General features: G+C 36.4%; 5 protein-coding genes and 3 long non-coding RNA genes across 9 annotated transcripts in view; 7 read left to right on the forward strand and 1 right to left on the reverse strand.

The window, feature by feature from the left end:
• The window catches only part of LOC109837643 (basic leucine zipper and W2 domain-containing protein 1-A-like), a 9,962-nt gene extending 6,229 nt beyond the window's left edge, over positions 1 to 3,733 (forward strand). For both annotated transcript variants that reach the window (XM_020405971.1, XM_020405972.1), the window contains 4 exons: positions 1 to 401; positions 1,128 to 1,389; positions 2,455 to 2,663; positions 3,340 to 3,733. The exon at positions 1 to 401 is cut by the window's left edge and continues 93 nt beyond it. In XM_020405971.1, the coding sequence (XP_020261560.1) occupies positions 1 to 401; positions 1,128 to 1,389; positions 2,455 to 2,663; positions 3,340 to 3,406 (939 nt within the window). In that variant the 3' untranslated portion in view covers positions 3,407 to 3,733. The remainder of the gene's footprint in view (positions 402 to 1,127; positions 1,390 to 2,454; positions 2,664 to 3,339) is intronic.
• LOC109837645 lies at positions 5,650 to 6,664 on the forward strand. Its single transcript, XR_002246370.1, has 2 exons — positions 5,650 to 5,959; positions 6,303 to 6,664. It is a non-coding gene; the product is annotated as an uncharacterized LOC109837645 (long non-coding RNA).
• Positions 6,773 to 8,154, forward strand: LOC109838850 (protein FAR1-RELATED SEQUENCE 5-like). Its single transcript, XM_020407280.1, has 2 exons — positions 6,773 to 8,021; positions 8,120 to 8,154. The coding sequence occupies exons 1-2, from the start codon at positions 6,773 to 6,775 to the stop codon at positions 8,152 to 8,154; spliced, it is 1,284 nt and encodes a 427-aa protein (XP_020262869.1).
• On the forward strand, positions 8,329 to 9,481 carry LOC109837644. The gene is made up of 3 exons (XR_002246369.1): positions 8,329 to 9,115; positions 9,196 to 9,258; positions 9,324 to 9,481. It is a non-coding gene; the product is annotated as an uncharacterized LOC109837644 (long non-coding RNA).
• LOC109836053 lies at positions 32,922 to 33,333 on the reverse strand. The gene is made up of 3 exons (XR_002245804.1): positions 33,302 to 33,333; positions 33,109 to 33,225; positions 32,922 to 32,990 (listed from the first exon to the last, which is right to left on the reverse strand). It is a non-coding gene; the product is annotated as an uncharacterized LOC109836053 (long non-coding RNA).
• LOC109838851 (zinc finger MYM-type protein 1-like) lies at positions 39,962 to 40,954 on the forward strand. The gene has a single exon (XM_020407281.1). It carries the CDS (start codon positions 39,962 to 39,964, stop codon positions 40,952 to 40,954), a length of 993 nt encoding a protein of 330 aa, XP_020262870.1.
• On the forward strand, positions 52,704 to 54,239 carry LOC109838852. The gene has a single exon (XM_020407282.1). The coding sequence runs from the start codon at positions 52,704 to 52,706 to the stop codon at positions 54,237 to 54,239; it is 1,536 nt and encodes a 511-aa protein (XP_020262871.1).
• The window catches only part of LOC109838853 (meiosis arrest female protein 1 homolog), a gene marked incomplete at its 3' end in the record, with an annotated part of 6,563 nt that continues 2,849 nt past the window's right edge, over positions 68,376 to 72,089 (forward strand). Inside the window, exon 1 of the mRNA XM_020407283.1 lies at positions 68,376 to 68,781. Within this exon, the coding sequence (XP_020262872.1) occupies positions 68,376 to 68,781 (406 nt within the window). The remainder of the gene's footprint in view (positions 68,782 to 72,089) is intronic.

Genomic DNA, 72,089 nt, shown 5'->3' on the forward strand with positions numbered 1-72,089 from the left:
CGTGAAGCTATTTTGCCATCTGTTCTGTATATACAGAAAATCCTTCGCAGAAGGCCCTTCTTGATTAAGAACCTCGAAAATGTTACGCGTAAATTCTTGCAGTGCTTGGAGATCTTTGAGGAGGATGAGAGAAAGAAGCTTGCCATTTTTACAGCGCTTTCATTCTCCCAGAAACTATCTGGGCTTCCACCAGAAACAGTCATGCAGCCGTTGCTCAAGGATAATCTTGTTGCCAAGGGGCTAGTCCTTTCATTCATCACTGATTTCTTCAGGGAATATTTGATTGATAACAGTGTGGATGATCTTATATCGCTTCTTAAGCGAGGGAAAATGGAGGATAATCTCCTCGACTTCTTCCCAAGTGCAAAGCGCTCTGCTCAAGGTTTCTCTGAGCATTTCACGTGAGCTCCTTCATATCATTATAAAGTGATCCCATGGTTGGTGCAATAATGAACTTGTTGCAGCAACAGGAGATCATGTTGTAATCCTTGACACCTAAAAGTGGAATTCATTCATTTCAGATATTTTGGAGGGAAAAAACCTTTTCTTTTATCATCATATTGATATTTTTGAGAGGATATAACTTTAATTAAATTGTCATCCACTTATTTGGTAATGGTCACAATGTCAATGTTTACTTCTGTTGTGGCAATTATTATTCCTTCAAATTCACCCATGGGTGACATAATATCAATGCTATAATAAGAATTTAATTTCTTATATATGGAGGCTTTGTATTATGACTGATAACACTACAAAATTCAATATTTGTCATTTTATTGTTCTATCTCAATTTCAAGGAAAATGAAGAAATTAATGAGCATTGACAAACCCTAAATTTCGGGGGTGAACACATTTGAATACATTTCATGAGTATATATTTACTTATGCACATTTGCTATAAAGAAACACTTACAAACGCATTGAATACTTTTGTTTTGGGTCTTTTGATAAATTGTGTGCTTGAATCTGAACAATTCTAATTTGCAAGCAACATTGGTCTTAGAATGTTTGCGCTTGGTTCCCAATACCTAAGTTTCAGGGTTGTGTTAAATGAGATTGAAAAGAATTCTTTTAGTTAATATATGCTTTTGTGTTAACATTGATCTTCAAATTTGTCCATGCAGCAAAGAAGGATTGGTAGCTCTTGTTGAGTACAATGAGAAGAAAATTTTTGAGGCCAAGCTGAAGGAGATGACATCAGCATTGACAACCCAAATTGCAGAAGGGACTGATATAGCTGAAGTCATAGAGACTGTCAAGCAACGGGTGAAAGACACCAAAATTCCTGATATTGAGGTAGTACGCATTGTATGGGATGTGCTAATGGATGCAGTTCAGTGGTCTGGGAAGAATCAACAGCAAAATGCAAATTCTGCGTTACGCCAGGTATAACCATTTTGCCTTCTTCCTCTTTAAAAGTAAATAGTTGAAAAAATTGTTTGAACTTGGTAAATATATACAGCATTCAGCAGTTTCTTGATGGTTGTGTATGAAAACTTGTTAAGTATCATAGAGAGCTACACCTATTCCACCTGTAACATCCCCATCAATGTACAGTCCGTAGGAGTGGCATCTCAGACAAGAAAACTGCTACGAAGAATTGACTTAGCTTTTAATTTTTTTTGGAAACTGGACGTCGACCTGACAGTTCCTCTTTAATAAGTTGGTGGTCAATATAACTTGAGCAGTAGAGGGATCTCTACTAAACATTGATGGTTGCAATTAGGTATTCCTACTTTCCTTGGCCATTACTTTTAACTCATGCAACCAATCTAGTTTGAAAAGAGACTATCAGTTCTGTACAGGTTATAGACTTTCTGTATGGGTTATAAACTTTTATTAAGCATAAAATTAATTCAACCAGTCAAGTGAATGAAAATCATAAATCCACTTGCTTTTGTCATCTGAGGCGGATCTTCTTATTCAGTGCTAGAGACAGAGCTACATTTCTTTATTGTGAATTTTGTGATAAAACTATTGTTGCGAAGTGCCAACTGAAAATTGTTTATCAACTGAAATTTTCTTTTGCTAAATACTGGCTACTAGACATTGATGTATATCTTGTGTTTCGGGATAATTCATTATACCTTATTCTCTCTATTTCAGAATCATTTTTGTTAATAATTCTTTTATTTGGTATCCTTTCTCACTAAAATTTGGCCAAGTTAGGATTATTGCTTATAGAGGCTTTTCTGTACTGTCAATACTTGTCCTCGGTCATATTTCATTGTTGAGCTCTTGTTTAATTCATTATCAACCTCTAATAATCTCCAACAATTCTTTTTCATCTGTGTCTAAGGACAATATTGTTTTGTCATCAATAGGGAGCTTATGATGTTATGCCCAATAGAAAATTGAGAAATCACTAAATAAGTATTCAGTTTCACATTAATTATCATGTTTATAAATACATTGTTTGTACTTTGTGCATCTTCCCTCCGTCACTCACAGGTAAAAACATGGGCCAAACTTTTGAATGCATTCTGTACAAGCGGAAAGCTCGAACTTGAACTCATGTACAAAGTCCAGATCCAGTGCTATGAGGATGCAAAACTAATGAAGTTATTCCCAGAGATCATCAGGTCTTTATATGATCAAGATGTGCTTGCTGAGGATACCATTCTTCTTTGGTTCCGGAAAGGTGCAAATCCAAAGGGCAGGTATGCAATAATATACTTTGGTCCCTTCTACATATTGTAAATGCTTTTTTCCCCACTTTTGAAGCAAGAAAATACGAAAGACAACAATTGAGGTGACATTTGGTAAACAATTTAGTTGACCCTTGGTAGCTTACAACTGGAGGGCTTGCATCTGCAGTTTGCATGTAATTGAATCATTTTTGTCTAGTGGCAACTGTTTATTTCGATACAACTCTACAGTTGCAGTTACATTATAGTTGCAAATACTATTTAAGTCGCAACCTAAACGACATAGATGGAGAAGTAAACATCGTTAAGTGGGGTTAACTTTGTTAACTATAGGTGCATATTTAACACAATTTTAAGTGCAAGTTCTTGCATGTCACGTCTGTCACAATTTTAAGTACAAGTTGCTCTTGCATGTTACATACAGACGGAAATGTAAACATCATTACGGTGGAGGTTAACTGGGGGGGGGGGGTTGGGTTGGGTGGTTGCAGTAAATGACTTGAGGGAGGTGATAAATCAATGTCAAAGTATAGATGAGGGTTATGTGCAATTTACCCTATTATAAACGTTGAATATCATAATTATTGTACAGGACAAGTACCATTACTAATTTTATTTTAATTTTTGGTTATTGCATTTACTATTTTTTTTGCTTAACTTCATCTCGGATATTAATGTTGATGTGGCAGCAAACTTTTGTGAAAGCACTGGAGCCATTTGTTAACTGGCTTGAGGAAGCCGAAGAAGAAGAATGAATGCATAGGCTGTTGCATCTAGTGTTGATTTAAGGGGATATATTTCTTTTAAATTTGTAACACTAATAAATTTCATGGCCATTGTTTCTTTTGTAGCGTTAGCATTATGTAACGAAACACATGGTGACACATGGGTCTTACACTAAAGCATCATTTGCTTTAGATCCCAGGTCGATATGCACTACCAAAACCAGTTTGGCTTACTGAAAGTGTTGATTTGGGTTGGCCTATGAATTGTGTGTTGGGTGCTTTTAGTCGTATGCTTACCGCAAACTGGCTTACTATTCCGCATCAAATTCTGAGATGGGAGAATGTGTTTTATGGTTAGCAACTTTGCATACGGTTTGTACTTTTTGTGCCTTGGCTCTGGGAAAGGTTACAATATGGTGGCTCCGCAGCATGTATAGCCATCATCTAAGGGGAATACCAATAGCTTATCTCCAAATCTTCATATTTTGTACTTTGCTGATTTTAAAAATTTGGGATGAACACTTTGTCATTGCTACAAATTAGGCTAAAATGCCAATTTGGTCCTCGCACGGGCTCTTCATGTTCAAATTGATCCTTTATACTTTTTTTTTTCAACTTAGTTCTCCTACCCTTGTTAAATTTAAATTTAGTTATTTTTTAGTATCCTTTAAATTTTGGGTGTTAACTTTTTGTTTATAATCATAGTACCATTGATGGCATGAAATAATAGCCCCTGTACTTTTGAATTTCTTATTCTATTATTATTTTTTTTAAAAGAGAAACGGATGGGATCATACAATCCGAGCCAACTACTTCCATCGGCCTAATGCCCGGGTTTATCAAAGCTCTTCTTATGCCCGGCCATAGAATGAAAAGATAAGACGATATCAGTATCTCATTGTATCATATATGACATATTAGTCACCATTCCAACTGAACCTTTTGTACGTCCACAGAAAAAACAGCTACTGCAGAAAAGGGAACAACAAAAGACCAATATATAAACTCTTAGTTGGGGTTATTCATTGGGGTAATTTTTGGGATAATGAGATAATTTTTGGAACAACAATGTTTGGTGTTATTCATTGGGGTATTTGGAACTGATGTAATCTTTGTGGTGTTATTGGTTTGTTGGGGATAATTAGGGACAAATACTCCACTTTTTCCTAAATTACACCAACCATATTACATTCCTCAGCCCCCAAGCCCCAAATTACCCCATTTTGCCTGCTGGAACAAAAGAGGGGAACCAATTTACCCTCATTCCGTTCTCCGATCCAGAAAAATTCGCGAGGGCGGAGGAGGACATGGCGGTGATCAGATCTGGCGAGGGTGGAGTTCGAGCTGGTCGGAGGGCTGGAGTTCGAGCTGGTCGGCGGGCTGTTCGGTCTGGGCCTTGGGGGAGCCAGAGGGCGTGGTGAAGAGGAGGAGGATCATGGACAGCAGCGGCGGATCTGGAATGCGACGAGGGCGCAGTTGGGGAGGCGCGGTGTTGGGGTTTACTAATGTCGGATTTAGAATCATCGCCGCCGGTCGAAGAACCGATCGCCTCAGATTTCTTTGTGACGAGATTAATGGGTTCGGATCCGATAAGGCGCGAGCGGTGCCCGCTGAGGTCCAAGGCAGTGACCCTTTGAAGGTGATGTATTCTGCCGCACGAGACTCCAGCCCAGTTGCAGAAATGGTTGGTGTTGTTCCATGAGATTAGAGCCCCTGAAGGATCGTTGGATATTTGATTCTTGAGAGTTTGGAGTGACAGCATATCGGTTTCGTTTCCCAACGATAAAACGAAGGAAGAAGAGATGAGGAAAAAGAGAAGCATCTCCTCCATTGGTTTTTATTCCATTAAATTATTAAAGGATAATTTCTGGTTTCAGAGAGATTGGGAATACCGATTATACCACATGGAGCAGCAACCAATTACCCCATTTTGTCCCATTACCCCCATTTTACCTCACTTTATCCCACTCAAATTATTCCATTGGGTAAAATTACCCTATTGGAACAATTTATCCCAATTTACACCAATTTACACCAATGAATAACCCCCTACATTGTCCTTCCCTCCACATAAACAGCAGCTTCACTATTAGGGGCTGTTTGGTTGTTTTTTTTTTTGGGTGAAAACCTGCCAAAATCTGACATTTTGACAGGTTTTCACCCCCTTTCCATCTCAAAATAAAGCAAACAAACAGCCCCTTAGTGTTTTTCAATTTCTTATTCTAGTAACTACAGTTTATAAAAGAACCCGTCTCACCCAAAAAAAAAAGAACCCACCCCTCCGACCCCAGAGCCAGGTCCCTCTCTTCCCGTCATCGAGCTCCGCCGACGCCTTATCGCCGTTGAGCCCAGAACCCAAACCCTCTCCCTTCCGACGAACCCTGGTCCCTCTCTTCTCGCCGTCGAGCTCCGCAGAACCCAAACCCTCTCCCTCCCTAGATCCTGGTCCCTCTCTTCTCGCCGTCGCCTTCTCGCCATCGATAGCCAGGTCCCGCTTTGTCGCCGTCGAGCTCCTCCTCCGCCTTCAACCTCCTCCTCCGCGATCTGCCCTTCAACCTAGGTTGGACCTCTTTCAATTTTCAGGTGCGTTTTTAATGTTTTGGTGCCTTCAATTCGAATCAGTTAATTAACTTCGTCCTTTAATTATTTTTCAGTTAATTAAATTCTAATCAGGCAATATATACATTAAGGAGCTGTTTCCTTAGAAAGTTTTTTTTAATTTTAAATTTTGGACCACTCAGTCCAAAATCAAATCCGAGACCATTGTAGCTATCAGAATTCTACAAAATCAATAACTTTGGAGGTTTTTGCTTTTAATTATTTGGTTGGATGGAAATTAAATTAGATAAAAAAGTTGAAACTAAAGACTCATTTTTCTCTCTGCTACTAAAACGTGCTAGTGAAGACGGGAATTTTTACATTTCAGGAAACGAGCTTCAGGAAGATTTTTGGCTCCTTTCTCTCCCGATTGAGAGGGTATGCAAGTTACTTATATCAAACCAATGCAAAACAAAAAAGTTATGGTTGTTGTTTTACTTTATGTCCGACAAGTACTATGTCCGTGCTTGCATGGATTGTTTTGATCTCTTTGGTTTATATTTGTTGATTTATACACATTCAAATGCGTTAAGCTACACTAGTATACACATTCAAATGCGCATCATAGTGTTTACTGTTTAGCATTATTACCGTTAGCTGCAAATATATATATAAGCATGTTTGTTCTTGTGATTTTTTTGACTGTCCTCTTAAGATGATTTATATATAATCTATGGATTCATTTGTTTATTTTTGTGCATGGTTGTCTTTGATGGTTTGTGCTTGATGTTTGTTCTTGATGTTTGTTCTTGTAGGTAAAAATTATTCTTTGATGGTTTGTGCTTGATGTTTGATCCAATGGAAACTGAAGATAGTTGCTCCCATGTTGTTGATGAACAATTCTCTCAGTTAGATAACTTAGTTGTGCCAATTGTTGATGAGCACTTAAAATCAAAAATAGGAATGACTTTCGGCAATTTAGAAGACGCTGAAAAATTCTACAGAAATTACGGAAAGGCCGGAGGTTTTGATATCCGTAATAGCACAACAAATTATGGGAAGGATAGAGAGTTAATTTGCAAAAGTTATGTTTGTTCGAAAGAAGGAGTGTTAAAGAGCAAATCGTTGGATTTTCGACGATGTGGTACAATTAGAACAAATTGTAAGGCCTTGATTCGCTTGAAATTAGACAAAAACAATGGCATATGGAGTGTCTACAAGTTCGTGGAAGAACATAATCATACAATTACTTCGCCGAGTAGAACACATTTTCTAAGGGGAAACCGTGAGGTAACAAGTGCGAAGAAGACATTGATAAAGCAGTTTGGAGAGGTGAACATTCCAACAAACAAGCAAATGGCCTTCTTTGAAAACTCTAGCGGAGGTTTTCATAGAATTGGATGCATTGAGACCGATGTGAGAAATTATGAAAGAGATTTGAGAGAGGAGAGGCGCGGTCATGATGCACAAATGATGTTGGATCATTTCAAGTCGGAACAAGAGAAGAATCCTTCATTTTATTATGTTTATGAAGTTGATGAAGAGAAGCGCTTAACTCATTGTTTTTGGGTGGATGGCATTGCTAGAATGAATTATCAACACTTTGGCGATGTTGTCTCCTTCGATGCCACGCATAACACAAATCAATATGGCTTGGTATTTGTGCCGTTTGTAGGCATAAATCACCATTGGCAAAGTGTTTTTTTAGGATGTGGCTTGATCCCAAACGAAGAGGCGAAGTCTTTTGTATGGTTGTTTAACAAATGGATTGAAGCAATGGGTCATCCTCCTTCGGGCATGATTACAGATCAATGTCTTGGCATATGCAAGGCAATTGAAACAGTTTTTCCAGAAATTCGGCACAGGTTTTGCATTTGGCATATCTTGGACAAAGTCCCGGAGAAGTTGGGTAAATGGGCTTATAGTACAGAATTTATGAAATCTTTCAAAGAAATTATTTGGGACTCCGAGACTGCTAGCTCTTTTGAAGAGAATTGGGTTTCAATTCTTAAGAAAAATGGATTGGAAACGCATGATTGGCTAAAGGATATCTATGAAATTCGTGAAAAATGGGCTCCGGTTTATCATAAAAAACACTTTTGGGCCGGTATGTCTAGCAGTCAAAGAAGTGAAGGGATGAATGCATTGCTAAAAATGCATGTATCAAGGAAGAATTCACTTCATGATTTCGTGACCATCTTTCAGAGGGTCTTGGCGAGACAAAGAGAGGGGGAGCTTAAAGAAGATCATTGCACAGTGGAGAAAAAGCCAAAATTGAAGACTTTGTGGTCAATGGAAAAACAAATGGCCCAAATCTACACAAAAAAAATCTTTTATATTTTTCAAGACGAGCTTCAACCTAGCTTAATGTATAACATTGAGCTTGTAAAAGAAAGAAAAAGAGAAAGTACTTTCCAATTGAATTTTTGTGGTGATGATGAAAGATTGAGACATATTATATATTGCAAAACAACTAAAATGGTCCGTTGTTCGTGTCTCATGTTTGAATTCAAGGGCATTCCGTGCCGACATATCTTGGCATATCTTAAAATTACCAATCATAGTGAGTTACCGGAGTAAAATATTCTAAGAAGATGGTGCCAAAATGTTAGAAAAAGAGTTGTTTTTAGAGATGGTAATATTATTGGAGATAATGCCACAATTAATTTTGCTTCTCGTTTTAGTGAACTAAATTGCTTAGCTAATGAAATGGTCGAAGAGGGGCTATCTTCTAATGATGCATATGAATTAATGCGTGAAATGATGATGGATGCTATTAATAAGGTGCAACGTTTGAAACTCGTCAATGATGAAGAAATTGGACAAGATGTGGAAGGACATTATATGAATGCGGAGTGTTCTGAAGATATAGTTTATGAACCAAGTCAAGCAAGAACAAAAGGAAGGCCTAAAGGGAAGAGGTTAAAGCCATCGAGGGAGATCCGTAAATGCCGGCCTAGGAAATGCAATTTGTGTGGAATGCGAGGACAAAATCATGATACAAGAAATTGCCCTCTAAAGTTGTCAAGATAGTGTATCATTTGTTTTAGTAATACTAATGCTATTATTTTTTTAAACATTTTCTTAAGTTGGTGCAATGATCTTTAATATGTCTTGCTATCATAAATTTTTTTAGTGATTCAATGGAACAAGATAATATTGATGAAGCCAATGATGATTTAGAAGATTCCTTTGAGGAAGGTAATGATTAATACATACCGAATAACTTGTACATTGCCCTTTTTTTAATATAACGTGATATTTTAATTTTTTTAATACAGATGAAGTTCTAACTATTGTTTGAAGTTTGATCAAGGTTGGCGGAGCAAATCATATCACTATTGGTGAGAAATATAAGCTTCATTTCCTTTATATTCCCCCCCACCCTAATCGCCAAGTTTCTGTGCAGAAATGGGAAGCTACCTGGAAATTTAGACTTGAAATGTACTTTTGTTTTGAGTTGTTTGGTGTGCCTCCTAAGAAACATATATGGTTTTGAGTTTATTCTGTAATAGAAGCTACTTGGAAATTTAGACTTGAAATGTACTATTGTTCTTGGAATTTCATTTGCAGGTGACAAAATTATTGTTGCTGGAAATCTTTGTTGAAATGTTGGAAATTTTGGAATGTTGGAATGTTGGAATTTTGGAAATCTCTGTTGAAATGTTGGAATTTCATTTGCAGGTGCCAAAATTATTGTTGCTGGAATTTCATATTGCTGGAAATCTTTGCTGGAAATTATTGTTGCTGAAAATTATTCTTGGTCTTGTTGTTGAAATGTACTATTGTTGCTGGAAATCTTTGTGCTCAAAATGTTGTTTCTGTTGAAATCTTTGTGGTCTATTTCTGGATGTCGAGCTTTATTAATTTATGAATCATGGCTGTAGTTGTTGGATGGTAGTTGATAAACTAATGCGCTCAAAATGTTGTTTCTGTTGAAATCTTTGTGGTCTATTTCTGGATGTCGAGCTTTATTAATTTATGAATCATGGCTGTAGTTGTTGGATGGTAGTTGATAAACTAATGCGCTCAAAATGTTGTTTCTGTTGAAATCTTTGTGGTCTATTTCTGGATGTCGAGCTTTATTAATTTATGAATTATGGCTGTAGTTGTTGGATGGTAGTTGATAAACTAATGCGCTCAAAATGTTGTTTCTGTTGAAATCTTTGTGGTCTATTTCTGGATGTCGAGCTTTATTAATTTATGAATCATGGCTGTAGTTGTTGGATGGTAGTTGATAAACTAATGCGCTCAAAATGTTGTTTCTGTTGAAATCTTTGTGGTCATGAGGTGACCTGTTTCCTTGAAGAAAAGAGCACCTAAGTTTCCTAGATACTCAAGTTTTATAAACGAAATTCGGTACAGATTTATGTGCACTGACAGAGTAATATAGTACTCATCCGCATGCAGAGAACATAACACTTCAACATAAACCTGGGTTGCATTTAGTACACATGCAGAGAACAGAGAACATACACTTCAACATAAACCTGGGTTGCATTTAGTACACATGCAGAGAACAGAGAACATACACTTCAACATAAACCTGGGTTGCATTTAGTACACATGCAGAGAACAGAGAACATACACTTCAACATAAACCTGGGTTGTATTTAAAACACATGCAGAGAACATACACTTCAACAAATCCAATAATACATTCTTACACCCTACTTAGCACAAATCCAATAAAAATACCAAATACAAATCCAAAAAAATACCAAATAAAAGAGCAAATACAACAAGCTTCAACAAATCCATAATATCAAGAAAAAGCTTTCTCTTTTCCCGCACTTCTTCAGTTGACCCGGCTCTTGAAACTTGTGGCGTCACGCTCGACTGCTTCGTCTGAACAAGCAGAATGATGAACAATTATGAATTATGATATGTGCCAAGATAAAAAGAAAAGAAAAGAAAAGAAAGAGAGATAACTTGAAAAGTGAATGTGGAAGTGGATGAGGAGCAATGAGATTAAAGAGGAAATTAGAATATGTGCATCCATATGAAGTTATAGCCAGGTCTGCATTCATCCAGATCAGAGAGACATTTCGGTTTGACTAACAACAAGGAAACTGATACATGCACAAACTGGAGAAAGCTAACAATCTCAACTATAACTGAGAAGCTGATACATGCACAAAACAATGATTATTCACAATAATATCAACAGGGCGCTAATAACATAACATCAGGAACATGCTAAAATGACCCTTAATTAAGGACTTTTTTGTGGTTTTATTTTCATTTTCCTCGCCTTATTCACCATGTACCAATAACCAATGTCACTCTATATACAAATGAATCAGAAATTTGAGCAGAAATTTAACCACTGTGCTATTTAATCCTCCTCATCGGTCAGCAACGCAAACTGTGCTATGTAAGAAGGCACTGAGTGTCTCCATAACAAGAAGAAATATGTTGTTATAGTTGACAGTCAAAATTAAAAATGAGTAAAATCGAAGCAGACTCGATTTCTACCTGATTCAAACAAGATGAAATCTGTTTCTAACAAAGATGGAACCCGGTTTTGTAGCTCTGTCCAAACAACAGTCTTCAAACCTGCAATTACGAAGAGAGCTCCACGTAAAGAAGAGTTCAAAAAACAACAAACAAATTAAAATTAAAAAGGCATCTTTGAAGCTTAAATCTAAATACAGTGTCAAGCCAAGCTATATATCAAAATTAAAAATGAGTAAAATAAATTAAAATTAAAAAGTTGGGGTTGAAGTTTCCCCAAATCTACTCACTTTCACAAACAACAACCTAGAAAGTAATCGCATCTAACATCAACAACCCACATCAAAAAGCCCTAAATCAAGCAAGAAATCAAAAAACGCACCTGAAAATTGAAAGAGGTCCAACCTAGGTTGAAGGGCAGATCGCGGAGGAGGAGGTTGAAGGCGGAGGAGGAGCTCGATGGCGACAAAGCGGGACCTGGCTATCGACGGCTAGAAGGCGACGGCGAGAAGAGAGGGACCAGGATCTAGGGAGGGAGAGGGTTTGGGTTCTGTGGAGCTCGACGGCGAGAAGATAGGGACCAGGGTTCGTCGGAAAGGAGAGGGTTTGGGTTCTGGGCTCAACGGCGATAAGGCGTCGGCGGAGCTCGATGACGGGAAGAGAGGGACCTGGCTCTGGGGTCGGAGGGGTGGGTTCTTTTTTTTTTGGGTGAGACAGGTTCTTTTATGTCTCTTGGGAATTAGGGAAGCAGATCCAACGGCTATTGGTGCTGACGGAAATCCAAAGGCCAGAACTCATTTTCGCACAGGAACAGTGCGAAAAAATTTCGCAGCCGAAAACTTCTCTCTCTCTCTCTCTCTCTCTCTCTCTCTCTCTCTCTATAAATCTCCTTTACTTATTCAAATGGTTGCATATCCCCATGTACTCCTCAACCCATGTGAATGTGATCCCTCATTTGAATGAGTAGAGGAGATTGTGTCACATCACTACCAAGCACAAAATTTGTGCTTGATACCAAGCATACCCATATTTCTTATACACACACACACACACACATAGAAAAACTTATGTCAACTTAAGTGAACCATCCACCAAACTTTCTATTCATTGATGATACATTACTAGTGGAAAAATAGGTTTCGCTGACGGCAACATCACTAACGAGGCAATGCCGTCAGCGATGTTTACATCACTGACGGTATTAACCGTCAGAGATGTTGCTGTCATAAATTTTTTCGATACCGTCAGCGATGCAACATTGCTGACGGGATATGAACATCGCTGATGGGTAGCCCATCAGCGATGTTGGTTATATATTCGTTTTTACCAGCCCTTTTTTTTAACACAGTAGAAACCAAAGTCGGCTGCGTGCGTCTTTAGCCGTGCCTCCACGTTGTATCAGTCGCGATTTGCGTCAGGCATGGTTTCGTCGTCTTCCGCCTTCGCCGCCGCTGTCTCCAGCAGGAGGGTTTGTCGCTTCACGTCCTTTGGCCATCACCGCCACCGCCGCCGTGACTTCACCGCTGCAACAGTCACTCAATGTATTATCTTTAAGTATTTTTCTAGTATTTTAGTATTTATTGCAATTTTATGGGTTATGAAATACACCTTTTTGAGAAATTGTAAAATGAAAAACCTAATTTAAACTTAATTACATTGATCTACCCAAATTGATCTTCAACATAACCCCAATATCATTATCTTAAGCATATAATCGTAATTAAGCCTACTTGAAGTTTGGTAACCCTAACCTTAACTGTAATTTTCATCAAATCTAGCCAAATAAGCTTATCTATCCAAAATTTAGCATTTTCTATCTCAAATTAATTAATTTAACTTTAATAACTTTAATCCTAACTTTAATAACTCAATAATCTACTTTAATCTTAACATTAATAACTCAATAATCTACTTTAATCCTAACATTAATAACGTAATTAAATTAATCTACCAAATACGATTCTAATAGTAACCCTAACTGTAATTATCCTTTTTTAACCTAATCCCATATATAATAGTAGTAATCAAACTTTAGTTAGACTATTCCTAATTTAATAACATAACTAAACAAAATTAATCAATTAGTACTAATGACCGGTCTTTTTCAACTAACTTTTACTCAAATTTGATCTTAATCCTAAATCTAAGTAATTTATTTAAATATATATAACTCTAATCCTAACTTAATGAGATAACTATCTAAAATAATTCTAATACTAAACCTAACTACATTACCCTAAGTCTAGAACAATAATTAAACTAAATTACATTATCCTAAGTCTAGAACCGTAATTAAACTAACTTTAAACTTAATATGATTAACAAAATAACTTAACTTTAAGTACCATCATTTTTTTAAATGTCAAAACTTTTGATAACTTAACTTTAGCCATTAATGGTCCTAACTAACCATAATAAATATTACTATAAAGAGATTCAATAAGAATAAGCCTAATGCTAATAATATTAACCATAATAAATATTACTATAAAGAGATTCAATAAGAATAAGCCTAATGCTAATAATATTATATGACTTTAGTCTATCATCCTAACTAAATTAACTTTAGTTTATTATCATTTTAATACAATTCAAAGTAAACTGGCCGACTTTATCCTTAAATAATACTAATGCAATCATGATTATATTACCATAAATCTAATACTCTAATTAAACATTGATTGTTATGATAAATGATTCTACTGTAATTGATGCATTCAATTTAGGTAGATATATCGAGATTGTATTGTGTTATATATCATGATTTTATGAATCGGAAGTCGTTACCCCTAGTTTCCCGTCTAATAATGTTGGATGTGAATCTATTCTGATATAAACTCACACAATTCTAGTTGGATGTGAAAATACTTTTTACATCTAAAGAGAATAACGTGATTTATGTTAGGAGCATGATCTACATGCAATAATTATTAGATCTGTCCGGGGAGGAGTCCCCTTCTCGTACAGGTTAGGAATATAGTAGTGTATCATCTATCTTTTATAATTTATACATTTTGATTCCTTAAAAATTTCGATAACACATACTGCATTGTTCTCCATGTACAATAAGTGTATGTTGTTTTGCGTATCGATCTATAATCGATCTATTATCGATGATTGATATGTATTATAGCATCCGTATAGTATACTCGAAGAACAGCGGGTAGGTGCTACCAAAATTTTTAAGAAATAAAATGCATAAAGTATATAAAGGTAGTTGTAGACACTACTATATTCCTAATGGGATATGCCCATTTCCTATGACAGCCGTTAAAGTGTCTTATTAAAAATATGAGCGTTAGATTTTACTCCCACATAATTTATGTTCTGACAAATTTCCCTCTGAGATTATTTTAATTTGAATTTTCTTGATGTCGTGAAAAAAGTTAATATCACGCAACCGTTAATTTGATGTGTTACTAATAAAAATTCACATTACCTAATTATGCTTAATTTTATTAATGAATTATATATATATATATATATATATATATATATATATATATATCATACATATGAGGATAGTTCCCGACAAATCATGGATCGATATTCCTCGAATTGATAGATGGAGGGATAGTGGATATAAGGATGGAATAAATCAATTCATACAGTATGCCTTGGCAGACCCACAGAAGTTAAATAGTGATGTCGTTGTCTCTTGCTGTTGGTGTAAAAATAGGGTGTTGGTGGATAAAAATGATTTACAGAAATACTTCATATCAGGATTTTATGAGGAGTACAAATATTGGACGTTTCATGGGGAAGGATGTCTTGAAAAAATAGAATTGATGGCGGACACCGGTACGTTCGATGGGAGAATAGATGATACGAGGATAGATAATACACATACGATGCTTGCTAATATGTTAACAGTTCCTAATATAGATGAAATTGAAGATGTTGAGGATGTTGAAGTTACAGGAAATGCAGGAGGCATGACTGATCATGAGGAGCTGATGCAAATAATGAAATTAATAGACTACAATGAAAATGATCTGTATGAGGGTTGCACCGAGTTCACCAGGTTATCATTTATGCTGTGTATTTTGCGTATAAAGTCTCTTAGCGGAATGACATATAAATATTTAATATGTTGCCTGTGTTGCTGAGAAAAGTCATTCCAAATGGAAAAGAGAGCATACCAGAAAATTATGATAACGCAAAGAAGATTATTTCCGTTATAGGATTTGATTACAAAAAAATCGACGCATGCCCTAATGATTGTATCCTCTACTATAAGGATAACAAAGATCTTCAGGAGTGTCCAATTTGTGGAGTATCACTGTGGGTACAACGCAAAAATTATTCAACACATGGGACGACAGGGTCTATGCTTAAGCAAAAGAAGATTCCAGCAAAGGTCCTTCGTCATTTTCCCTTAATACCTAGGCTAAAACGGTTGTATATGAATAAAGACACTGCTAAGCAAATGAGGTGGCACATGGAAGAACGTATAGAAGATGGTAAAATCAGACATCCGGCCGATGCAGAGGCATGGAAGCATGTGGATCGAACTTTTCCTTGGTTTGCGAATGAGTGCAGGAATGTTAGACTAGGTTTATCTAGCGACGGATTCAATCCATTTAGGATTATGAGTTCCGGTTGGTCTACATGGTCTGTTGTATTAACGCCTTACAACTTACCGCCTTCGTTTTGTTGGCCTTCTTGTTTTGATGATGATTTAACAAATAATTTACATCTAATATTGTTTGTCTAGTGTTTGTGTTTTGTTATTTATTATAGACAAACAATATGTTGGAGGATGGATGGAATTACGATTTAACGATCATATCCAATAGAGGTTGGCGGAATAATGGTTGAAGCCTATGCAATTCAAATTGAAGATCCAAGTTCTAGCTTCATCCGTAATGTGTACCAAGTCAAGCTTATTGAAGATCAAGATCAAGCTTGGGTAACATTAGTTTAGGTTTATATTATGTGTGTTAGTACTTTAAGCTCAATCATATATACACACACATTATATTGGTTTCCTTGTGTGTGTGTGTGTGTGTATATATATATATATATAGTTTTGAGTTTTCATGTTTATAAATATGAGATTATATATTTCATATTTATTATTCTGTTTTGGTTTAGCTATATAGATATGAAACAAATTTACATTCATATATATAATCATATGTTTCATACTCTATTTTGTTTGAGAATATATTGCATAGAATATGCAATTTTGAGAATATATTGCATAGAATATGCAATTTTGAGAAAATATTGTTTTTATGGTTTATGGACTTAACAATCATTCATTAAGTCCACAAAATCATTTTGTAAAGTTTTAAAACATGGTTTAGCCAAAATGTTAAAATTCATGTGTTCACATTTTTATATTTTGGACTATTTTGCAAAATAATGATATTTCTCATTTGGGAGGTCCTTTTTGAAAACCAATTTTTGTAACATGTTTATTATCATGTCTATAATCATCTTCCAAAGTTTCATAATTTTTAGAATTTATTTGATATTTTTAAAGATGGTTTAAAGTTGAGTTTTTCTGTGTATTTCAGATATGTGCAATTAGTCGACTCATGAGTCGACTCATAAGTCGACTCACGAAATGCAACGGAGTTGTGATTTTTTGTCTGCTGAGTCGACTCATATAAGTCGACTCATAAGTCGACTTATCAGAGAGTCGTTGCACAGTAACAGCTAGTTTTCTGTTTTGGTTGTTTATGGGTTTTTGGTCTTTTTGCTTGGGTTTTGGCTGAAGTTTTAGGTTCCTATAAATACCCCCTTGCTCTCATTTTTTAGTTTAACCAAGAAAATATTTTAATCAAGTTTAACAAGGGTTTAAATTTTGTTTAAGTGTGTTTAAAAGCTTTTAAGCATTGTTGAGTTTGAGTTTGTGAAGATAATTTCACAAGAGCAAGTGAAGATCATCCTTTGGTGTTTGAGCATTCACTCTTCTCCCTCTCTCTTGTTATCTATAGAGAAGTTTTCTAAACTCAATTTCTACCTTTGTATTTACATTGTTTATTGATTATTATCTCCATAAGCTAGATTTACATTGAGTTTAGTTTGTTTTGATTCTCTCTTTGTTCACACACAACCATTGAGCTTATTGTATTTACATTCATAGTATAATTTGAGTTGTGGGTTTGTGACCTAGAGAGTGAGCTTACATTGAGTTCTCACCTTGTATTAGAGAACAAACACTTTGTTATTGTGCCTAATTGTGAAGTTCACTTTGTAATACACTTGTACACCGAGAGGAGTGTGTGGTGAGGACGGAGTCGATACCGAGAGGAGTGGCGTCGGTGGCCTAGTGAGAGTTGATAATTCCGAGCACTTGAGGGAGTCGATACGTGAGGACCAACACTTGAGGTTGTAGCTTGTGTATGTACGTTGTGAGGATTTGTGAGAGTTATCGGTTGACTTGATAACCGAGTGTGTAGAGTTTTCGGTTAGCTAGAAAACCGAGTGTGTAGAGAAGTTCCGGCTTCCAAACCGGGTTGTGTAGTGGATTCTCCCCGGGAGTGGGGAGCGGAGACGTAGGACGGAAGGTCCGAACTCTGTGATCATTTCCTTGTGTTTGAGTTTGGCATTGGCGCATTTATTCTTGCATATTGTTATATCACCATTGTTGCATGATCATTTTGTTTACCCTTGTTTATATTGTATATCCTTGCACATATATATATTGTAGCATATCATACTTGCTAGGATATATTTGTTAATAAGTTTTAATTGGCATAAAATCGGATTAGATTAGCATAAGACCCTAACACCCCCCCCTCTCGGGTCTAACAGGCTTTGCATGAAACAACCGTATATGATACTTTCATTATTGATACCGGGCAAGCATGCACCAGGAAATGACATAGATGTGTTTTTAGAACCGCTAATTGATGAGTTAAAAACAACTCTGGACTGAAGAGGTTATGACATATGAAACTCATGCAAAGCAGACTTTCAGACTACGTGGTATTTTACTATGGACAATTAATGATTTTTCAGCCTATGTGAATCTTTCAGGTTGGTCTACAAAGGGAACATATGCTTAAATTCTAAGAGCTTAAGATTGATTAAATAAAAGTGTTGATATATTTATTAGTTTTTCTTTGTTGTAGGAGAAAAACTTTTCAAGAAAAAAGGACATCAGGGAAGTGACTTTAAAAAAAAGTTACCAACGGATGGTTTTCGTGAAATTATAAGATGGGGACATAATGGGATTCCAACCGGGTAATGGGCTAATAACTTTTGCTCATATCTTGGATGCTTGATACGAATGAGTGATAATGTGAATCCTTATTACGAGGCTGAGGAGCAGCCCTTTCATGTCCTGGAGAGTATATATCTGTTTACGGTAAAAGTTGCTATTTCCATTATTATCGAATCTATTACAACTTTAGTCGTTACAATAAACTCGAATGAAATAAAAAGTTGATCTTTTTATAAGATCTCCTTACACAATGAAAATAAAAAATGTTTACAACTTTATCAAACAAACGCAGAGATCGTTCATCGGTCTTCTGCTTGCGTGGGATCTTTGCCTGTGTCGGGGTTTATCCGTGGACCACCGTCGATCAGATCTGATTGCTGACAAATTGGGCAGAGCTTCGTCGATCCGCGAGGAGATCTAGAAACAGAAGCGCTTATCTCGACAAAAGCGAGATAATTGCTCTTCTTAGAATTACCACAACAGGATAATACTAAGGAGCTCTTCTTAGAATTACCACAACAGGATAATACTAAGGATTGGATGCGGGTGATGTAGATCTGACGACTCTCGATCTATTGCATTGAAGAACTCGATCCGATCTCTCCTCCTCCTCTCTGAAATCCATGCACCTTCAGTCTTCAATCCGGCAGGGCTTCGCCTAATCTCCAAAATTCCAGATCTGAAAAAATGAGGGCCTAGGGCTTGTATTTATAGAGGCTTGAGGGGTTGCGGAGCGGTTAAAACCACCTAAAGGGCCCAAATCCGCGTTGGAGACACCCTAGGGTGTCTCCCAAAATCCGAGACACCCTAGGGTGTCTCCCAAAATCCGAGACACCCTAGGGTGTCTCGGCTTTGGTCGAGACACTCCGTTGTGGTGCATTCGTCCGCTTCCGCTGTAAATTCTTCGTTCGAACTCGGATTTGAGTGATTCGAAGTGCGTTGGAAAGCCGATAAGGAGTTCTATCAGCCCCAATGGTTGGATCATCTGTATAATGAATGAGACACGAAGGATATTGTTCTTTTTTGTAAACATCGCGGGGCTCGCGATTAGCCCCTACATTCGTTATTCCAAAATTCTGTCAGTTCACGTAGTTCGTCGATTCACTTTAGGCGTTCACCGACATCAATTGAACTCCTGGGAACCGGACAGTTACGTTCATCATCGTTCCTTAACACTGAGCTGTTTGTGGAGACCTATAGGCAATTTTCGATGCCTACAGATACCCCCTCCAAAGCGTTCCAGACTCGTTTCTTTTATAGAGGAGGCTGGAATACTTTGGATGTGATTGCTCCAGCCTTCAGTCGGCATAAAGGATCTGTGGTTAGCTTCAACTCTTGGCTCCTTCGATTTTCGGTCTATCCAATGCTTTGATGAATAGTCGAAGTCCTTCCGACGCTGCGTTTATTACTTGGCCGTCGTCGGGGTCTCGAGTCTATAGCTGATGAATTGAGTTTAGCTCGTGTCATTGAGTTGACTTTGAACTGACTACCTCCATTATGATATATTGATTTGCGTTGACTTTTTGATCGTAACGCGTTGACCGGCGTTGACCTAGGGTTACGCGTTGACCGGCGTTGACCCTAGGGTTTCGAACGTCATACATTGACATAGTTTATACTCGTACGTTTACTGGAGTATACACAGTTTAATCTCTTAAGGTATTGGAGCATGGCGGTTCCAAGTGTCGGGGTTACAGGACCAACTGTTAAAGCTGATTCATCTGCATTTGTGGATCTTATTTTAATGTTGTTGGATAATCGAGTCACGAGACCAACTAACAGAGCTGATGCATCAATGACTCGCACTTATAGAATTTTTGGCAAATTCTCAGCCATCAACGGGTTTGATGAGCCTTTACCGACTACCGTTTGAGTCGGGCTAGCATGCAGATTGTTTAGATCCGTTCTGCACATAACGTTGTGCTAAAAGAGTTAACTCTTTTAGTGCTACGATATTGAATACATAGACTTCGTCTTTCTCGCGGGAATAGACTACCCGACATCGCGTGTTAGGCGCTGACTTATCCTTACTTAGGATTCAGGATAAAAATCTCCAGACTCGGATTCTGGTGTCTTCTTCAATCGGTAAAAGACTAAACCGGCAACGCGTGTTAGGCGTTGACTTATCCCTGCTTAGGCTTCGGGATAAAATTCCCTGTGCGTGTGAGACACAGATTATGGTGTTATTAATAACAACCTGCCACAATGTTGAATATGTGGTCTTTTGTCCTTTTTATAGTCAAAGACTAACCGGCAATGCGTGTTAGACATAGACTTTGAGATTTTTGGCAAACCCCCAGCCATCAACGGGTTTAACGTGCCTTTACCGATTACCGTTTGAATCGGGCTAGCATGTGAATTATTAAAACCCGTTTCACATGTAACGTTGTGCTAAGAGAATTGCTTCTCTTAGACTTAATGCTATGATTTTGAATACATAGACTTCGTCTTTCTCACGGGAATAGACTACCCGGCAACGCGTGTTAGGCGTTGACTTATCCCTACTCAGGCTTCGGGATAAAATTCCCCGTGCATCGAGTGCCCGGATTTGACAATCGTGTCTTTTCTAAAAGCAAAGACAGATTGAGAAACGGGAGAGGAAGAATTTTATATTCTATCTCCCGGTGCTGAAGAGGAAGAATTTTATATTCTATCTTCGGCCGGAAAGGAGACTTGGGGTGGGATCTCCACCCCCAGAATCCAGAATGGTGAAACTAGGAGTGGGATCTCCACTCCGAGAATCGAAAAGATTCGGATAACCCTAACTGTCGGAAGGTTTTTGGTTACTGAACCAAAGATGAATTGTGATTTTGGTCCTAACTGTAGGAAGGTTTGACCAAGCAGGAGTTTGAGATGATCCTAACTGTCGGAAGGTTTGATCACTCGATTTTGAAAGTGGACCTCTCGTTCGTTGGGAGAATCGAGAGGGGATTTTGACTGTGGTCCTAACTGTATGAAGGTTTGACCAAGCAGGAGTTTGAGACGATCCTAACTGTCAGAAGGTTTGATCGCTCGATTTGAAGGTGGACCTCTCATTCGTTGGAGGAATCGAGAGGGGACTTTGGCTTGGTTTGATCGCTCGATTTGTGGATCTCTCGTTAATTAGAGGAATCGAGAGGAGATTTTAGTTGTGGTCCTAACTGTAAGAAAGTTTGACCAAATAGGAGTGGGAGTACAAATCACAGTGGGGGTTTAGTGTTTATCACTTTATTCGTAATTATTGGGTTATCCCTAAGAAAATTACATATAGCATTCTTCTGGGAACCTCCCATTACATGAATCATCCACCCCCAGCTTCTTTCTTGGAACTGGGTCTGACTTTGCACTCCGTTACATGACCGGGTTATCCTTAAGAATATTAGCGTAATATTCTCCAGGAACTTCCCATTAACAGTAGGAAACAGTTTAGACTCATATACCTATTAGAGTATCAGGGAGCAGTTTAACCTCATATACCGATTGGAGGATTGAGAAGCAGTTTATACTCGTATACTCTTCGGAGTGTTGCCGTTCTTATTTGGCTTATCCTAGCGTTATGACGTCGGCTTCAACCAAGGTTTGGATACTGTTCTTTAAAGTAAAGCAAGCCTTGGTGGGATAAAGGATCCTCCTGTGGTACGCGCAGTACTTCGGATCTGCAGTATTGTCAGCTTCCTCCTGATTTGTGATGGGGGGTAGCTTGATCTTGTTGTTTTCAAGAAGGGTCTCGAAGATGGCTGGAACGTCTTCGTCCTTGAATGAGTACTCTTTTTGGAGCCTCGAATCCGAAGTCTTCTGCTGTCGTCGGGGCTGCTGTTGCGACGTCTGATTATTGTCAACAACTGTTGTAGGTGCTTTCCCTTCCTCATGGGAAATAAGACTCGGGTTCAGAGGGTTAGCCATCGGTTGGCTTCTTTCGACCTTCCTCCTTCTGAGAAAGCATTCGGCCTGCTCTCCGCGCACCTTCAACTCTTTCCAGGTATTGAGTGGTTCTACTCCTATAACGTCTAAGATGTTAATGGACAAGTTGTTATGACAGGTTTGCAAGACGAACTCCTCCGTGACGGGATCCTTGCAGTTCATTGCCTGATTGCGAAAGCGTTTGATGAAGGTATCCACCGACTCTCCGTCTTTTTGTTTCTCATCGAAGAGTGTCCTGATCGACACTTCGGCGTCATCATCGAAGAAATGAGTGAGGAACATGCTTTCCAGGTCCTCCCAGCTGTTGATGCTTTCGGGCTTGAGGTGGCGGTACCAATCGAAGGCGGGCCCGCGAAGGGTGCCAACAAATAACTGGACCATCAGAGGCTCGTTGCCATAGATCACTCCTAAATGGGACTTGAAATAGATCAGGTGCTGAGTGGGGGAACCCTTCCCGTCGAACGGCGTGAAGTTGACCAGGTTGAACTTCGCTGGATACGGAATCGATTCCCATTCTTTCAGGTAAGGACACGGAATGCCAGTCTTCTTTACCTCTTGAGCAGACATTAAAGCGTTAATTTTGCTCTCAAGGTCTTTCATCTTTTCGTCCTCATCTATATCCTGTTTTGGACAATTCTTGAGAGGAATAACGGGGTCACCCCCAGCATTGTCATCTTTGGTGGGACCACCCCCAGTATTATTGTCCTTAGTGGGACCACTCCCAGCGTTGTGTTCATCCACATCTGAATCGCTACCTGCTTGGTTAGCAGTGCTGCGACGGCTGGACTCACCTAGCTGATTCGACAAAGCTCGAATTTGTTGGTCGTGCATTTGTCTCATCTCCTGAATGGCCATTTTCATTTCGATTTTGAATGCTTCTTTCTGCTTGGCTAGAGCATCCTCAATGATTTTGGCTATTTGCTCGGTGTTGACCATGAACACTTCCCGAGCTTGTCCTATGCTAGACGTTGTATCGTCAGAGGCGATTACGGAATAAGAATCTGAGAGTTCGTCATCGGAATGTATTCCTTCATGAACACCCTGGTAATCATTATGTCCAATGATTTCTAGCTGAAGCTGAGATATTTGTTGGGTTATTCCCGAACCGACTCTTCTTCCTGGAGAGAAATTAGGGTTGGAACCACTTGAAACAATCGGAGATTTTCCCTTATTGACCATGTTGATGGTAACTTCTGGGAATTCCTCATCTCGAGCAACCGATCCTCCTTGGTGGAAACGCCTTGACTTGAGCATCGTCGTTCCATCGAAGATCCTCTCAAATACCGAGACCCTCTGTAGAGCGGTCTTGGGGTAGCTACACGTTGATAATACTGCCCTGATCATTTTGATACACGGACAATGAGAGTCCGCTTCCCGGGTACTTCTCCTTCGAGATTTATTCGTACCCCCAGCCCGATAATACAACTCATCGACGTTGCGGTCGGAGTAATCTATCGGCTGCGTACATGGATTCTCAGGTATAACGCGTTCGTCTGTCTGACGTGTTTTCCTCTGAGTAAACATTGCCTTGTTGGCATCTACAGGAGTCACACTTTTGGAATCACACCCTTATGAGGGTGAAACCTTAATGGGCTCCTGGTTTTCTACATGTACCTCCAAGCGGGCCGTTGTAAAATTAATTTGTTAGGAGGTCGCGTACGACCCCCAGTCCGGATGTTTGCTCGGGGTTCCTTCAATGGTCCCAAGTGTTCCTTTATAGGAGCTTTGCCTCGCTCCTCGGGTAGAAGGCCAATGCGATCCTTCAATGGGATTCTAGATTTGTAGAGACCCACGCTATCATAGGACTTCACCGGAAGTGCGGGAGCAGGATCTGGAGTTGACGAAGGCCGGAGAGCAACGTCGTCTGCTTTTGCCTTAGGCGCTGATTTGGCTTTTGGCACCCAAACTTGTTTGGATCTCGGCGATCTCTTAACTGCCTCTTCCTTTTGCATTTCCTGTGCTTTTCGTACAAGGGTCCGGGCATGCGCAAAGATCTGCTTGGTAATAGAGACCATCCATCTGATCCAAAGCCTTGGCAAATTGGCGCGCGAGGCGTTGTCGTTTCCTTTGACGTGCTCTCTTTGATAGAGTTGGCGCGCCTTTAGCAGTCGACTCGTTAATCGTGAAGGAGTTCAGATCTGCAAATTTGGCTTCATTGAACGCCGGTGGATCATTGCAAGGTGCAACAGCAACAACGGCGGAGAGATCGTCTTCTTGGATCTTCAGATCTGAAGACCAGCAGATCTTTCTGGAGGAGGAGGCACTCCTGCACTTGCCAGGAGAGGCGGATCTGGAGGAGGAGGAGGAGGAGACGTACTCCTCGAACTTTTGCTGGTCGAATTCATATTCGACCTCTTCGAGCACCGGGATCTTGATCGTCGACTGCGGCACGACAGCGAAGCTGTTGGCTCCCACTGTGGTCGCCAGCTTGTTTGCGGTAAAAGTTGCTATTTTCATTATTATCGAATCTATTACAACTTTAGTCGTTACAATAAACTCGAATGAAATAAAAATTTGATCTTTTTATAAGATCTCCTTACACAATGAAAATAAAAAAAGTTTACAACTTTATCAAACAAACGCAGAGATCGTTCTTCGGTCTTCTGCTTGCGTGGGTGTCTTTGCCTGTGCCGGGGTTTATCCCGATCCGCGAGGAGATCTAGAAACAGAAGCGCTTATCTCGACAAAAGCGAGATAATTGCTCTTCTTAGAATTACCACAACGGGATAATACTAAGGATTGGATGCGGGTGATGTAGATCTGATGACTTTCGATCTCTTGCGTTGAAGAACTCGATCCGATCTCTCCTCCTCCTCTCTGAAATCCGTGCACCTTCAGTCTTCAATCCGGAAGGGCTTCGCCTAATCTTCAAAATTCCAGATCTGAAAAAATAAGGGCATGGGGCTTGTATTTATAGGCTTGAGGGGTTGCGGAGCGGTTAAAACCACCTAAAGGGCCCAAATCCGCGTTGGAGACACCCTAGGGTGTCTCCCAAAATCCGAGACACCCTAGGGTGTCTCGGCTTTGGCCGAGACACTCCGTTGTGGTGCATTCGTCCGCTTCCGCTGTAAATTCTTCGTCCGAACTCGGATTTAAGTGATTCGAAGTGCGTTGGAAAGCCGACAAGGAGTTCTATCAGCCCCAATGGTTGGATCATCTGTATAATAAATGAGACACGAAGGGTATTATTCTTTTTTGTAAATATCGCGGGGCTCGCGATTAGCCCCTACCTTCGTTATTCCGAAATTCTGTCAGTTCACGTAGTTCGTCGATTCACTTCAGGCATTCACCGATATCAATTGAACTCCTGGGAACCAGACAGTTACGTTCATCATCGTTCCTTAACACTGAGCTGTTTGTGGAGACCTATAGGCAATTTTCGATGCCTACAATATCGAGATTGTTAGGCAAATTCTTCTATTTAGATTAATTATTTTATAATTCTGTCAATTGTCCATGCTTAACTATATGTTAATATTTAGAGATATTTTAACATCGAAGACAATCCCGTAGGGTGGTAATTTTTATTTGGATACATGGGAAAATTCAAGCATTCTCTTCGGGAGTGGAGACATGAGATAAATAAGAAATGCTTTGAAAGTTTTAGTCACAACTGGGAGAGGATATACAAGTGAGATAAGAGGGTTGAGCCTGAGCATTTAACTTCACTTATAGTATTGTGGGGCCAAGAGGAGCACCAGGTAAATATGTATAGTAGTTAATTAGATTCAAGTTAGTATTGTGGGGCCAAGAGGAGCACCAGGTAAATATGTATAGTAGTTAATTAGATTCAAGTTATTTATCTAAAACTAGTGGGAGCACCAGGTAAATATGTATAGTAGTTAATTAGATTCAAGTTATTTATCTAAAACTAGTGATATATTTTATTGTATATTATAACCTGTACTAAAATTCTCTTTGTTCATGTTGAAAAAAATGCTAGAGAAATAAACTAAATCGATGGAAGAAAGATTGTGATCATCATACGGGGACTACTTCATTTACCCAGATTGAGAATCAATTTTGTAGGACAACGGTATAAAGTCTTTTAATCTTCTATATATATTCTCTCAGATTCTTAGAATATTTGATAAATAAAACTAATAAATAAAATTTTAAATCTTAGAATGCTCCCTTTATCCCACTGCCAGAACTGCACAGGAGGACGATGGTTCACTTTAGGAAGGGGTACGATGACGATGAGGATAAGAAACAAAAGCTAGAATTAGCCAAGAAAATACAGGTAAATATATCTATATATACGTAGTTGATGTATGTTAAGAACATGAGATCAGTTAAGGAAACTTCATCTTCCCTTTGAAGTTTGATGTATGTCAGAAGCAATCTCATTTTACATCAGTTAAAATTGCACCCCTCATGCATTTTAAGTATATCGTTTACATGATTTGTTGTAAATCTAAATGTGTCTGTGTGTATATAGTTTGCATTTATGCTTTACCATGTTTAATAGTCAGTAATTTTTGGGTTTCTTCATGTCTTAGTATTTGGACAAAAGCTACTGATACCCTCTGTTATTTGTCAATATTATCCCACTGTGAACCTTTTATTTTTGAAATGCTAATTTTTAAATTCATTTTTTGTCTTTTAGGAAGCTCTAGAAAACACATATGCTGAGGTTGTTCCACAGAGCCAGGAGCCCCTGACTAGAGAGCAAAATTATAATGTGAGCCATTTAGTTTGTGGACTTCCCAAAAAGGGGAGGACCAGGTGGATGGGAGTTGGAGCTCAGAGAGTGTCTGCACCATTCCAGCCTCCCCCCGATTTCAACACCATCGACTATGCCCTCGGGGTCCTCTTACATGCCGCAGGAGGATTGCACTCAGTAAGCGATACAGCTTGTTTCCTCTATGATAAATACTTTAGATGGTCAGATTCCCGATGAGATGTGGGAGGATATTCAAGAGGAGCGTATGCGAGTAATCCACCCTACTGCTACTTTTGTGATGGTTTCCAGGCAAATAATGAAATCTTGTAGAAGGCATGTTCCTACTCTGGTGCAAAGCCAGATTATGAATTTTTTGGCCTCTCAAAAGACATTTACTGGTAGTGGATAGAGTAACAGACAAGTATACTTATTATATATGTAAAACATGATTGCACATAATATTATGTGATTCTAAATTTAAATTATTTTGTTGTTAGAGTGGATATGATGTTATTGGGAGCACGAGTCATAGGGATGGAGCCGCCAGTGACAACGCGGACGATGACATGGTTAGGACGGATGACCTATTTTAGTGAGTTATATCCTAAACTCGTGTTTGTATATTAGACATCTTTATATTGGAGATTATAATATAATTGTATGGTTTGTTATGGAAATTTTTGTGGATTTAGAACTTATCGTGAAAATTGAATGTATGCGAGATGTTTGTGAAATTTGGATTGTACATATTTCGAATATTTGTGAAAATTGAATGGATGCGAGATGTTTGTGAAATTTGGATTGTACATTTTTCGAATATTTGTGAAAATTGAATGGATACGAGATGTTTGTGAAATTTGGATTGTACATATTTCGAGATGTTTTGGAATGTGCAAGAAATGTTGTTTGCAGATTTGTATGTACAGAAAACTGATTGTAATCAGAATTAATTTTTTTTATCTGATAATAAACATCGCTGATAGGTTAACCGTCAGTGATGTTCATCGCTGACAGTAGTGCCGTCGGTGATGTATAAGCATCGCTGACGAGAACATCGCTGACGGCTTGTCGTCGGCGATGTTGGATTCATCGCTGACGGTTTGTCGTCAGTGATGAACATCGCTGACGTTTTGTCGTCAGTGATGAACATCACTGACGTTTTGTCGTCAGCGATGTTTATCACATCGCTGACAGGATTGCCGTTAGTGAGGTGTCACTATCGCTGACTGCTTTTGCCGTCAACGAAATATCGTCAGTAATACACATTATTGATGGCTCTCCGTCAGGGATAATTCTTCCCTGATGGGACTATCGCTGACGGCTTATCCTTGACGGCTCACCGTCAAGGATATATATCGCCAACGAGGATTTAGGCATCCTTGACAGGATTTCCCGTCAAGGATGTCTGGTTTTCCACTAGTGCTAGGGATTCATGTAAGGTATCAAATAGACTTTATATATATGATAATATAATATATATATATATATAAATTATATATAGTATATATATATATATTATAATAAGTGAGGTGCACAGATCCGCCCCCGCACCCTCACTCATTCAATGGGGACGACATTCACATGGGTGAAGGAATGGCATGGGATCTGCAATCATTTGAATAGTGGAGGGGATTGTGGGCTACTCACTACAAGCATTAACTTTTTGTGCTTGGTAGCCGCAAGGCATACCATTTCTCTTCCTATCTCTGTCTCCTCTCTCTCTTCGTCTCTATATATATTATATTATATATATATATAATATATATATATATTACTATATAATATTATGAGAAAAATAGGTATGCTTGGTACCGAAGCACAAGTTTTTGTGTTAGTAGTAAGGTGACATAATTCCCTTCACTCATTAAAATTCGGGGACCGATTCACATGTGGTGGGGGAGGGGGGGGGGTTGAGGAGTGATTGAGGATTGGAATGAGTTAATTGGAATTACCCTTCACTACCAAGCAAAAATTTATGCTTGGTAGGTAACATAACACATCTCTTGATTCTCTCTCTCCTATATATAATATTTTTATATTTTTAATATTTAATTATATATATATATATATATATTTATATATATATATATATATATATATATATATGAGAAATAGGTAATGTTCAAGCTAAAAATTTATGCTTGTTAGTGAGGTGACATAATCCTCTGCACTCATTCAAATGGTTGCATATCCTCATGCATTCGCTCAACAATGTGATGTATCCTATTGAATGAGGTGGAGGAAATTATGCCAATCACTACAGCACACAAATTTGTGCTTGTTACAAAGCATACTCATCTCTCTCTCTCTTCTCTCTATATATATATATATATATATATATATATAATATAATATATATATATATATATATATATATATATATATATATATATATAGTATATATAAGAGAGAGAGAGCGAGAGAGAGAGAGAGAAGAGAGGGAGCGATACTCATTTAAATACACCCCTTTTAAAATTTGATTTTTTTTTGCAAAATTCCCTTTCCTAACCTAGTTTCCATCAACACTAGATGAATGGCTCTTATCATGCCACATGGGTACCAAGTAAAATGGGTATGCTTAGTACTAAGCTTACCCATTTTTCTCATACACACAAACACACACCACACACACACACATAAACAATATGGTGAGATGGTTTGCTTTACATGAGATTGTCATTCTATACTGTTAATTTAAATTAATAATTAGATTTAAACTAATATGTTAATTAATTAAAAATATGTGGCCCCCACATTTATTTGATTTCCCTACCAAATCATCTGTAAGTTTTCTCATATTCTCCCTTTCACCTCCTCTTTTTCTTATTTGGGGTTAGGGCTAGGGTTAGGATTAGGGTACGGGTTTGGGTTTGGGTTAGTGGATTCAGGTTAAGGTTAGGGTTAGGGTTGGGGCTCTGGTTAGGGTTAGAGTTAGTGGGTTCAGGTTCGGGTTAGGATTAGGGTTAGTGTTCAGGTTTGGCTTTGGGTTAGGGCTGGGGTCAGGGTTAGGGTTAGTGAGTTTGGATTCAGGTTCGGATTCGGGTTTGGTTTAGGGTTCGGGTTAGAGTTAGGGTTAGAGAAATTTTGGCAGGGAAATCAAATAATTGTGGGGACCACATATCTTTAATTAATTAACTTATTAGTTTAAATCTAACCATTAATTTGAATCTAACGGTGTAGCAAATCATCTCACAATCTCATCCTATATATTCAGAGTTAGTCCCATGCTATCAACATGAATAAGAGGAAGAATGGATGAAGTGCTGTTATATCTTGTGTTGTTCTGAGCGGATATTAGATTATTAAATACATGTAACACCAATAAATTTCTTTGTTCTATTGTTTCTTTCCTAGTGTGAGCATTATGTGCCGAAACTCAACTGATGCATGAAGCTGTCATTAAAGCATCAGCATCGTTGAACCCCAGCTCAATATGCACACTCAAATCAGTTAGGTGCGCTCACTGTTCTTTTGTTAGACGCATTTTGATGGACAATCAAGTTTGTTGCTGGTTGCTTTGAGTATTATTCTTTTAGTACAGATTGGACTTGTATTATTGAGCGTCAAACTTTGAGGTGGGAAATGTGCTTTCTGTGGTGTGGTTCTGTAAAATTTTACAATGTACTAATCCTTACTCCATTGCACAAATAGGGGCCTAAAGAGTACTCTTGTTCAAGTAGTTTATCTTCTAATTATTCATATTATGCAACTGAAGATAATTGTCGTTACGACGTGTCATTTTCTCGATCCAAAGGTAATTTCTTCATCTTATTGTTTTATTTATTTTTTCCTTATTTTTGCCTATGCATTAGGAGTGCACAAAAATACACACATGAGAAAACATTGCATAAGTATCAGTGAAGATAATGATATAGATATAGTTACTAAAATCTATATCTAATAGGATATATTTACGAATACTGATATGTAGTAAAATATCTGGATCCTTATCTGAAATTGTGTGTGTGTAGTGTGTGTGCGCACATTCACACATAGGTCATACAGTTATAACTATTTTAATTCTTAGAATCATAGTTTGAGGTTAATTTTGATGATTAGGCTGATCTTAGTTTTTTTTCATATACAACAAACATATTAATGAACTCTCTTGTATCATAGAAGCTATAATTTTTTTTGATATTTATAGTTTTCTCATATTATATATATATATATATATATAAGTTAATGGATGGTTGTAATTAATCTTTGAGTGCAAATAAAAAATAAATGTAATTCATGGAGATATGATGAGCATTATATTTAGAATGGATCATAATCATTCACTAAATAAATCAACTCTTATTGTTAAAAATAGTGGTATTTTCACTACTTTTTGATAATGGAGATGACCCAAGTTCAAGAGCAACCCAAAATATAAACAAAACGTTGATCAACTTATTTTTACTTTTGAGTGAGTTTTAATGTATTCATAAACATGACCTTTTGGACGCAACTAAACAAACCGTTAAATAATTTTTGTTACATTAATATACATAGTTAATAAATTGGAAAAAAAGGTTAAAGTTTTTGCCGTGACTTTATATCGGACACGGGATCTGGCCATAAACTAATTTATACGTTGAAGAATTTCTTGTGATCCGAATAGTTGCAAATCTTAATATCATGGAGTACTTGGTCTGAGTTACATGTTTGATTAGGTCAATTAAATTATGTTAATTAGCTGCGTGACCACATGAAACTTCGAATACAAAAATAATTTCAAAAAGTTGTATATATTCTATTTCTCCTCCTTCACCTTGGACCGGTATCAGACGACCACTAGTAGAAAAACGATCAACCTAGACGGAAATTTCCGTCTAGGTTGATTGAAATTCCGTCTAGATTAGGGCATCTAGACGGAATTCCGTCTAGTTTGAGTGGTTTATTTTGCTTCCGTCTAGATTGATACAAACTAGACGGAATTCCGTCTATGTTGATCAATCTAGACGGAAGTCAACCTAGACGGAATAAAGAATTCCGTCTAGGTTGACAGACTAGACGGAATTCCGTCTAGTCTGTCAACCTAGATGAAAATTCCGTCTAGGTTGACAAACCAGACGGAATTCCGTCTGGTCTGTCAACCTAGACTGAATTTTCGTCTAGGTTGGTTTTTTACAACCTAGACGGAAATTCCGTCTAGGTTGACTCAATATAGACGGAATTCCGTCTAGATTGCTTTTTTTCAGGAAAAAAAAATTAATTAAAATTTGTATTTCCCTATACAATTACATTAATATTTGAATACATCCAGAAAATACTGTACACGCCACATTCAACCATCCAATCATAATCAAAATTCATAACAATTCCATTCAAAAACATCTATATAACCAAATCCAACACATTGTACAAATCCAACCATCCACTTCAAAATATACATCAATCAGTTCCGTCTAAAACACATCCAACAACATATATACTAACAATGCACATGACTAAGATATGAATATGCAGCTCCGGGTCAATTTTGTCAATCAGATACGCAGAGATACGTGCGACAAATGGCATAGCCTGGAAACTGCTTGTGGCTGCTCTCGTCGATGTAGATGGTGTGGAGGATGCTGTGGACGATCTGATGCTTATACCAGGTGAAGCTCCGACACCATGTAGAGGATATCTTCCTCTCCTATTATTAGGGAGAAATAAATATTAAACTTTGCTCTCAAATTCAATAATGGTAAACAAATATAAATAGTATGTAGTATTCAAATTGATTCGATTTTTCACCATCCTTACCTATTATGACCCATCAAGTTCTGTGTGAGATTGATGTTCTCATTTGCAGAAAGCATGTGAGGGTCCGGCTCGGTTTGTTCCTCCTCCTGCGACATGTACACAGATGCAGCCTCCTTGGATGCAGTCTCAAATCCCTCCTAAATCACATATTTATAGTTAATTCAAGATAATGACCATATTATTTGTGTTCTCGTTTCCTCGTAATGTTAACAAAATAGAATTAATAATACTACTAAAGATATGTATAAGTCTCACCACTAACTCGAGATTTGCCGTGATCTTATCCCGATTCCTCTCATCACCCCTATATTGTTCACGAAAAGTACCATATGCCGCTCTGGCCCTCAAGTGTATCGGCATTAATGATTTCCCCTGTCATATTATAAATTATGAGAATTCATAATCATACTAAACATTAAGATCTTTTAAATCTTTAAATGACATATACCGTATCTTGACAATAAACATCCTCCAGATTGGTGTAGGAGTGTGAGCCCAAGTGATGGTCATGCAGCTTCTTTCTTCTATTTTCTGACCCCTTCGTGGATTTATTCTTTAAAAAAAATTCTGTAAATATAAAATGAAATAATATCTTAAAATTATAAACTAAATTTCATGAAACTAACCTTGGCGGCATCGCTGTCCCAATACATGAATACATGAGGAGAGCCGTGAAATAAATCTCGTCAACTCGGTCATCGAGGTTTAAAAACCTCTGCCAGTCCTCCTCATACCTGTCATAGGTTTCATGTTTGATCTCATGCCTCCATTGTTTGAGGACTGCTTCAACCTTGACATTAAACACATAATTCCAAGCCCCCTCAAAGTCCTCAAGGCAGAAGCAGTCCTGTAGATTTACATACACATTTAGTAAGGATAATTTAATATCAATTACTAATTATTAATAAATGAAAATCTAAAACAATATGCACTTACCATAAGCGCAGTCCATATCGCCTCGCATGCGGTCCATGGTAATTCTCGAAAATGAAAATAAGGGTTGATAATGGTCGCTCTACGCACGAGAACCCCAATATATGCATTCAATCGGGTCGACCAAGGACCAACGGGCAAATTAGAACTATTCCACCTAATAATGCCCCTCATTCCTCTTGGCGGTTGTTTAGAATCAGGCTTACCTCCGCCACGTCGTCCCTCTATGCGATCCTTCTTAGCACCTACAATAATGACAACATGATAATATATCATATAATATACAAATGTGAAAATTAAAAGTATTTATATAATTTACCATTCGCTATCTCTCTTTCTTTTGCTGCGAGTGCAACAGCTTTCCTAGTCTCCAACATAGGAAGCATTTCCTGATACCTTCTCGCAGCACGTGGGTGGTACTTCCTTGAATCAGCCTTGGACTTATGAGAGTCCGGAGGTAAAGGTAAACTGAGAAAGTCCTGGGTCTTTGGCCGCAAGTCAGTATGGAATGTATATGATGGATATGTCGGGGTCCAAGTAGCACCTACATAAGAAAGAAGAATCAATAATATTAAATTTTAATTGACCATTATCAATTATTAAATATTTAATACCTGTGTCGGGGGATTGTTCTGGTGCTGCATCAGAACCGCCGGGTGATGAATATCCCGCATCTGCAACAAATGAACACTATGAGCTAGATAACTAAAAATTTATAAAATATATTAAATTATTAATTAATTTTTATACCTGCATCTGGAGAAGGTAGTGAATCATCAGCACCACTACCTGGCGTGATACTCCGTGATCGATCAGCCGACTGGTCAAAGAGCCTCCTAATACTCCTCATCTGCAAATATAATAAAGACAATTGTTAAGAAAAAATATATACATGCTCATGAGATATGTTGTGCAAATATAATAAAGACAATCGTTAAAGAAAAAATATATACATGCTCATGAGATATGTTGTTATGAAATGCATTATTGTTTTTATTATGATAAGAAAAAAGTCGATAATGTGGTGTAACATATATAGTTCATACCTACATCCAGCGCCACATTCTGTGCATAAGAGAATTCTTGCCAAACATCATCAGATGAACCAATTGGTTCAGCATAATTATCTTCACTTTCTTCAATATTTTTTTTCATTGTTATTAGGAAGAACAACAGATCTTTGCTCCTTGTACAAAACCACCTAATCAGACATGACATTTGGATCTTTCACATAGAAGCACTGATCAGCTTGTTCTGCGAAAATGAATTTCTCATCCGTATATACTTCTCGGTGAAGATTGACCAGTGTAAATCCATAATGATACTTTTGCTTTTTTGCAGGACACCATCGAACCTTGAACATCGTGTAAGTACATTGTTTTGGTTTACCAAACCCGTAAATTACCTCAACGATATCTTCTAATTGGCCATAATATAATATGTCAGCTAGAATTAGATTCTGATCTCTTATACTTGAAAAACATTCTTGAGCAAACAAGCCCATGACCCCACTGTTCTGAGTTACCCTCCTATCATCGGTCTCTAACGTTCGAAATTTATATCCATTCACCAAATGCTCATTATAACGTCTCACTTCGTGATAAGGACGTTGTGCATGAATAATAATTTCATCTGGTAATGTAGTATCGTCAAGAAGTGATTTTTCAACCTAAGACAAACAATTTGAGAATATTTAGGCGATGTTATATTATGAATGTTCAATAATTAATTGTAAAACACTTACATCAAATCTTAACCAATCAGAAAATTCTTTCTTATGTCTTTTCTGAATATTGTGCGCTGCATTCCTACCGGTTGTTTCATTCTTACGCTTCTCCAGATGTCGCCTATATAAACAATATATAAGTTTGTATTGATAAACTATATGTAAAATAAATATTTATCATCTATATTACAGATTTTATTTGTTACCTTCGATAGTCTTCGAACATATCAAGGTTTTCCAACACATATGCATGAATTTGATCTAAGAGAGATCTCAGGTATTTTTCACGCTTCCTCTCCTTTTGAGGTGCTTGAGATGTGATTTTCTTCTTACGCATGTAACGTGATGCAAACACAAAGCATTCGTTAGCCACGTATCCTTCAGCTATCGAGCCCTCGGGACGAGCTCGATTGCGAACATTGTTTTTCATGCAGCCCAAGTATCTTATAATCATAAAAGTTAATTATTAGCACGGTAATTTGAAAAACGCGTATACAATTAATAAATATACTGTGCCATCAAACTTAGCTGATAATTTTCTGTACTTATGACTCAAGGGCAACCACCTTCGATTAAACCAATAACAACTCTTTCGGCTATGTGGTAATTGAATAGCTTCAAATTCTGGACCACATACAGGACAAGCACACTTGCCATTCGTAGAGTACCCTGACAGATTAGCATAAGCTGGAAAATCATTAATCGTCTATAGTAGAATAGCACGTAATCTAAACGACTCTTTTAAATGGGCATCATATGCTAAAATACCCTCAAACCATAATTGTTTTAGCTTATCAATTAGAGGCTCTAAGTAGACATCAATATCATTTCCCGGAGCATACTTACCGGGTATCAGTAATGAAAGTATCATAAACGGCTGTTTCATACAAAGCAATGGAGGTAAATTATATGACATTAATACAACTGGCCACGTAGACCAGCCAGAGCTCATTACCCCAAATGGATTGAATCCGTCGCTTGATAGACCCAGTCTTACATTTCTGCAATCTTCGGCAAAACGAGGATAAATTTTATCAACATGCTTCCAAGCTAAAGCATCAGCAGGATGTCTCAATTTACCATCGTCTACTCGATCATCCTTATGCCACCTCATATTCTTTGCCGTTTCCTTGTTCATGTATAATCTTCGCAATCTAGGAGCCAATGGAAAATGTCGAAGCACTTTGACTGGAATTTTCTTCTGTGTTATCCCTGTCTCCGTTGTAATCCTTGTTGAAGAATTTGTGCGCTGTTTCCACCTAGAAACTCCACATGTCGGACACTCTTGAAGGTCTTTATTGGCTTTGTGGTACAAAATACAATCATTCGGACATGCATCAATCTTATTATAATCAAGACCCAGAGCAGAGACAATCTTCTCAGCTTGATAAGTTGTTTGGGGTATGCTATTCACTCCTCCAGGTATTACAGTTCGAAGCAAATCAAGAAGCATTTCAAAATAATTATCTGACATACCGCTAAGTGTCTTAATATGAAGGAGTTTCAGCATAAATGAAAATCTAGAGTACTCGGTACATCCCTCATATAAGTCCTTTTCACTATCTTCTAGTAGCTCCATTATTCGCTTTATTTCTGCGGATGAATGCATATCATTAATATTTTCGACACTTGCGACACCTCCTACCTCTTTAGCCTCAACTTCGTTATCATCTTCACTTTTGTCTCCAATATCATCCTCGACATTATCATCAACATCATATTCTGTAGGTCGAGGAAAAATATCATTCAACAATGTTTCTGTGTTATCTATTCGTTGGCCATCAGACGTACCAACATGCATATTTGGATCCTCATCTTCAGTGATACCCTCCCCATGCCAGTTCCAGTATTTATATTTCTCATCAAAACCTGATTTTATTAGGTGAATCCTTATATCATTTCTATTCAGCAGCTTCAAATTCCTACACCTACAACAAGGACAGTACATAGCACCGCTTCTTAAATTTCTCGGATTCATTTCCGCATAACGCATGAAGGCTTCACATCCCTCCTTGTATCGTGTGTCGTGAAATCTACGATACCTAGGGATATCTATCCATGACTTGTCAGGAATTATCCTCATCTGTAAATTATATATAAATATTAAATACGATTAGTCTCACAACTACTAATACATCCATTACTCTTATACATTCAACACACATCAAACATACGTTCATATATCATTTAACAATATGAATATTTATCTACATAACATATATATAAAACATACGTAAAAACTAATTACACTAATCTTGCGGCTGTCATAGGAAGGCTTTTATCCATTAAGAATATAGTAGTACTTACATCCAACTTCATATACTTTGTATAATTTCATTTCTTGAAAATTTCGGTAGCACCTACCCGTTGTTCTCCCTATACACTGTGCGGATGTTATTATGCATATCAGTAATAACCCAAAACGCAGAACAACATACGCTTATTGTACACGGAGAACAACAAATAGGTGCTGCCAAAACTTTTAAGAATGAAAATATACAAAGTATACAAAGTTGGATGTATGCACTACTATATTCCTAACCCGTCCGAGAAGGACAGATCCAATAATTACAAATTTCAGTACCAATTTTTTATTCCTATAATATAAAATAAACGCTCATTTTTGAGAGAAAATTTCGTCTCCTACCCAAATCTGAGTCGTATATCATATATTATAAGTCCAAATAATTGGATGTAATTATTAGACGGAAGTCTAGGGATAACATTATTTTTTTATTCACCTAAATTGGATTATAACACATTATAAAAATTTATAATGTGTTATATATCACTCTCTTTTTTAAAAAAAAATTATTTCACATATTTTTACATCACAAACTTAAATAATCACACATACTTATAGCACGAATGAAACTTAAATGAGTTAGGGTTTATAAGTGTTTAAACAAAATATGATTACTGGTGTTGTTCAAATGAATTAACATGTAGTTAAGTTAGGGTTTTCAGAATTGAACTCGTTTACTTGATCTTTAACAAAATCTTATTTGGCCTTATTCTATCATATTAGATTTCTCTCTTCTATTTTTCCTTCCACGTTCTGTTTTGCAAATTTGAACATGGGAGCAGGGCCGGCCCCAGGGGCAGGCGGGAGAGGCCTGCGCCTAGGGCCCCCAAAAAACAGGGGCCCCCATGTAATTATATATATATATATATATGGAAATTGGAAAAGTAAGAGGATTTTTATGCAAAAGTGTTAGAGGCTATAAATACAAAAACGAAAAACCCTTGGTCTCTCCGATTTCCGAAGTGGCCGTCTGATCGCCGACCTCTCTTCTTCTTCTCTGATTCTCTCTGAAGTGACGTTTCTTCTTCCCGACTCCGTCCGGACCGTCTGCCTTCCGCTCCTCCGCCGTCGAACTCCACGACGCCGCCTCCGGCGACTCCCTCCACGGCTCCACCCCTCCCACCAGCAAGGCAAACGCGACGTCGCGACCTCGGTGCCTCGCCGCCAGCGCCTCCTCTGGTCGGCGACTCCGTCAAGGTTACAACTTACAAGGTATATAACTATATAAGTATATTTGAATAATTGAATATTTCTATAATTCTATACACTGCCTTTTACATGGTTAAACATAGTTTACTGTTTATTTCCCGCAGAACCACAGCTCCGCAGAATAATGGCAACAGCATGATATCTTTGTTTAATAATTGTTTCATCACTTCATGATTTAATAATATTTTTGCTTTGTTATTGATTCTATACAGCAAGAATATGTGCATATTATTAACATACATACATGAATTAGTTGTATAAACAAAGTATGAATCTGTGTATAACATATATGAAATTATGAATCAGACTATACTTAGTATATTTGCTGATTAGTGATTAATCAATTGAAACAAGAAACCATAATATGCATACAGGCTATATAATCAAAGTGCGGTACATGAACAATGAAAATCAGTAGCTAGTGATCCATACTTCAAATGATTGCATCGTGTCCCAAAAAATTCTTTAAGTCCAAACTTTGTTGTTGTCTATTGAATAGGAAGAAGAGATAAAAGTGCATCTTTTAGGATTCGGGCGTGTTGATCTGAAATTTGTTTGAAGTTAAACTATTCAAATTTCAAGGTAATTTTATAACTTTATAAATTATAATATTTGTTGATCTTATGTATTTTAGTATTTGTATATAATTTTTTATTGATCTAAAATTTGCATTATTGATTGATCATATTTTTCAGCGTTCATCATGCTTCCTAGAAAGTATAGTTCTGGACATGAAAAAAGAAAAAAGAAACAAAAATTGGAAAAATTGGAAAAGTCTCAAGCAGGAGCGTTGGATAAGTTTTTTAGTAGTAGACATACAGAGCATGATAACGAAGAACATAATAGTGAAGAAAATCAAAATGAAGAACAGAAAAATGATATGAATATTGAAGAACCTACTGAACACAATATGAATATTGAAGAACCTGCAGAAGATGATAGAAACATTGAGGAACCTACTCAACTTAGGATTGAGAGTTATTGAAGAACCTGCAGAAGATGATAGAAACATTGAGGAACCTACTCAACTTAGGATTGAGAGTGTCAATAAAAACATGAATGTTGACGATCCAGCAAATTGGGGCAATATTGATCAAAAATTAAGAGATCTTTTAGTAGAAAGAGGACCCAAAAGAGTTGTTATTGATTTTCCTAAAGATATTGAAGGCAGACATTTTTCTTCCGCTCATTACACTCGACAATGGTTAAATGGAGAGAAACATGATAGGAGATGGCTAATATATTCAACTTCTTTGAATGTGGTATTTTGCTTTTGTTGCAAATTATTTAGAAAAGATGGAAACAAGAATCAAAAGGGTTCTTTGGTTAATGAAGGATTTAAAAATTGGAAGAATCTTAGTCATAGACTTCAAAGTCATGAAGGGAGTAGTGAGCACATAAGTTGCATGAGAAGTTGGATTGAATTGGAAATGAGATTGCGTAGTATTGAAACAATTGATAAAAGTGTGCAAGAAATATTAAACAAAGAGAGAGAACATTGGAGACAAGTATTATTAAGAATAGTTGCTGTTGTAAAAACACTTGCTAAAAATGGTTTAGCATTTCGCGGGGATAATGAGAAGATTTATCAAGAGAACAATGGAAATTTTTTAAGTTTAATTGAAATGATTGCCGAATTTGATTCGGTAATGAAAGAGCATATTCAAATGATTGCCGAATTTGATCCGGTAATGAAAGAGCATATTCGACGTTATCAAAGTGGTGAATCTCATAAGCATTATCTCAGTCATAAAATTCAAAATGAACTGATAGGAATGTTAGCGGGAGAGATTAAACATACAATGATCAAAATAATTAAAGAAGCAAAATATTTTGCTGTTATACTAGATTGTACTCCAGATATAAGCCATGAAGAACAAATGACTCTTATATATAGTAGTGTGTGGCATGTTTCAGAATTGTCGTAAAGGTAGAAGAGCTTCTTCTAGAATTTCTTAGGTCGTATGATTACGTTCAGGACTAGGACTTTTAGCAACTTGAAGATGTATTAAGATTCTGGAAACTTGACATTTTCTAATGTAAGAGGACAAGGGTGAATGACAATGGGATCTAATATAGAAGGAAAAATCATAAAGGTGTGCGAGAAAAGACTCTCGCGAAGTAAATCGCTTAGAGGCATTCTATACTCCATGTGCGTTGGCACTAGTCTTAAACATCGCACTTTGGCGATATAGGGGCAAAGCTCTTGTCCGAAAGCTATACTGCTTTGTTTTGGAGCTTGATACAACGTTCTAATATACTTTGTTTTCATCATTCTACTAAAGCGGTGGGGTATTCAAAGAACATGTTTCTGGTCTCAGCACTTAAGCCATTGTGCACAAACAACGTGGGAAAGTACAGTAAAGTTAAGAGCAGTAAGATTTTCAAGCTACAGAAATAAGAAGATGCTTATATTCATTTGGCAAGTATCGATTGAGAGTCCAAAAATAAAGGTAAGCTGAGTCCTTGCAACAATGAAATGGAGAATTTGACGTTCTTATTGGGTTAATGATTGTTTGGCCCAATTTAATTATTTGCTGGTTAATTGCTGTTTAGGCAAATTTTGCAAAAGGAAGACATGGCAATTGATATTGCCTATAGATCATTGAATGGGACTTATATTATTTTTGAAAAGTACAGAAACATGGATTAAGGAGGCCATTACTGAAGCCTAAAAATGGTATGCATCTGCAATGGAAATTGAAGACTTATATGTTTCGTGAAAGGCGTACATTTCGCAGATAGAGACAACTTTTGGAAAAGTGCTACCGAAGAGTACAATATTATCTCCTAAGAATCATTTAGAGTTAAATACTTTCTATATATAGTGGATCAAGCCTATTTCTTCTCTAAGAGTTAGGTTTTGAACAATTTTCGGCATTATGAAGAAGTCTTTGGTTTTATTTGATTTGAACGAAACTTCAGCATTGTTGATGATGCTAGTTTGAAAGCTTTATTGTGTGAAACTTGAAGAATCTTTAAAGCATGACAGTTATTTTGGATATTGATGGCGAAGATTTATTTTTTAGAGTTGAAACTTTGAGAGAATACTTACCAAAAGAAACAAAAGCAATTGACGTGCTGATTATTTGAAGAAATTGGATGCGTACTTTCCAAATGCTTGGATTGCCGTACAGAATATTGTTGACCATACCTGTTTACTTGTTGCCTCTGCAGAAAGAAGCTTTCAAAGTTTAAAATTGAGGCAATCTTTATCTTCGATCAAACTATGTCACAAGAAAGATTGAATGGCTTTAGCTTTTATTGTTCAATTGAGAAAATATAGGCTGAGAAACGTTGATTAACAAGTTTTAATAATGATTTTGCCATCTAAAAATGCAAGAAGAGGCTTCATTAAAGTGATTACTTCTATTGGTTCATGCGATCTTGTTTTTGCGGAATGAGAGTCGTATAGGTGTGATTTGTAGGCGCTTTGGCGCAGGGTGGGTAGCTTTAGGAGAACTAACAGTGTGTTTGAGCCTTGAGTGTTAGGTTATTAACATCTCTTGTATGTAGGCAACCCTAAAGTTACTTTGGGTGCCCAACAGCTTTATTAAAAAAAAATCTTTGAATTATAGGGAGGGCCCTTTAGGATTTTTGTTCAACTGTTTTTGCCTGGGCCGCCGCGACATTCTCAGGACGGGCGGCCCTGGGAGCGGAGGGACGGAACGGGGGTCTGCGACGGGGGGAGGAAGGGGGAGTGAGGCTGCGAGAGGGGAGGAGGGGCGGCGAGAAGCGTGGATGGCTGTCGAGGAGAGGGGGGAGGGGGTTGGTCCGGAAGGGGGGAGTGGGAGGGGGAAGGAGGGGTGGTCGAATGAGGGTAGAGGTGCGGAGCGTGCCCGAGGGGGCGGGGGGCCGTCGGGGGGGTCGGGAGGGGGGTCGGGAGGGGGGTCGGGAGGGGGGAAGTGGGGGGGAGGAGAGTAAGAGAAAGAGAGAGATTTGGGGGGGGGGGCTGACTAGGGCATTAAATTGCCCTAGGCAACCTAGACGGAATTTCCGTCTAGGTTGATTAGTCAACCTAGACGGAATTTCCGTCTAGGTTGAGGCAACCTAGACGGAATTTCCGTCTAGGTTGACCTTTCCGTCTAGATTGACAAACTAGACGGAAATTTCCGTCTAGTTTGATTCAACCTAGACGGAACAAACTAGACGGAATTAGTTCCGTCTAGTTTGACTCAAACTAGACGGAAAATAATTCCGTCTAGTTTGTTCCGTCTAGGTTACTCGTTTTTCTACTAGTGTATAATAAGTATGGGTAGGGCTATAATACACCTAAGGTATAACTAGGTTAGTTACACCTATCTTTAAGAATACATGTTTGACCATCGATATTAACGATCAATACCATTCATTGTGATCTACATGTCACAAATGAGCATGGATAAAAAATCATGTGGTTTGAGAAGTTTTATCCTATAATTCAAGCAACTCAAAATAATGAGCAATTTTAGACCGTTACAAACCATTCAGTTCTAGGTCATTAGATGTACAAACTAGAAAAATCTTATCTATATAGTTTTTGGTCTTTGTAAAGTTTTAACACATAAATCACAATAAACGATGTTAATCGTTAATATTTACACTCAAACATGTAATTTTATAAGTAGGTGTAAACACCTAGATTTATTATAACCCTACCCAATAAGTATTATATCCATGCCTTGAACTGTGTGCGCTCAGCACTCTTACTACGCATTCCTCAGAAAACAAGCGGTATATAGTACGGCCGCGCTTCGTCAAACAACCAACTCATCCTCCGAGCATCGTTCTCGGTTCAGCCAACAGCCCACGTGTTCTCCCCATGAAAATACCCTGTACTCCACGTGTAAGTCGCTGACAAGTTACTCCTCCATTGAATTCTTCTACCGTTCCTACTCATCTAAAAAATATCACCCATATACTGATATACACCACGGCTTTTGGGGTTTGTGCATGTATTCCCCTCAAGTCCTCTATATTTGCAGGTTTATTCCCCAGCTTTTGATATTTACATTGTCGCGTTTTAAGCATTAAGATTTCAGTAATTTTCATTAAGATTGTAACACTTTAAAACTAAAATTTTTAAGTGAAATAAGTAGAGAAGCTCGAGGCGAGAGAAATCAGAACAATTTAAAATTTATTTAGAAAACTAAAATTATTAAGTAAAGTGAGTAGAAGAGCTCAACAAACGTGAGAGAAAATACTAAAGATGTAAGGGGGTAAATAGAGAAAACACGAGGGGAACAACCGAGGTTAAATAATAATAATAATAATAATAATAATAAAGCCTAAAACGGAATAAAAATGGGCAAGAGCGAATACTATTGGGCAAAATCAAGAAGCTCCGACTGGACCCCACGCGACCAGCCCTCATCCCCATCATCAACCCTCCAATTATTGCTTCTGTGCGCTCGCTGGCACCAGGGCCCCCTCCCTCGCCCATATTAAATAATAATAATAATAATAATAATAATAACAATATCTCTCGAAAATTTCCACTTCCGAAAAAGGGTGGGGGAGAAAAGCAAAAAAAAGAAAAAAAAAAAATGTCCACCGCCATCCTGCGCCGTTCTCACGCTGCTCTCCTCGCATTCTCGCCCTCGCCAACGAGCACCGCACGAACGCCGCGTGCGACGTCCTCCGATCCCACGCCTCCCCGTCGGCCTCCTCCCGAGGAACATCAGGGACTTCAGCATCGACACTGCCGCAGTTCAGCCTCGCCATCGACGAGCCCTGCACCGCCACGTTCGAGACCAAGATCCACTACAACTCCTCCTCTCCGGCACCATCAGCTACGGCCAGATCGCTCCTCCGCGCGTCTCCGCCCGAGGCTCTTCCTCTGTTCCCCGTCACGAGATCCGCGTCGACGTCCCAGCTCCGGCCTCATCTACTTCGACGTCGGCCGTCATTTACAAGCAGTTCTCGCTGTCGCTCTTCGAGTCGCCCCGACTGCGTCCCGGCGGCGCGCGGCGGCCCCCGGAAGGCGCTCGCATTGCCAACTCGTCTCGGGGTCCGGATCCGATGCGCTGAGCTGTTTGGTGTTGTTGTGTGATAGATTTGATTTGTGTGCTGATGTTTGGTACGATTTGGTTCGATCGCAGAGCGAATCGGGGAAGCCGAGATACGAACTGGACCAGGCGGATGAGCAGCGGTACGTGCTCTGATTAAATATTGCTTTTTTATTTTATTATTTTGTTTTTTTGAGGGGATTGTTGATGATCGAGGTGGGGGATCGTCCGGATTTGTTGAGCGGAAGGGGGGTTGAGTCTGTAAAATGCGGCGATTTGTTCTTCCTGTCCATAACTATGTTTTGTTTTGATTTGAAACACGGTGGATGGTTGTCGAGGCAAATTTAGTACCACGTTTTATATGGGAATTTATATTTGTTCTTACTGAAATTAGTGTTACCTGTCGAAAGTTTTTTTTTTTCGGTGTGCGTACGTGATTTTTTTTTTTTTTTTTTGTTGGGGAATTAATTGATGGCGTGAGCTGTTGTGAGAATTCCCTATCCAACATTGAAGAGCTAACGCGGGCGCGGAGTCTCGTCCGTTCGATCGTATCGCTGAATTTATTGTCGATGTGAGTAGGGCGAGGGGCTCCCTCTGATCCGATCACGATCACTGCTGTGCTATCGGAAAAATCACGAAGAAGCGAGATCGTTTGCGATGACGCGCTTTTTCTCTTTGAGGGAGCTGTGTCCGTATCGGATGAATATTTGACACGGCCCTCACAGATGCCTATGTTCTTTTGGGGGCTTTGAGTGTGGAGCGAGTACAATGTCAGTTTTATGAATTAGTTCCGTTCTTGAAGAGTATTTGATACGCCGGTAGAAAGTTCGTTTACCTGTAGAATCCGCGAAGAATTTGTATCTGTGCTTTCCTGAGACAGAAAAGCATATAGAATGTAACCAGAAGATTTAAGGTTATCGCACCGCGGTGAAAAAACCTCCTCTCTTCTCAAAGGTAATGAAAGACAACAGGAGGGGAATAAACCCACGTCTTTGGACGGTATTAACCTCTGTCATCAAAAGACAAATCGAGGAACAAAGTTCAGCTGTATCGGGAACAAGCGAGCATGTGACGAATCAAAAACCACGGTTTCAGCTGCGTGGTTTGGTAGCTGTTGTCTTCTGAACCGTTTGGGTTCTCTGCAAAAGCTCAATCAATGGAGCGGACAGCAGAGGGCTTATCTTTAATCTTGGATTGGAGCAGGGGGTAGAAGGATAAGATCTCCATGGTTCTGTTTTCTCCAGTGCTTTGACGAGTAGCTTGTCCGGTAACGTTTCCCGAAAACGTAGAATCATACAAAAAGCACTGCTGACGCTTTGCCGTCCTGGATTCACCAAATGTGTAGACTGTAAAAGAGGTTTGTCAGTGCGTTAGTTGTTTCAGAAAACAGGTGCTACTTGAACAAAAAGGTCAGTTGAGCTCCCTGTAAGTATCGGTTAAATATTATTTGACTCCTCAAAAGCAATCGCCGGGAACTCCATACCTCTGTCGTCAACCCCGGGTCCTTTTTTACAATATTCCATTATATTTTTGCTGACGTGATGACATGATTATGCCACTTTAATAGGAGGATTTTTCAAAATCATCCGTTTTTGAAATTTATTTTCAAAAAACATCTCATTTCAACCTTAATTTTAAAAACCGGCCTAGTTGGATGAAACTGGGTCGGTTTTTAAAAAAAAAATTTCCAAACTTCACGGGAGTTGAACTCCCGTGACTTCACGGGAGTTGAACTCCCTTGAAGTTTGGGAATCTTTTTTTTTTTTCAAAAACCGATCCAGTTTTAACCAATTGGGTCGGTTTTTGAAATTAAAGTTGAAATGGGTCGTTTTTTGAAATTAAGGTTGAAATGGGTCGTTTTTTAAAAATAAATTTTAAAAGTGAATGGTTTTGAAAATTTGTCCCACTTTAATAAGGACGCTTGCGTTGGGAGTTCAAATGGTGACGAGGTCCGGTGGTTAGTTTGAAACTAGGGGCTGGGTACGCGCTATACCGATCTTGATTGTATTTCTGTTGTCCAAATTAAGCACTATCCGAGCCAACGACCTACACATTTGTTTTTATTTTCCTTCTCGATCCAGAAACTTCAACCTTTTGCTTCTAATTAATGTCACTTCCTTCTCCTCTTCAATCCGAACAAACAAAAATAACATCAACCTCATAAACGGCCAAAATGGACGCAACATCTCAACCACAATCCAGAGACAAAAGACTGAAAGGCGCAAAACTATTACCTACTAATTAACCTACCTCCGGCCTTTTCTCTCCGCTCCTCATGGCGCTTTCCAAATACTCAGCCAAATAATCAAGCAGTAAAAAAGCATATTAAGGCATAATTTGTTGGAATCATGACATACAACGCAGCGGAAAAAACATATCATGACTGTTAATCAAAATTGATTAAAAACTAGAAGAATACCTGAAACGCTTTCCGAGTTTCTATAATAATCTGTTCCGAGATCAATCCGAAATAGCTTCCTCAAGAGAAAAAGCCTCCAATTGAAATTCACCTGTCACCGTAGAGGAGCAATACTAAGAGATAGGTTCTCAAAAATCTATTTCTTCATATTATCTTCATAAGATTTTCAATCTCATCTATATCCTCTCATAAGGCTACATATGAACCCTATTTATAGGATTATACTAGTCTTAGAGATTTTAACTTTAAACACTACATATGAACCCTATTTATAGGATTATACTAGTCTTAGAGATTTTAACTTTAAACAATTCATAATTATTTAGAACTCTATCCATAACAATTGAAGATAGAATAGATTTGTAAACCTATTAAGAGTTGTAAACCCATTAAACTTCTCCTTCAACCCATGAAGGAGGTTTTTAGGTCTAGGGTTTTTGCTAGGGTTTGGGGCCGCCTGTGACTCTCTCGAAGAGAGCCCGCCAGAGGCGACGTCAACGCCTTGCGCGGCAATTCGCCAAAGCAATAGAGTCCACGGACGGGGTCCGCTACAACACGGATCTGAAGAATAGGAGAGGCAAACAGCCTCAACAACTGAAGAATGGCGGTTCGGGGCCGCCGCCGCCACCCATGGCCGGTGGCGGGTTGTCCGGCGGGTGGCCGGCCACCGTCGGGGATGGCAAAGGTTTTTTTTTAATAAAGAACCCAATTAGATCACATCTAATCAAATTAAATAACCAAAATACTTGATCTAATCAAAGAACCATAATCATGATCATATCAAAAAACTTCAATTGATCTTTATCAAAAAAAAAAAAATTCTCGGATGAACAGTAACCCGTGGACAGTATTCACCGATGAACAGTGTCGACCACTAATTTTGATCTTAATCAAAATTTAATTTAATCCAATCAAATAATCATAACCCTTGAACAACAACACCATATTTTGATCTAATTAAACTTTTAATTTAATCTAATTAATTTCAGTTTAACAAATTAAACTGAGATGAATAGTAACCCGATGAATTTAATTTAATCTAATTAATTTCAGTTTAACAAATTAAACTGAGATGAATAGTAACCCGATGAACAGTAACCGCGGTAGATGAACAGCGCCCCGACCGATGAACATTGTTCCCGACAGTTGAACAGTGGCGCCGGCTATGAACAGTATTCTAGGCAGATGAACGGTACCCAAAATTTCCAATCAATTTTTTTAATTTAATCCAATTAAATAATTTGAAAATAGATCAAAATAAGATAATTTAATCCGATTAAATTATTACAAATTAGATTCTAAACCCGCTCTGATACCATCTGTTAGAATCATGACATACAACGCAGCGGAAAAAACATATCATGACTATTAATCAAAATTGATTAAAAACTAGAAGAATACCTGAAACGCTTTCCGAGTTTCTATAATAATTTGTCCCGAGATCAATCCGAAATAGCTTCCTCAAGAGAAAAAGCCTTCAATTGAAATCCACCGGTCACCGTAGATGAGCAATACTAAGAGATAGGTAAACTAAAATTTCCTTCTTCTTGAAGGGGCAGTTAGTTAGGTGCATTTTAGCGGGCGATTTTTCTCCCGCTATTGTGCGCCACTACCTGGATCTTGTATGAAGAAGAAGAAGAATGGAAACAAGAGGATCGTCGATGCTACATTAAGGGATTCGATCTTTGTCTATCCTTCTTCATCCTCTGTGGGTGCTGCTGAGGGATCTGAGGGATCAATGGAGACAAATGAAGCTAAGGAAAGCAATGAAACAGTAAAGGAGTTACGAGCTTCTTCCATAGCATTAATGGATATGGAAAGCACTGGACCTAAGGGAGCTAAGAAGAAAATGCTAATGGAGGAGGTCCTGACTAAAACAAGGTTAATTTCTGAACCAGGCCTGCTCAGATCTGGTCTAGTTCCTGCTCGTCAGCTAGGTGAGACTCCTAATTCATCCTCTTGGGCTGATGAAATGGAACAAGAGTTGATTAATGAATTAAATGAATCAAATGAATCAACGGGGATGATTGATGATGAAATTGAGATTGTTACCCCTTTTGTTGCTCAATCTACAAATGAGAGGATAAGGGCTGAGAATTTTGAGATTTCTTCCCCTTCTTTTGAAAAAGGGGATAGATCTGGAAAACTCAATCTGGAAGGAGAGGGGAAAAGCAATATAAAGGAATCAGCTCAGGGTGAAGAGCTTAACAAAGAGGGGACTAAGAAATCTTTTGTGGGTCTATTTGCAGATAATAGGAAACCAGGTAAATGACTTGCTCTCAATTTTATTTCAGCCTCTCCCTCTGCTGTTGTTTCTTTCACTGCTGAAGAATGGAGAGAGGGTGAAGATTATTGGAAGTATTCCTTAATTGGACACGTTATAGGGCTGAATGTAAAGTTCAGATCTATGGAATCATATATAAGCAAAGTTTGGGGTAGAATATCAATTCCTATGATTTCTTTGCTCAAGCAAGGGGTCTTTCTATTTGATTTTCAATCTGAACAACAGATGAGGGAGGTGTTGGAAGCTGGGCCTTGGTTCTTTGGCTCTAGGCCTTTGATGCTAAAGTCATGGTCTATTGAAGTTGAAATGGAGAATATCCAAGACTGTTCTTATCCAATGTGGATTCAGCTCCCAAATCTGAAACTCAATTTGTGGAGTACTACAGGAATTAGCAAAATCTCTAGTTTAATTGGACGTCCTATAACAACTGATATGCTTACTGCTACTAGACAGAGACTGAGCTATGCTAGAGTATTAATTGAGGTGCAATTACCCCTGAAGGATCCTCTGCCAGACCTAGTTGAGTTTCAAGGGCCAGATGAGAAAAAAATACAGTCAAAGGGTTATCTATGAACTCAAGCCTAGGTGGTGTTTAAACTGCAACATTATTGGCCATGAAACTGAAAATTGTAGAAGGCAAAAGGTCAAGAAAATGTGGGTTCCAGTCAATAGAATGAAAAAAAATTGATGAACATGCACAAGAAAAAGGTGCACTGCCAGAAAATTCTATAACTGTGCATGTTTTGATTGTCCGACTATAGATGCATCTGGGGGGAAACATGCACAAATAGTATCTGAGACTAATAAGAGAATTGATGCTGGGAAAAGTATACAACAAGTACCACCTGATAAAAGACAAACTTATGTCAACTCTACTGTACCTGTGAAACATGCACAGGCCATGATGTCTGATATTCAGAGTATAAGACTTGGGAGTTCTGGACTATCAACATTTCATCAATTTTCTTCCCTAACAGTCAATGCTTCTGGGTTTACAAGTGTCAATAGGACAAATGTAGCAAGAAGAGTATTAACTAGAGCTTCTGGGAATTTAACACATGCATCTCATTTCTCCCCTCTGGACTCACAGATTCTTGATTTTGATCCCTGTTATATTGACAGGGGTGGAAAGCAATAATGCACTTTGCTATCTGGAATATTAGGGGCTTTAATAAGTCCCCTAAGCATTTAATAGTCAAGCAATTCATTCATGAGTACAAATTATCTTTTATAGCTCTTTTAGAAACAAAGCTTTCTATAGAGAAAATGGATAAAATAGCTCAAAAAATTGCAAAAAATTGGGAATGGACTTCTAATGTTCAAGAAGCAGGTAATAGGAGGATTTGGATTCTTTGGAATAGTGACATTATCTCTTTTCAGTGTGTCAAAGGTTCTGTTCAATATATGACAGGCTCAGTCCATGCTAGAGATGGCAGATTTTCTTGTTTGATGACTGTAGTTTATGCTCTTAACCAAAGAGAGGGAAGGAAAGCACTATGGCAGGATCTTCAAAGTTTCAAGCCATCAGTTAATTGCCCTTGGTTAATTGGGGGTGACTTCAATGCTATTCTCTGTGGTGATGAAAAGTTGGGGGTGCACCAATATCAGATTCTGATACTGAAGACTTCCAGCATTTTATTTCCTCTAATCAACTAGTACACATTAAGACTACCGGGTGTTTTTACACTTGGAATAATAAATAAGAGGCTGATACAAGAGTATGGAGTAGATTGGATAGAGTGTTGATCAATGATCTATGGATCTCACAATATACTTATAGTCAAGCAGATTTTTTGCAGCCAGCTTGCTCAGAGCATTCTCCAGCTCTCATTTCAGTTGGGGATGATGATTTCCAAGGGAAAAAGTCATTCAAGTTTTTCAATATGTGGACAAAGCACCCTGAGTTCCTCTCTATTGTCAGATCTATTTGGGAACAGGATGTGCAAGGTTATTATATGTTCAAGCTATCTTCCAAGCTGAAGATGCTCAAGCCTGCACTCAAAGAATTAAATAAAAGACACTTCATGAATATAAGTGAGCAAGTGTTAAGAGCCAAGCAAGAGTTGTCTGATATTCAGAACATGATGACCAATGATCTATTAAACTCTCATCTTATTTCTATGGAGAAAGAATGCTTAAAGAAATATTCCTTACTGTTGCATTGTGAAGAATCCTTTTATAGACAGAAAGCAAACATCAAATGGGCTATACATGGAGATAAATCCTCTCATTTCTTCCACTCAACTATGAAAGCTAGAAGACATCAAAATAGGGTATTGTCCATGTATACTGAGGATGGTAATAGAATATCTGATATGGATACAATTATCACTAAGCTTATTAACTATTACAAGAGTCTATTGGGATTTTCTGGTATTTCTTCTGAGCCTGATCTTGATACTATAGCAAATGGCCTTGTCCTCTCATCAAATCAAAGAGAAATTCTTGGCTCTCCTGTCACTAGGGAGGAAATTAAGCAAGCAGTTTTTACTATGTCTGATGATAAAAGCCCTGGTCCTGATGGTTTCAGTGCATCATTCTTCAAAGCTGCCTGTGATATTATTAAAGATGATATGTGTAAAGCAGTGGGTGAATTCTTCTACACTGGTAAGCTCCTTGGCACCTTCAACTCAACCTCTATCACTTTAGTGCCTAAAGTCCTCAACCCCAGATCTCCATCTGACTATAGACCTATTTCTTGTTGCAACTGTGTGTACAAAATAATATCTAAAATCATTGCCACCAGAATTCAGAATGTGATTGGTTTTCTGATTGATAATGCACAAAGTGCATTTGTTAAGGGTAGACTTATTTCAAACAATATTCTCCTAGCACATGAGCTATTAAAGCATTATAGCAGAAAGAAAGTCTCTCCAAGAGCTGTCCTCAACATTAATTTAAGAAAGGCTTTTGACACTATTAACTAGAGTTTTATCAAGTATATGTTGACAAGTTTGGGATTCCCTGAAAATTTGGTCACATGGGTGATGGAATGTATCTCTACAGCTAAGTTCTCTTTATCGATTAATGGTTCGTTACATGGATACTTTAAGGGAGCTAGAGGATTGAGGCAAGGAGATTCATTGTCTCCTTATTTGTTTGTGCTTGGAATGGAATATCTATCCAGGAAACTCAAAACCCTCAGTACTAAAAATATGTTCAAGTATCATCCAAAATGTGTTAGGATGGGGATTACACACTTGATTTTCGCTGATGATTTGTTACTCTTCTGTAGAGCTGACATGGATTCAATTGCTAAAATAAAAAACTATCTACAGGAATTCAGTAGAGTTTCTGGGTTGGAGGCTAACTCTTGCAAAAGCTCTGTTCTCTTGAGTGGGGTTGAAGATAATACAAAGGCACAAATATGTTCATACTTAAACTTCCCTGAGGGTTCTTTGCCTATGAGATATTTAGGATCACCCTTAGTTTCAAAAAGGCTTTCTTTTCTGGACTGTTCATCTCTGATCTCAAAAATATCAGACCAACTTCAAAACTGGCAATGCAGGAAAAAATTATCTTATGCTGGGAGAATCCAACTAATTAAGACTGTTATATTGGGGATTCAAATACATTGGACAAGTAATTATATTTTGCCAATTAAGGTGCTGGAGAAAATTGATATGTTATGTTCTGCTTTCTTGTGTGGGAGCAAAATCCACCTTGTCTCCTGGGCAGAGGTTTGTAACGCTAAAAAGTTAGGAGGATTGGGTCTATACTCTGCTAAAATGTGGAATTATGCTGCTGCTATCAAAATGATATGGATGATTCACTCTAAAAAGGATCTCTTGTCGATAAAATGGGTACATGGACATTACTTAAAGCATCAGGATATCTGGCAAGTGCAACCAAAGAGAAATGATTCTTGGATGTGGAGACAAGTTCTAAAGGTGAGGGAAATGGCAATAAGCAGATTTGGGAATGTGAACAATCTTTTTAGAATCATTGCTAACTGTCACAATAATGGTAGAATGAAAATTTCATTAGTCTACAATGCTATTTCTCAATTCATAGTTTTTACTCCCTGGGTGAATATAGTGTGGGGAGGCTTACATTACCCCAAGCATTCAGCAATCTTATGGCTTGCAGTCCTATCGAGGCTTCTGACCAAAGACTGGTTGTGTAGTATGGGTATGTTAGACATTAATCAATGTATTCTATGTGCTGATATTGGTAATCATCTAGAGTCCAGAAATCACTTGTTTTTTTATTACCGATACTCTTCTTATGTCTGGAACAAACTGATGGCATGGTTAGAGCTTTCATGGAGGTCTTGTAGTTGGGATCATGTTTTAGGATGGTACAACAATAATTTGAGGGGTGTTGGGTTTATGAAGAAGCTAAAAAGAATGGTATTGTCTGGGACTGTCTACTGGATATGGAAGGAAAGAAATATGAGGATTTTTCAGCAAAAAACCCGTAGTCCTGATCAACTGGTCAGAGAAGTGAAGATTTCTTTGCTCTTAAAAGTTCTAAATGAAGATATTCCTGAACACTTGAGAGATAAAATAGGGAAATTGTAATTAGTTTGTGAGTTTTCTAATTTTGATTGCTAGAGTTTTTTTCCTCTGGTAGTTTTTATAGCACTCTCATTTCAAAACTTGGTGATGAATAAAATATTTTTCATTGACCAAAAAAAAATACTAAGAGATAGGTTCTCAAAAATATATTTCTTCATATTATCTTCATAAGATTTTCAATCTCATCTATATCCTCTCATAAGGCTACATATGAACCCTTCATAAGATTTTCAATCTCATCTATATCCTCTCATAAGGCTACATATGAACCCTATTTATAGGATTACACTAGTCTTAGAGATTTTAACTTTAAAACATATGAACCCTATTTATAGGATTACACTAGTCTTAGAGATTTTAACTTTAAACAATTCATAATTATTTCGAACTCTATCAATAACAATTAAAGATAGAATAGATTTGTTCAAAAACTTTATCCATAAGATAGAATAGATTTGTTCAAAAATTTTATCCATAACAATTAAGGATGGAAATAGAATTGTATTACATGTATATCTTTTCTAATGATATTAGTGAGACCAATTAGGTCTCATATCGAGAACCAATTATTAATCAAATTAATAATTTTAATTTAACAATCAAATCCCTATCCGACCAACTGTTCATAAAAGCTCTTCCATAATATGTGATTAAATAATATTTTACATTCACTCCCTTCCAGTATCATTTATTTTAGGCAACTCTTTTAAGCAGGACAACTCACCTATTTACTCATGCCTAAATTTGCAATTCCCATGAACATAAATAAAAATCATTATGAAATATCAAAATATTTTATTTTTATAAGAAAGTAAATTTTTAAAAATATTTTCAAAACTACCTGCCGACGGGAATTTAATAGCTTCATGGGAATGCATAATAAATTAACTCATCATAATGAGCATACTGGATCCTATCTAGACATCCATCATTTTCCTAAATAAAATTTAGCAACCCAATGTTTCAGGTTGTGTAGCGCTTACTAAACAAGCTTAACCGTCACGTCAAAGCATACTAAATTATTAAATCGAAAATGACAATATCATCAAGTCAAAGGGACCATGTAACAATTTGAACTCTCTATCTCTTAGGTGACTCATCCTAGAGAATTCAAATACGGTCTAGTGCTACACACATCATAATGCGTGCTTATGACATACACCCGGAGAATCTCCATTCTCGATGGTTGAGACCCACCACCATATCTCATATATCGGTGTCATGCATAATAACCTGTTATAATAAAGTTATCCTCTACTAGTTATATGTTAAGCACAAATTTAAGAAAGTTTCTAAGTTAGATCATATCTCCAAGCAAGTGACCATCACAGTGCATGATCTAACAAAATAACTTCTAAGGATATATCTAACAATTATATATAAATAATACCCAAATTATGTGCAACAATTAAATTTATTAACATTACAATATTATTACATAATATGTATTGGATGTTCAAGGGCAAATTATTATTACTATTCCAACAATCTCGCACTTGCCCTAACATCCAATCAGATGTAACCCTTACTCCCATCTGTCAAAAACATTTTTGTAGGATCTGAAATACATACACTAGAACACTAGAGGGGGGTGAATAGTATTCTTTTAAGATTTATGCAAAGTAGATTATAAATTGCAAAGAAAAATGACAATCTCAGAAATTTACAATCACAAACACAAGGTTTTATACTGATTCCACCAATCCGGTGTACATCCAGTCCCCAAGCAAATCCCGCTTGAGAGTTTTCACTATGATTTTGAATAAACTTACAAAATCAAAAACAAACCTGACCAATTTGCAAGTCCCTGTAAATTACAACACCAATTGACAAACACCTTATCAATTTGAACATCAATCTCTAAACCAAGAGATTAACACCTCTCACAACTTGAGAGAACTTTTGAAGCAACAATTTTAATTCCTATAAGCATTGATTTGTAGTGTAGTGTAGTAGTGGCTTAGGAATGATTCTAACTTCTGTAAATTGCCTAAACAATAAGTATTTGAATGATGTTCAAAGGCAATTTCAGAAACTTTTCTTTTTCTCAAAATCTGAATATTTTTCACTTGAAAAAAAGCACAAAGATCAAAGCTTATGGGTATGTAAGTCTCTACCATTTTTCTGAACAGATAACCCATTTATAGCCATTGAAAAGATAATTTTTAAACTTTAAAAATATTTAAAAACGGCTATAAACAGTCATAAATTCAAACTTTGAATTCTGAAAAAACTGTATCTGTAGTCGACTACAATACATATTAGTCGACTACACTGAGTTCAAACAGACTCTGTGTATTTAGAAAATTTCTCAGTAGTCGACTACAATGCTCATTAGTCGACTACATTGTATTTTGATAGAAACTTGTAAAATAAAATTTGTCTTCAGTAGTCGACTATAATGTTGATTAGTCGACTATACTATAAAATGACAGAAACTTATGTTTCTGTCAAATACTTAAGTAGTCGACTATAATGTAAATTAGTCGACTTTACTGTAAAATAACAAAAACATATATTTAAGTTTTATACACGAGTAGTCGACTACTATTCTAATTAGTCGACTACTAAGAGTAAAAATTATGAAATAAAAAGTTTTTAACTATAATTCTAATGGTTAACATAGGGGATTTCTATAGTTAACCAACACACTAAGCCTGTGTTAGTGTGTTCTAATATTATGTGTGTGCGTGTGTGTGATCAAGGCTTGTACAATAATTCTAAGTAAAGAAAATGTAAAATACATTATCTCATATGTTCTTCATCTTCTTCACTTCATAATGCTTTGAAATCAACTTGCACTTGTTCATATTCTGATATTGAAATCTACATATAAAAGTTAGTGCATTTGTATAACACACATTGTATAAATTGTTATCATCAAAATACTATCATGGAGATATGATATTCAACAATTTTAAGACAATGGTCTATAAAAGGACATTAAATGTTATCTGCTTAGCCATCTATTAAAGCATAACATATTTCTTCTTATTAACCTTTAATAAGATATTTTTTCTTTCTAAGCTTCTTGCAACAGATCCATTACTATCAAATAATAATGAGAAAAAAAATTATTACAAGAAATAATATTAAGCTTATGGAGTAACTTATTAATCCATATTCCTTCTTTTAATGATTTAACATGGCACTACATATTCTGCTATTATTATTAATGATATAAATATAACCCGAAACAGAATTTCTGTTATTAGGATTGGATTGAAAACTACTTACAAGATCAATAGCAACCTTTTTGGGACACATTTCCTTAAAGAGTGATTGTTTATGTCTTATAGGAACCATTCCTTTCTTGGAATCTTGTTAAGTTGAATCTTTTATGGATCTTATCCATATAAGTAGATTGTGACAATTCTATATATCTATTTCTCTATCTATATAGAGTTTAAATCTACGATATAGAATGTCAAAAGAAAATCCTTCATAAAGAACTAAATCATACGTTTAAGCATGACATTAAAATATCATTCTTAATGAGCAATATGTCATCAACATGCAATGATAGGAATATAATGGACTTACTTTATTGTTCTTTATACACACATTATTTCTTTTAAAGGATATGATCAATCATTTCATCAAAATGAATGTTTGATTGATTAAGTTCATAACTTTAATTGATTCAATTAATCAATTTTATCTTCTTAAATTTTACATACTTGATTCTATAATATGTAAATATCTTCTTAAAGATATCCATTCAAGAAGTTATTTTAAAATCCATTTATTGATATTTTATATTCATAACACGTTGAAATGACTAAATGGATCCTTATGAACTATAAAATTACAATTAGAGGAAAAAATTCTTCAACAATTAATAACTGTTTGTCATCAAATGCGACATCAGCTCTCTTATATGAAATCATGTCCAACATGACTTTTGTGTAAGTTTTAGGATTTTTATTCTCCTTGTTACTTTTCATCAAATATATTTTAACAACGTTACTGTACTATACAGGTGGATGAAAATCCTATATGATCTCCTAATTGTAATCAGTGATTCAACAATAAATTTAGTAAGTAAATATCCATTTATTTTATTACTTAAAGCTCCCACTAAATTTATACAATCTTCAACTCATTTGAAGTTTCTCCCACTAGATTAAATAACTCTCCCACTAAAGAAAACATATTTTCTTCTTGAGTTATATAAATCCTAATCATTAAGCTTGACTTTATAAAAGAACACATTTCTAGTAATAATTATTGTCTAAAAAAACACACTAGGATTATCAATATAATACCTAGTACTTTCTTTAGGATAACCTACTAGTAGGATGTTATTTACCTTAGACTCCCATTTTATCCATATTTTATTCTCTCATGAGAATATGACAACTCCAGATCTTCAAGCGTCGTACACTTAATTTTCTTCATTTCCATGTCTAATATGGAGTGAAAGAAAAAATTTGGCAGGAATTCTACATAATAAATAATATGCAATCTCCAATGCATAACCTATTAGAAAATAAGAACATGTAAATGCCCAGTATAAACCTAACCATATCGAATAACGTTTAGTTCCATCTTTCAGACAAATAATTAGGAGTGATAAATTAGTAGATGTCAAAGTACTAACAATTCCATTTTGTTCATAAATCTCTTAAACTCCTAAGAATAAGAACTTGCCCTCTGGATCAAAACAGATGACTTTGATACTTTTATCAAACTCCTCTTTAACTTCAATAACATTCTAATTTATGATGCAATCGCATAAATACAACAATATATAATTGCATCATATATGAATGCTATAAAATAAGAATATTTAACTATTGCTTTAACATTTAAAGAATTATATACATCTGAATGTATGAAGTCAAGAGTACACAAGAGCTTTAGCACTATTCTAGAAAAATAGTTTGGTCATATGTCTCTTAGACAATATTTACAAGTTAAGAAATATTCCAATTTAGAAAATTTAAAGAACTATCCTTTATCAATTTATTGATCTTATCAACATTAACATGACCTAATATTTTTTTGCCAAAGATAAGTTGGATTACCTTGATCTAATCTATATTTTAAGAGATTTATCAATTCCAATAACATTACATAAGAGTTAAGAGTGGCAATCATGAAAAATAAACGGTTTTAATTTCACAATTATCAACAAAGCAATTTCTAAACTTTTAATAGAAATTCTATTTTACAAGAAAATAGAAAATCACTACTATAAAATTTAGAAAATAGAAATCAAATTTCTTCTAACTTTAAGAAACATTAAGACAATCTTTAAGTTTTATTTCATGCCCTTCACTCAAAACAGAAACAAATTTCTTATTATTATTATTTTTATTTACAATGCTAAAACTAGGGCTTTTATTTTCATTGTCAAAGTTAATCTTTTCATGTACTCTTATAACAAATTTGTAAGTATGTAAAGATAAACTAGAATGAATACATCATATATAAAAATCATTCACATTAGTAGACTCTACTAATCAATGGGTGAACTATCTTCAAAAGATATTTTTTTTATTTATTAAGTGACATAATGCAACCTTTACATTTTTCTTTTTAATGACTTTCATTATTTAAATTTTCGCTTCATGTTTAGAAACCTATTTTACTTTTCATATTTCTCTCTTAAGAAATTTTTTTTTCTTAAAACTGGACAATCTAATTCAATATCCATCATTATGGATTTAACCTGCTTAATAATATTCTTTTTCCTTCTTTTTCTTTAACAACTTGTTCAATTCTAATAAAGCGATAGTTAAATTAAACAAGGAGTGAGATTAGGAAGTAAACATCACATCAACATTTGATTTCGATCTTAACTTCCAACAAATCTAATTTGTCAATATATATATCAAAACATCTTATGAATATATATATATATATCATTATTATCTTTAAGCAGGATTATGACTGATGATCTTTATCATCAGTTACATCTGGTTAAGCGGGTATGTTACCTTAGATAATCATAGGCCAAACATTCAGCATTTAAAAATTAAATAGATTTCTTTTTTAATTCAATAGTTCGAGCTATCTAATTTATAATCATTCAATAACATATCAAAATGACAAAATTTAGTCATCATGTATAAGCAGAATATAATAACACAAATATTTTAAGTTATTATTTTATTATTGTACAATCATTACCAGGGATATTTTAAGTAATGATTTCACATTTAACATTTCTCTCATTTATTCAAATGTGAACAGGAAATCCAAGTTTAATTATATACCTCCAGATTTTCAAGATCGAATATAATTAAACAAGGTAGAATCATCTATTCAATCATTAATAATTAACGATTTTCCTTTAAATTTTGGTCTTTGATGTAAGATGTGCCCCACTATTTTAGCGAACACCCCAAGACATCAATGAAGTGTTAACCCATCAATCCGACTATTTTATATAAAACAGGTGGCACTACCTATTTTAATCTAGTCGTCCCATTATACATAAAATACTTGACATCCTTATGCGAGATATAACTAGATAATAAATTTTAACAAACCGTATCCTTTGTGGCATCAGATAAGCTAAAATTTTATTATCCAAGTTATATCTCTATGATGGAAGACCTTTAGATTTATATTTCTTAAAAAAAATAATCTATCTACACTTCTATACAACTTTTGTTATTTATTATAACTAAAAGAAAATAACACTAGTCAATTTCTGATAAATTCTAAACTGTTTTATTTAATAAAGGAAATTCAGAACAATTCTGGACCTTAAAGTAATTTTTCATGTATTACTTTAATCACATGAATTATTGAATTTAAACAATTTAAAATCAACATGATCATATCACAAGTATAATACAAACAATATTTCAAAAATATAAATGATATAATATCATTTCTAACAATTCACTAAAAGTTAGATAATCTTTTCAATAAAAGAAACTAAACTATACATGCATATGGACTTTAGAATAATTTCTACAACCGCTAGGGACTAATCAAAAATTAGTCTATATATTCAATTGATCTTAAAATAGTTTCAAAATCAATCAGGAGGGTGAAGCTAATTTCACATCAAAATTAATAGATACTAGTAGACTCAGAACAATTTCTGGATCAAACAGGGGTCTGTAACTAATTTTACAGTTATTCATCTATACTGGTGGACTTCAAAACAGTTTCTGGGTTTATCAGGGAGCTATAACTAATTTTATAATGCATTTGAGAATCTGATGGATTTCAGAACAGTTTCTGGGTCAATCAGGGATCTCAAATTAATTTTATAATAAAATTCAAATCTAATAGGGTTCGGGTCTGGTTCTGTTTGCGGGTCAGACCCGTTATAATATATCCTATTCATAATAGCATTTTGGTTTTTGGGTTTATATGAAATGGGTCAATACCCATTAGCTATTATCCTATTTCTTATTGGAATTTGGTTCAAAACCTATTAAGAGTTGTAAACCTATTAAACTTCTCCTTCAACCCATGAAGGAGGTTTTTAGGTCTAGGGTTTTTGCTAGGGTTTGGGGCCGCCGCTGCCATCCATGGCCGATGGCGGGTTGTCCGGCAGGTGGCCGACCACTGTCGGCGATGGTGAAGGTTTTTTTTTAATAAAGAACCTAATTAGATCACATCTAATCAAATTAAATAATCAAAATACTTGATCTAATCAAAGAACCATGATCATGATCATATCAAAAAACTTCATTTGATCTCTATCAAAAACAAAAAAAATTCTCAGATGAACAGTAACCCATGAACAGTATTCACCGATGAACAATGCCAACCCTTAATTTTGATCTTAATAAAAATTTAATTTAATTCAATCAAATAATCATAACCCTTGAACAACAACACCATTTTTGATCTAATCAAACTTTTAATTTAATCTAATTAATTTCAGTTTAACAAATTAAACTGAGATGAATAGTAACCCGATGAATAGTAACCACGGTAGATGAACAGTGCCCCGACCGATGAACAGTGTTCCGACGATTGAACAGTGTCGCCGGTAATGAACAATATTCTCGGGCGATGAACAGTACCCAAAAATTTTCAATCAAATTTTGTAAATTTAATCCAATTAAATAATTTAAAAATAGATCAAAATAAGATAATTTAATCCAATTAAATTATTACAAATTAGATTCTAAACCCGCTCTGATACCATATGTTGGAATCATAACACACAACGCAACGAAAAAAATATATCATGACTATTAATCAAAATTGATTAAAAACTAGAAGAATACCTGAAACGCTTTCCGAGTTTCTATAATAATCTGTCCCGAGATCAATCCGAAATAGCTTCCTCAAGAGAAAAAGCCTCCAATTGAAATCCACCCGTCACCGTAGAGGAGCAATACTAAGAATAGGTTCTCAAAAATCTATTTCTTCATATTATCTTCATAAGATTTTCAATCTCATCTATATCCTCTCATAAGGCTACATATGAACCATATTTATAGGATTACACTAGTCTTAGAGATTTTAACTTTAAACAATTCATAATTATTTAGAACTCTATCCATAACAATTAAAGATAGAATAGATTTGTTCAAAAACTTTATCCATAAGATAGAATAGATTTGTTCAAAAACTTTATCCATAACAATTAAGAATAGAAATAGAATTGCATTGCATGTATATCTCTTCTAATGAGATTAGTGAGACCAATTGGGTCCCATATCGAGAACCAATTATTAATCAAATTAATAATTTTAATTTAACAATCAAATCCCTATCCGACCAACTGTTTATAAAAGTTCTTTCATAATATGGGATTAAATAATATCTTACATTCACTCCCTTCCAGTGTCATTTATTTTAGGCAACTCTTTTAAGCATGACAACTCACCTATTTATTCATGCCTAAATTTGTAATTCCCATGAACATAAATAAAAATCATTTTGAAACATCAAAATATTTTATTTTTATAAGAAAGTAAATTTTTAAAAATATTTTCAAAACCACCTACCGACAGGAATTTAATAGCTTCATGGGAATGCATAATAAATTAACTCATCATAATGAGCATACTGAATCCTATCTAGACATCCATCATTTTCCTAAATGAAATTTAGCAACCCAATATTTCAGGTTGTGTAGCGTTTGCTAAACAAGCTTAACCATCACGTTAAAGCATACTAAATTATCAAATTAAAAATGTCAATATCATCAAGTCAAAGGGACCATGTAACAATTTGAATTCTCTATCTCTTAGGTGACTCATCCTAGAGAATTCAAATACGGTATAGTGCTACACACATTATAATGCGTGCTTATGACATACACCTGAAGAATCTCAATTCCCGATGATTGAGACCCACCACCATATCTCATATATCGGTGTCATGCATAATAACATGTTATAACAAAGTTATCATTTGCAAGTTATAGGTTAAGCACAAAATTAAGAAATTTCTAAGTTAGATCATATCTCCAAGCAAGTGACCATCACAAGTTATAGGTTAAGCACAAAATTAAGAAATTTCTAAGTTAGATCATATCTCCAAGCAAGTGACCATCACAGTGCATGATCTAACAACTCCAAGCAAGTGACCATCACAGTGCATGATCTAACAAAATAACTTCTAAGGATATATAACAATTATATATAAATAATACCCAAATTATGTGCAACAATTAAACTTATTAACATTACAATATTATTACATAATATGTATTGGATGTTCAAGGGCAAATTATTATTACTATTCCAGCATAATTATGGGTTAATTACACACTAAACTTACATGAACGAGGTGGAAAGTTGTGGGCTTTGTCGACATCCACAATGAGACAAGAAAATGGCTTTCAAATGTCAAGAAACTAGACTATTTGTATCCGTTCGATTTGGAGAAATAAAAGCCTTTCACTTTCATAAAGCGAGACGGATTTGCAACGTGCGTTGGGAGGGGGGGGGGGGGGGTGATGCATCAGTGGACGCCAACGTACATAGAAAAAGTGAATAAAGGCGTGCAGGTATAAAAACGTAAGGAAACAAATTAAAGAACGAACACGAGTTTTCCTTTTTCTCATGGTAATCATAAGGAGCTGAACAAAAAAGTTTCTTCTTCCTCTCGCAAACAAAGCCTTCTTTCATTTCTTCATGGATTCCATTCTTTTTGCAGGGTACTGTAACGTACATGCAAAAGCCTCTACAGGCTCTAATAATCATTAGCAGTGACTTGACTTGATTTCCAACCGCAACCTTCGACATCGACGTGCATTTGGTCCCTCCTGGCTTTTTTCACGTCTACCTTCAAACATCATATAAAGTTTGGTACTCCATGAGATTCTTAGTCCAGCTCGGAGCTACGCTGTGATCCAATTCCAAGTTTTGCTAGCTCTACGGGCATTGAGCACGGCCATACATATACAACTCAACAATAATTGATATTAAGGAGATAGGGTGTCTTAATTAGTTATCATGCCTACGAGGCAAACAAATCCATAAATACATAATTAAGCATGTCCGATTCCTCAGTGAGCAAAAAGCGAAGAAATGACAGGTACCTCACATTGTATATCTTCATACGTACTAAATATCAATATCTACAGACATAGAAGTGAATACTCGGATCTGTATATCCAAATATTCGAATATATGTACCGATCATATAGTTGAAATTGTTTTGACCATTAGATAAATGGATTTTGAAATCAATTTTGATGAGTCGAAGACCTAATTTTTTTACCCTGAAGTTTGAACCATTTTGCCTAATGCATGCAGACTTAATTAGCAAGGATTTGGTACTGGCAGAGATTGTTTCTCGGCGTCTCTAGTTTAGAGCTGGGCCTATAGAATCGCAGAATTTATGTGCACTAATTGATAGATCTACATCATAAACTTGAGATCTAAAACCATATAGCCATGATTAATTCAAAGAGATTAACAATGATCTAAATGAGCGGAAGCTTATACCTGAATCCATTGCTTGATCTTGAGATGGGTTTTGATCTTCTAACAAATGGTACCATACATTAGCATTCTATGTATAGTAGAATTGATTTGGGTATCTGATAACCCATCTATATTCCATTCGTAGATATTTCTACCATTATAATCAGCCTGTAGATATGCATCATTTTCTTCAAAAAGAACATCTGCTGGAGTTGGTCTTTTATAATAATACCTTTCCAGTCTTTTCTTTGGATGACCTTTAATCTTATTAATTTCTGTAAAATTATTTTCTACAGCCAAAATTTCTGTTGAATAGTATAATTGTATCGCAATAGTTTCGGATCCAGGAATATAATTGTATCCGTGTGTCTTTATATTAAGACTAATTGCCTCTAAAATATTTGGATCTGTTAATGAGAGGCTCAAATTTGGATATACATTAAAATAAACTGGACCGTTACATAAACTGGTCTCCATAATACCCATTAAAGATTGGGTCCAATTCAAACATCGTGAGTCTCTTAAACAGACTAGTAAAGAGGCATTTAAGCCTGATAATGTCAAAGGACGAAATGCGATCTGTTTAAGACGTATATGCAAATATTTGTATTTATCCATATAAGGATTTACATCTGCAACTCCTAGGAGTTGTATTGTTTGATCTTCTCTGTCGACTGTAGTAGTCCTTTCTAGAGTTTTAATATTAATCAACGACTTATAGTCGAGAAATCCAATTTTGTATATTTCCCTATTAGGGACATCAGGTATAGTCCACTTATTAAGGGACTCTATATCAGTTTCATATTCTGTTAATTGAGCGTTTTTGACCTTCTTTAGTCCAGTATAACTGGACGGTCGAGCCGAAGTTTCCACAATATCTGACATAAAGTTCTCTTGTTACAGATTTATCTCTTAAATATCAATCCAGTAAGGAAGTAGACTATTTATTTTTCTTTTGATTCTCTCTAAAACAATCTAGCTGAAAGCTTACACGTCTGTCAACGTCTTACACTACCCTAACCAGCCATCTCGGCAACACTGGGATTTACACAGCGCGACTTGGGTGACGTCCCATAAGCATACCAACTAGACTCTTAAAAAGAGAATTAAAAGAACATATAAATATTCTACATTCTTACTAGCTAATATTCAAAAGATAAACTGTAACAGAGATTTAAGCAGACATGCAGATAATAAACATGGCTCTGATACCAAAGTTGAGAGCAGGAAATAATAAGCAGGAAATAATAAGCGAAAAACTTACAATTTACGCCCGCCAATAGATAAGATTGTATCTTTATTATGATCCACAATATATTACAAGAGAGGATATATTACAAGAGATCACTCAGAAATCACTCAAGAACACTCAAGGAACACTCAAAATACAATACTCAAGCACCTTATTTTTTATTTTTCTTCTGATTCCGCCCCTCTGATCTTCAGCCTTCCTTCTTATTTATAGCCTTGGAAGGAATCTTTAAAGTGGTCGACAACTTCCCGAAATTTCTCTGAAGTGGCACATTAATTTCAAAGTAGGAAAGCGACCCGCATAATAGACAGTAGCCGCACTAATTAGCACAGTAAAAGGTGATGGCGACATTTAGAATAGTAAGATTCTTCCTTTAAGGAAAGTAGCTTTTAAAAGCTGCTTTATAAAGCTGCTTTTTGGAAAGAGATGCTAGACGGCTCCCCGAGGCTCAATCTAGTATTTTGTCTGCTTATAAAGCTGGGCTTTTACCTTTAAGCATCGCGTGGCATTATTTGAATATTTGCTGCCCAGATGTCTTCAGGGTCCTGAGCATCTTGAATCTGATCCAGACCAGGTGTATCTTCTTTCCATAGAAGAAGCATGACTATTAGTCTCTGTTTCGTCAAAAGCTTCAAAGAACTGCCTTTTAAAATATTCTAAGCACTTCTGCTTAATTTCGGCTTCAGAGCTTTGAGGATATTTTCGCCTTATTAAGCGCTGCCATTTTAGTCATAGGATTATCTTTTTTGACTTCTTGAGTCATATTTGACTCTAACAGAGTTTTATTTCTCTGGATAATTTCCTCTAATTCTTTAACTTTTGTCTCGAGACAGATCCCATTCCACCATCTGCATTGGTATGTTCTTTAAGAATAGGAATATGTGATGGGGTCCAGTCACATATAAGGGACCAATTCCAAATCCAAGGAATTTCTACTTCTGCAAAGAAATGTGCGAAGCCACATGCCATCTATGAGCTGGCTTTCATCCATTCTTGATAATTTTGGATGACTGTCGACCCATGAAGAATATAACTTTCAGAAGGGGTTCGGGAATAATTGCAATTTCAATTCCATATGTTTCCCACCATTTATAAAACCAATTAGGAACTCCCTTTTGAAGGGCTTCAGGACATAGCTTGATAAGCCATGTGCTTTTGTTTTGGAATCTGATATAAGAACAGATCAAAAAAGCTTGTTTATAGTCCCAACAGTTGAATTTATAAACTTCTTTTGTAGCTTGAACTCTTACCAACGGTAATTCTTCATTGAGGTTTATAGCCCAATTGCGAGGAAGTATAACTTCTCTGATAACACATTTGCAAATCCAGGAGGAACAAAATGATTTTCTGTAGTCCAAAAATGGGTTATTTCCATTCCTTTTTTGACTTAATAAAAGTCCTTATCCAAGCTCTATGATTTAGAGAAGAGTAGGATAGTAAGTGTCGTGAAGATATCTTTGCCGGATTGTTTCTGGTTCTTGCATTAAAGCAATATCTTCGGGTTCTAATATAGACATATATCTGTATGAGATTTTTCGAACCATTTAGTTTCCTCTTTTACTATTATTAGTAAAAGGTCAGGAGTATTTTCCTGATCTACGATATCTCGTACACCTTTATAAAAGGTTTTAGTATGAGAAGAGTTATGCTACTTTGCAATAGTTCGCCAAGATGTTTGGCTGTTTGAGATGGAGTATGACTCCTATTTCGGTATTGTTTCTTGACCTATGAGTATATATAATATATATTATATATATATATATATATTATATATATATATATATATTCTATATTACTAGTTTCTCATATCTATTTTATATACGTATGTATATTCACATAAATAGCTGCATACATATTCATATTTATATTTAATTTAATGAATATGGATATAAATTTTTCTTAACAAGAAATAGTTCGTATCCCTGATTAATAAACAGATAACAACGATATGAATCTATGATAAACAAAACATCCGACCCATATTCCAACCGTGTCTGCATGCCGCGGTCTCGTTCGGCATCCACCATGGTGAACAGGCCGCGGGCCCCATTTACTGCTATCGTGCGCCATTCCCCTATCACTCAGCACATAAAATCCCAATCACTCTTCAACCGACAAAAAAAAGCGATTCCGCTTAAAAGAAAAAACCCATTCCACTGCTCAATCAACTCGGCAATCGACGGGCGGCGACGGAGCGCCGGCGATGGGTACGTGAAGGCCAAGACCTCAGTTTGGTGGGATATTGAGAACTGTCAAGTTCCTCGATCTTGCGATCCCTACTTGATCGCCCAGAATATAAGCTCGGCGTTGGCGGCCATGGATTATAAAGGGGCGGTGACGATCTCGGCGTATGGGGATACGAGCAATATCCAGAAGGCGGCTCAGCAGGCGCTCTCCAGTACTGGGATCTCGCTCAATCATGTGCCTGCTGGTATAAGATCCTACACTTGAAGCCCTAATTTTTAAGTAACGTGTTGATATTTTTTTTTCAGTTGGATGATGGTTTTTTGAGTGTTGGATTGTGAAATTTTTGTGTGGTCTGTTTCGGTTTTAGGGTTTTGGTAATTGTTTTATGGTGAAAAATTACATTTTTAGAAACTTGAATGTTCAAAATGAAACTGTAATTTACCAATTAATCTTGGACTTGTGATTGTAGTGCTAGGGGTTAGTCATCTAGAACTTAAAACTGGAACTGGGATAATTTGTGGGATAAAATTTTAAGGTGTTAGTCACATAGAACTAGGAATTGGATATTTTTTTATAGTGTTAGTTAAGTAGAACTTTTGTAGAACTAGAACTGTATTATTTTTTTAGTGCGTTAGTCAAGTAGAATTCTACTAGAATTAGAATTGGGATAATTGGTCATAATTATCCCACAAATTATACTACCTATATATATAACCATAAGTTCTCCTCTCTCAAATTATCCCACACATTGGAAAGAATACAATTGGGAGAAAAAAGTGAAACCCGCCTCCCTCCCTCTTGGTTAATTTCTCCGCCTAGAAAATTTTTCTGCCATGAAGTCAATCATCCATTCATTTTTCTATCTTTACTTTGTTTTTGTGATGATTAGATCTTTTATTATTATCTTCAAGATGTATTACTTTATTGATAGCTTTTTGACGTTAAATTACTTTATTATTATTTGTTTGATCTAAGTTTTCTCTCCACAACAGTGGTTTATGTTAAGAATATAGTGTTAGTGGGTTAGTGCTAAAGATATGCGGGCTATTTATGTTTTTTTATAAGTTAGAAAGCAACTTTGCGATCACATTGATGATTAGATGTTGAATGGTTAATGGTGATATCTATTATTATTAAACCGGCTCAGTAAATTGATTAGGATATTTATAGTTCATCTGTCGATCATCTGTTTAGCGGTCATGGATGATTCCTGTGTACATTTTATTTATTTGATGATTTGGTTTCAGCGATCATGATGAGATTGATCCAAAGGGTTAATGGCTGAAAAATGCTTTTTTTTTCTTTATGATGTTATGAGATTTGAACTTCGACATTTATGATCCTCCACTAGAAGCTCCACGAAATGTTGCTGATGCAGACGATGACTCCGATAAAGAAGACGAGTTACAGACTCAACGAGCAGCTTTATTGCTAGAATTTATGTTGCTGATGCAGATGATGGAAGTCGAGTCACTCTAGGGATTTAGATTTTTATTTATTTGTAAATTATTTTATTATTTAAGATGAATAGTGATGCTTTATTGCATTATATTTTATAGTTATTACTAGAATTTACTTATCAATATTATATTATTTTTAATATACAATTATTAACAATAGTAATTTATACCCACCATTACCCCCACCAAATTATCCTACCAAATTATGCAACTTCATAATATTATTTATCATTATCCTACCAAATTATCCTACCAAATTATCTCACTTTAAGAATTAACTATCATTGTTCCACTAAATTATCCCAGTGTTAAAATATTATCTCACTTTACCAATTATCCCAATTCTACTTAAAAAGTTCTAGGTGACTAACCCCCCCTAAGAGGATTCAGTCAAGTGTGTTATTGGCTGATCTTTATAATAGATATTATTTCGTATTTGTCATTTGGGTGAACTGAAACTAGAAGGAAACAGCGTTGACGCAGCTAAATACTTCAAGGCGATCTGTTTTTAGCGTGCGTAAGATCCGTGCTGATCTATGTTTACAAGCATAGGAATTAGGGAGAAAGTGGTTATATGTCAGTTTAGGTATTCATTGTTTTGAAATGTAGTTTTGAACAATATTATTCAATTATGATGTTGCCATTTATGTGTTCTACGTTTGAACTGCATGCATTACTTGTTAAATTGTTTATATATTCCAATTAGTTCGTTAAAGCAATGATGGAGTATATGATTGAAATAATAGTTGAACAAAAGCAATGATATCTTTCTTATTTTGTATTCTTAATCTGCTTTTCAGTCCAAATTTTTGGGATGAAAGGCTTCGTCGTCGTTGCTATTGTTGTAGTTTTTTCTGTTTAGATGATTCATCTGATTGTTCCTGCCAGTGGAGGAGTATTTTACAATCAGCTCACTCCCAGTGGATGATGGACAGTGTTTTCCTACTCCTAGGAAAAAGAATAAGCATGTTTGACGGCTAAACTACCAGATTGATATTCAAAATAGGTCCATTTACTACTTTGGTATTTAAATACGCTCCGTCCTCTTTTTGGTATTTAAAGCGTGTAGAAGTGACAATTAGGTATAAAAACTCGTTTTTCTGACGAGAACTATTTGGAAAATTTATTCCACACCCTGACCTCTTAAGAGCCGATTTGGTATAGCTTTTTTTAAGGGTGCTTCTGCTTATTTTTTTAAGAAGTAGCTAATAATGTTGTTTTGTGAAAGCTTCTTTGGCATGCTTATTGAAACCGCTTCTGCTTTTAAGGGGATACTTTTAGAAGCAATCTGAGAATACTTTTAAAAGCAGTTTTTGCTTTGTTTAGTTTATATACCATATATATCTTTTATCTTTTAATAATGATTATTAGGCATAGTTCTACCAAATTATTAGGCACAGTTCTACCAAACATCTTAACTGTTTTTTAAGCAATTTTTAATATTTGATTACCAAATAATTTTTTAGCAGCTTATATAAATTGGTTTTATAAGCTGCTTTTGAAATTAACTTATTATAAGCTTTAGCAATACCAAATTGGCCCTGAATTGATTGTATTTTATCCCGTTCTCCTCCTTCAGCCACCTCAAACTTAAATTCCTTCTACCCGTTCCTTCTTCACCTCTATTTCTCTTTCATCAATATAGAGTCCCCTTCTTCTCCTTCAACCTATTCTAACCTAAACCCTAATTCAAATGATCAACGCCTTGTTTGGATTAGGGTTTGGGTTTTAATTTTTGATTAGGGTTTGGTTTTGAATTGGGAGAGGTTGAATGAGAAGGTGGGGCTCAGAGAAGGAAAGGGTGAAAAATGGTCTTATTGGGTAAAAAGTTAGAAAAATTTCAGTTTTGGGAGGTTGAAGGAGAAAAAGGGTGTAGAATTGTAATAAATTTTAAAATCATGGGTTGGAAGAAATTTTCCCAATCCTCGTTGGAAAACATGAACGCTGACGAGTTTTTGTACCTGATTTTCACTTTTACACACTTTAAATACCAAAAAGACTTCGGAGCGTTTTTAAATACCAAAGTGGTAAATGGCGTCTATTTCAAATACCAATCTGGTAGGTTAGCCCATGTCTGACTAAGCACGATCAC

Source organism: Asparagus officinalis, chromosome 4 (genome assembly GCF_001876935.1).
Source record: "Asparagus officinalis chromosome 4, Aspof.V1, whole genome shotgun sequence".
In the NCBI taxonomy this organism is placed as follows: Eukaryota; Viridiplantae; Streptophyta; class Magnoliopsida; order Asparagales; family Asparagaceae; genus Asparagus; species Asparagus officinalis.

Bases quoted from the DNA above. Each gene is read 5' to 3' on its own strand.
- LOC109838852 (XM_020407282.1), top strand. From the start codon at position 52,704: ATGGAATGTATCTCTACAGCTAAGTTCTCTTTATCGATTAATGGTTCG.
- LOC109838850 (XM_020407280.1), top strand. From the start codon at position 6,773: ATGGAAACTGAAGATAGTTGCTCCCATGTTGTTGATGAACAATTCTCT. The intron at 8,022-8,119 runs GTATGTCTAGCA...ACCATCTTTCAG, and splicing joins TAAAAAACACTTTTGGGCCG to AGGGTCTTGGCGAGACAAAG.
- LOC109838851 (XM_020407281.1), top strand. From the start codon at position 39,962: ATGATAGAAACATTGAGGAACCTACTCAACTTAGGATTGAGAGTTATT.